A 72089-nucleotide genomic window follows, 5' to 3' on the forward strand; every position below is an offset into this window, starting at 1 on the left:
TGTGAAAATATATTGATATATATGATATTATAGGTGAGTGTATCCAGGTACCTGGCGAAATATCTATGAATATTCATTAAAAATATACATGATGATACATGTAAAGTCTTTTGCATTTTGATGTAGTGTTAAAGGTGGCAGTAGATTTAAGGATAGGGCTAAGGTAAGGGTGAGGGAACGAACATGTATAACTATATTTGAATAACAAAAAAATATATGGAATTATGTAGGAAAATCTACACAAATGTATATGTTTTTATAAATGGATAGGTTTTGGTCCTGCTTGGTGCTGATATATTGGTTTAAAACGGTGCCAGGAATTCTAGGTGAAAATATCTTAATATATTTGTTATTATACATGAGTATATAAATATATCAGGTAAATATCTATGGATATTCATATAAGTGTACATGATTACACATATATGGGCTTTTATTTTTTTGCTGGTGGTGCTGGGTATTAAGCCCAGGGCCTTTTACATGCAAGGCAAGCACTCTACCAACTTGAGCTATATCTCCAGACCAGCTTTTTTGTTTTGAGGTAGTGTTATGGGTGGGAGTAGGCTTGGGGTTATGGCTAGAGTAGGTTTAGGGAAAAAAAATGTAGAACTGTATATTTGAATTTAAAAAATGAAAATACATATCAAATTATCTAGGAAAACCTATACAAATATATATGTTTTGAAAAAGAGAGAGGTTTTGTTGTACTCTGAGCTGACATTTTTTCCCCTAGATCAAAATACATGAATATAAATGGTATTATAGATGAGTGTATAAATGAACCTAGCAAAATATCTTTGAATATTCAAATAAATGTACATGATTACTTGTGTAAATGTCTTTTTGTTTTGATGAAGTGTTAGAAGTGGGAGTAGGCATAGGGGTAGTGCTAAGTATAACCACACATATGAATACAAAAATTAGAGATATGTGAAATTATGTAGGAAAACCTATACAAATATAGATGTTTACCCGTAGGGACAGGTTTCTGTCTAACTCCATGATGACATTTTGGTTTATTCCTTGGCCATGAATTCATACATGAAAATATATCTATACATATGATATTACAGGTAATTATATAAATGTACCTGGTGAAGTATCTATGAATATCTATATAAATGTACATGATTGTACATGTAAGGCCATTTGCATTTTGATGTAATGTTACAGGTGAGAGTAGATTTAGGATTAGGGCTAGTGTTATGGTTAAGGAACAAATATGTATAATTATATATTTGAATAAAAAATGAAAATATATATGAAATTGTGTAGAAAACCCTATACAATATATATGTTTTCACAAACAGATTAGTCTGGTCTAGCTCTGTGCTGACATTTTGATTTAAACCTGGGCAATGGATTCACATGTGAAAATATATATGATATCATATGTGAGTATATAAACATATCTGGCAAAATATCCATGAATATTAATCTAAATATAAATGATTATATGTATAAAAGCTTTTGCATTTTGATGAAATGCTAGCAGTAGGAGTGGATTTAGGGGTAGGGCTAGTGTTAGGGTTAGGGAACGAACATATGTAATGATATATTTGAATAAAAAAATGAAAATATATGTGAAATTATGTAGGAAAACATATACAAATGTAAATGTTTAACAAAAGGATAAGTTATGTTTTAGCTTCATGTTCCCATTTTGGTTTAAATCTTGGCCATGGATTCATATGATAAAATATATTAATATATAAAATATGTGATATTTGGAAATGGAAGGAGACCCTCAGGGTTATACAAAAGAACATACAAGAGGAAATGAGGGGAAAGGGAAAAATAATACAAGGGGGAGAAATGAAGGTCAGTAGAGGGGGTAGAGAGAGAAGAGGGGAGGGGAGGGGAGGGGAGGGGGGATAGTAGAGGATAGGAAAGGTAGCAGAACACGACAGTCACTAGTATGGCAATATGTAAATCAATGGATGTGTAATTGATGTGATTCTGCAATCTGTATATGGGCTAAAAATGGGAGTTCATAATCCACTTGAAGCAAAGTGTGAAAGATGATATATCAAGAACTATGTAATGTTTTGAACAACCAACAATAAAAAAAAAGAAAAAAAATATGTGATATTATAGGAGAGTATATAAATGTACCAGGCAAAATATCTATGAATGTTCATTTAAATATACATGATTACATATGTATAGCCTTTTGCTTTTTGATGTAGTGTAATGGGTGAGAGTAGGTATAGGGATTGAGCTATGGTTAGGGTTAAGTAAAGAACATATTCGAATATAAAAGGGAAATTATATGTGAAATTATTTAGGAAAACCTCTACAAATATAAATGTTTTCATGAATGGATAGGTTTTGGTCTAGCTCCATTCTCTCATTTTAGTTTCAAACTGTCCATGGATTCATATGTGAAAATATACTAATATATAATGATATTATAGGTAGGTATATAAGTTTACAAGCAAAATATCTGTAAACATTCATATAAATGTACATGATATAGTACATGTACTACATGTAGTTTTATAGAGGGAGCATGTTTAGTGGTAGGGCTAGGATTGGGATTAGGGAACCAACATGTATAAATATATATATTTGTGTGAAAAAAATGAATATTTACCTGAAATTGTGTAAGAAAACCTCCACAAATGTATATATTTTCACAAACAAGTTTTTTAAAAATTATTTTTATATATACTTTACAAAATGTTTTTTTAGGGCTGGGGATATAGCTCAGTTGGTAAAGTATTTGTCTTGCATGTACAAGGCACTGGGTTCAATCGCCAGCACCACAAAATATATGTATTTTTAGTTTTCAATGAGCCTTTTATTTTACTTATTTTTATGTAGAGCCACAGTGCCTTACACATGTGGCTCTACCAGAGCCACAACCCCAGCTCAACAAATAGGTTTTAATTTAGCTCTGTGCTGATATTTTGGTTTAAAATGGTCCATGGATTCATATGTGAAAATATTTTAATATATATGTTTTTGTCAGTGAGTATATAAATATACCTGGCAAAATATGAATATTTTAATAACATAACTTAATATATCCATTATGTGAATGTCACCATTATGTGACCAATAAAATATTACCAATGAAGTATATCTATTTTTGAAACTGCACCCTCAAAACTATGTCAAACCTCCAGAATATCACAGTTCACATAATCACATTCCAGATTTGAGAGCTATGGTTCTCCTGACCTCAGAAAGATGAAGGTCCTGACTGCTTCTCTTTCATGTTGGAGGTGAGGGATATGATTCCTTACCAATATTTTTCCTCAGGCCCACAAAACAACAGAGACACTGCCCTGAGTGGGAACACAGGGTTTTAACCAGAAAGTTTGCAGAAGTAGACTTTTTTTTCCCACCAAATGCTGGCCATAGTGCATTTCATTCCAGATATCAGGCTATAAGTAAAAGAAGATAAAGTTCCAGAAGGTGGGGCCCATGTCTTCACATCTACTCACAGCTTTGAGTCTATTATTGAAACGCATTAAAGATAATCTCTTTATTTTACAATTTGTCCTTAGATTTAATGGGAAGTCTATGACATTTTTATTCCTTCTATGATAAAAGCACCTCAATTAATAAACAAGTGAGCTTAAAATCAAGATGAATTATGTCACCAGGTATGGTGCACACACCTGTAATCCCAGTACTCAGGAGGCTGAGACAGGAGGATTGCAAGTTCAAAGTCAGACTCAACAACTTCACAAGCCTCTAAGTAACTTAGTGGGACCTTGTCTCTACATAAAATATAAAAAAGAACTGGGTTGTGGCTCAGTGGTTTAGTGTCCCAGGGTTCATTTCCCAGTAAAAAAAAAAAAAAAAAAAAGATGAATTTTGCCTAATTTAAAAGTCCAAATATCTTCACCACACTACATGACTCATAAAACTTTTCCTACTATTTTAGGACTTGGTGAGTGACACTTATTCAAAAAATCAAGATTTCAGTGTATTATATACATGTATCTTTTATAATATATATTACATTATATATATATACATTATAATATATATTACATTATATATATACATTATATCTACATTATATCTCTATATATCTATATACATCTATAGATCTTTATCTATCTATCTATCTATATATATATATATATCTTTTTTTTTTTTTGTACCAGGGATGAACTCCAGGGATGTTTCACCACTGAGCCATATTGCCAGACCTCTTTTGTATTTTATTTAGAGACAGGGTCTCACTAAGTTGATTAAGGCTTTGCTAAGTTGGTGAGGCTAGCTTTGATCCTCCTACCTCAGCCTCCTGAGCTGCCAATGTATATATATATATATATATATGCATTGTGTGTTTCTTGTCTGTTTTATTTTGGAGGTTATTTCAAATATATATATATAAAATCTGGAAAAAGAAATGGCAGTTTCTTACAAAACTAAGCATGCTTATCATATAACCCAGCAATTGCATCATTGGGCTTCGTTATTTTTTTTTTTTGAACTAGGGATTGAGCCCAGGGCTACCCTATATAAAAGATATATATATATATATATATATATATATATATATATATATATATACACACACACACATATCTATATCTTGCTGTCTGATACCTGGAATGGAATTGATCATGTCCAGCAATTGGTGGGAAAGTCCTACTTCTGAAAATTTTCTGGTTAAAGCTCTCTGCTCTCACTTAGGGCAGTATCTCTGCTGCTTTTTTGGACCTGAGAAGCAATACTGATAAGGAATTGTATCCCTCAATTCTAACTTTGTGTGTGTGTGTGTCCTTCTCATATAGCTGATTGCATACACAGGAGAAGAAAAAAGGCAATTAAAAATTTTTTAAACAATTAAAAGTAAATTTTTTTTTTCCAGAAATCAAACCTCATCTGCCTCTTAGACTTGAACTTCCAAGGTATACAGGAGATATGTGTTCAATAATGATATAAAATTCAATATATTTTGAAATTAGAGAAATATAAAATAAAATCCCATCATAAACAAAATTAAGTAGTATTGATGAAAATATGAAACAAATGAATTCTCATAGATTCAAGGAGTCAAAGTTATTATTATCTATGAGTGGAAATTGTTTTGCTATTTGAAAATACACCCTCAAGTGTGACTCTCTCCAGCATATCTCAGATCACAGCATCCACATTCCAGATTTGAGAGCTATGGGTCCCCTTATGTCAGGGAGATAAAGGGCTGGTCTATCCCTTTGTATGCTAGTGTTGAGGGATATAGTTTCTTACTAATATTTCTCCTCAGGACCCCAAAGTAGGAGAAACAGTGTCCTTAGTGAGAGCAGGAACTCCATCCAGGAAGTGTTCAAAAATAGGTCATTCTTTCCCACTTGATACTGGTTACAGGTTCTTTCCCATTGCAGATATCAGACAGCAAACAAAAGAAGATGAAGTCCCAGGAGGTTGGGGACACTTACGTTGTGATCTGTCCATAGCCTTGAATCTATTGTTTAAATACATTAAAAACAAACTTCTTATTTGGCAGTTTGGCCTTAGACCTAATGGCCAAGCTGTAATAGGTGTTTTCTTCTGTAGACAAAGTCCCACAACTAATAAGCTTCTGGGCTGGGATTCAGGATAAGCTACACCTAATTCTAAAGCCAAAACACTTCTACAAGATCACAAGACTCTTACAACATTCTTTATTCTCTTAAGACTTGGAAAGTGACAATTATTCAAAAAAGCAAGATTTGTGATATATGTGTATATATATCACAAATCCTATACTATGTATTATATAATATAACAAAAACAGAACCTTCTGTATATATCTTAGGGCTCCCATTCCAGAATCCAAGGAGTCCTGGTTGAGTTTACATTGAGGGCAAACACCAGCAAGAATTCATCTCAATCCTGCTTCACACATCAAAATACAGTTCTATATTGAAAATGTGGTAATTTTAATCAGGGTTTATCAAGTTTAGCAGACTGATGTAGAGAGATGTAAACTACTACCAACTCCTGTCACGTTCCTCATGACTAAAACACTCAGGGTCACTCCAGGGGAACTGGGCTGTGTGAAATAATCACACAAGAGACAGAGATACCTTTTTCTTTGGGGTCCTGTGATGGCTCCTCTGACCTGAAGGGTCTGCAGAAAGAGAGCGTGTGCTGAAACCTTTTATTGAGGAGAAGCCATTCAAATGAGGCAAGGGGTCAGGTTTCAGGGGGTTGAATCTAGCTTCATGACTTCTGCTGTCAGCAGGTTGACTGACATCTAGAAAGGCCACGCCCAAAGGCAGAGCAAGAGAAGGGGACCCACAAAGGACATTTCCGTGGAGCATTCTATTTCAAACAGAGCAAAGGGGTAATATCACAAAGGAACAGGTGAACATAGCTCAATCCATGGAGCAATACACCTACGTCTGAAGATGCGTCCTCAAACTTCTGGGACCAGGGCAATTTCAGGTCACTAGGAGATGCAGTAACCATCAGAGCCTCTCCACTCAGGGAAGGAGAATGCGTAGTCATTCACACTGGCTGCCCACAAAGTCCTATGTTTTCAAAGCAAAGATGGAATGGGCTATAGAGGCATGCAGAGAAATTTTTCTTATTGAGGGCATAGAGTAAAAGGGGGTCATAGGGGGCATATAATTATTCCATGAATCATCAGAGAATTGGAATCTGGTTCAGACAAGAAAGAAGTGACATATTGTATTTGGGCATGTGGATGACATGAGTGCCCATGATGAGAAGTTTAAACTTCTGAAAGAAAATTGATTTGTGTTATTGTGTGATTTGTGATATTGGTTAAGAAATATCTACATAGTTACTTCAAGGTGCAATTTTTTCATCTGTGGAGGCACAGCATCTATCAATAGCCTCCATGAAGCCATTATCTATGCCAGAAAAAGGCATGCAAAACTGGGACTAAAGAAGCTGTGGTTGTTAAAAAATTTGCAGCCTCTAAAGAAATGGTAACTACTTTACCAAGAAATAATAGGAAAAATAGCTTTAGGGAATCTCAGCAAATGGCAAGACCATATACATCTCAGGATTGTCACAGGAAAGTGGGGAGCTGAAACTCCAAACCTCAGCTCTTGTGTTCCAATGAAAGAAAATTTAAATTCAGACATGAAAACCCATGCAATAGAACTTTATTATAAATGAAAGTGAGATCGAAGTAAAGTAAAAGACTGCTACAGACATGATCCCAGGAGGCTAGTCTACTGCTCAAGATGGTGGCCAACTTTGGCACCAACCACCTGCTTGTTCTGCAGGAATAAAGAATGCTGGAGTTAGGGGATCATGAAGGCTTCCACCAAGATTTCAAAGGAAGGTCTAACAGGCCAGGCAAAGTGCAAAGGGTCAGAGTCCCTGGGGGCTGCACTTGAGAAGGTGATGCATGAAGATATGAGAAGGAAATCAAAGCTGAAGTGGAGACCACCAAGAATAAAAGATGCCAGTATCATGAAGCATCTGCTAGGAAAAACCTTAGGAATTAAGAATTAGCAAGCGGGCTGGGGAATATAGCTCAATTGGTAGAATGCTTGCCTTGCATGCACAAAGGTTCAATCCCCAGCACCACATACACACACACACCCACACACACACACACACACACACACGCACAAGAATTAGCAAGACAGGAAAGATCCCATGTGGGCTTCAAAGAGCAGGACCATAGATGCAGAGCTACACAAGCCCTTTGTAGAGAACATCACAATGCCATGTGCCACATATACTGGAATCGAGCTATAGAACTTGACTGCCCAGCTGGACTTCAGAATTTAGAAGCTGCCTGCTCAAGCTTTTGCTGGCATTCAATAGTTAGTGGAGATTCAATCATGTTTTCCAGCAGTTTTGTTCACTGCTTTCACAGCTACCACTTACCACTGATGGAAGTTGCATGATGTAAATTTGGTCCCATAATTATTTAAATTGCAAGAAAGTCTGATTTTTTACTGCTACTGAAAAAAATAATTTAAAAATGCAATGGGATAAAGTAGACAGAAATTATTCCTTCCTAGTAATGAATTATTTAAGACCAAGATCCTAAGTATATATGTTTGTGTGAAGAGACCAATGTCAATGTGGTGGCTGGGACACTGACTTCAAAGCCTCTAAGAATCATTCTCTGGGGCTGGGGTTGTGGCTCAAAGGTAGAGCGCTTGCCTAGCATGTATGAGGCACTGGGTTTGATCCCCAGCACCAAATAAAAATAAAACAAAGGTATCGTGTTCACCTATAATTAAAAATAGATAAATATCAAAAAACCCCAATCATTCTCTGAATTTTCTCAATTCTTATGGGTGCTGATATTCTGTACTTGTGGTCATAAATGCTCTTTTCTATGTGTTGATGAGTCCTCAAAGGTAAGAAAATAGATAAACCCCACCCATATAGAAGGTGAACAGAATTCAGCAGGAGCTACCCTTAAGTCCAAAGGGTCCGGGCCCAATATCACAGAAGATGGAAGATCCTTCACCAAGTTTGTTCTTCTAAATGTTGTTTTCCAAGATTGAGAAAAGTCAGCTGTATTATAGAATAAATGAGGTGAACCCCTGGCTCTGAAGACTAGGGCAGATGATAAAGTAGTCACAAAAGTGAGATGGGTACATTAGAGGGCACTGGCTTTGATATCTTGAAAAGAGAAAATTCAGAGATCACCAAAGTCATATGAGCTCATTTGAGAGTCAAATTTAGATGAAAAGCAGAGGAGATAGCCATGCCCAGACAGAGGGCTTTAACTGTTTTCTACTAAACCCTGGTTACATTTCAGTTCTACAGAATCCTGGAATACGACAACTATCTTTTGCAAGTGCTCATTTTATTCCACCTACAGTGCATTTAGGGTACTGTGTTTATCCTTAAATTTGTGCACTCATCTCTCTCTTCTCCACACATGTTTGCATGTGTTCCTCACATATTTCCAAGACTCTCTAATAAAAAAATTTTGTGATTTCACCTCTCTGAAATACATTTTCATCATTTCAGGTCAGTGAGTCTAATTGCTCCATTCCATGTGGTCAGGAAGGATAGGGAAATTTTAGGGACCACCATTAAAAATGAATGACCTGTCTTAAAGCCTTCACAGGACTTATTTCTCTTGCACCCATTCATGCAGGTCAACAACATATGCATGGTACTCTAGAGTGTCTCAAAGATCTAGGCTATTGGTGGTACTACCACCTTCTATCTGAAGCATCTGGAGAATTATCCAGGTTGCACACTGGTACTTCTATGCTTTGCTTGGAATGATTCATTTCTTATGATGTTCTGGCCCTGCCTAACTGCAAAAGCCTTGGGAATGTGGAGATTAGATAGAATGTTTAGCATTATGTTTTTCAAAATATTTAGTACAGACCCACCCCATTATAGGAAAAATCCATATACTAAAAGCAAGGCAAAAGCCCCTTTACCAGCCCAAAACGTGGTGAGTTAATCTGTGAAAGAGGAAAGCAGCCAATCATTAAATTTATTTTTAAAAAAGAAAAAAATAGTAATATATTATTGCACTAAGAAAAATAATGATGTAAACCGAACTTTAATTTCTACAGAGGTGACTGGTTATTTTAAATAAAAGATAAAACAAAAGAGAAGGTGACCAGAAGTTAGTGTTGAGAACGTAAAAAATTAAAAAGCAGCATGTGGATTGATCTATGTGAAACTCATCGGCGTTAAATATTGCTTTTGGAAATTGGGCTCCTGCTCTCCCATAAATAGAAAGGAATTGAGAATCTTATCTTCAGGTGTTTTGGAGAACAAATAGGAGTTTCTATATAACCTTCAGTTTACCCCGATGTACACTTGAATGGGCAGTGGGGTCATACATACATGTGAAATTTTATAAACTATCTTCACAGACATCAAGATTGAGGCCTCATCCAAAAAGGGCTCAGAGGAGCTAGACTAGAATTTAATAAAAGAAGGAATCTTTGTCACTCTCTGGTCATATGCATTTACCAGGGGAATACACAAGATGGCAGCCAAAGCCCTTTCATTAGACATAAAAGGACAATGTTCCTGAAATGTGGCTCTTCCAAATTTGAAATGGTAGCAGGGCCAATTCTGACGGCAGCTTTGTCAAAAATTTCCTTTGCACACGACTGTAATCCCAGTGGCTCAGGAGGCTGAGGCAGGAGAATTGTGTGTTCAAAGCCAGCCTCAGCAATTTAGCAAGGCACTAAGCAACTCAGTGAGACCCTGTCTCTAATAAAATACAAAATAGGGCTGGTGATGTGGCTCAGGGGTGGAGTGCCCTTGAATTCAATCCCTGTCCCACTGCCCCCCCCCCAAAAAATTCTTTTGTATCTTCTTTGTAAACCCTCTCTACTGTTTTGCTCTGAAGGGAATTTCAATTCTTCCCCAACCAATCAACCTGAGGGACATGTAATAAGAAAGAGCTATAAGAAGAACTAAGTGTTGGGATCAAGCATCAGTGAAAGAGTCCAAGAACCCCAAAATGAGGGGAAGGGCCACTAATCAGGCAAAGCATGGCCTCTGAAGGTTTCTTATCCCAGCCTGTCATTCCTGGATCCCCAGTCCCTCATACAGCCACATACAATGTACTCCAAGTGATTTGGGATGCTGAAGCAGAAATATTACAAGTTGAGTGTCAGCTTTGACAACCGAGCTAGACCCTGTCGCAAAAGTTTTAAAAAGGCTGGGGATGTAATGTAGCTCAATGGTAGAGTATCCCTTGGTGCAATCCTCAGTACCAAACAAACAAGCAAACAAATAATAATAAAATAAAAAATCTAAAAGCAACATAAGCAAAAGGAAGGGAAATAAATATTAGAGTGCAGGTAACTGTTCTAGAGAATAGAAATAATGAACAAAAATTAACTTTTTGAAAGGAACAATGAAAATGACAGGTGCATCCCAGGGACCATACCCAATGGACCCTCCTCACATGTTCCCTGCCACTAGATCACATTGAAATATAATCTAAGAGGAGAAGAGAGAGGCTGAGGGAGGCCTGGGTGAGTGCAAGCAAAACCGTCAGGCAGGAGACTACAGATTCAGAGGTCAGCAGCTCACACGCTGAGCAGTACAGAAGGAAGACAGAGAAAAAAACAGGAAAACTTTTACCACAGCAGGGGCCATTTCTGACACCTTTCCCTCCTCGCCCTCCTCCTCCTCTTTTGGAGTATTCCTCCTGTAACATGAGTCTTTAGAAGTCACTCCTGAATGTGAAAATGTGCAGAATCAATACACCCACTTCAAGTGCCATAGCCACATGCACAAAAAAGAACTCAGCAAGTGGAAAGATAGTCCTCTGATGCCCACTGCACCAGGGAGATGTAAGGAAGATAAACTCTGACAGAAAGGCTCACCAGAGATTTCTTTTACTCTTTTTTTTTCTTTTTAAATCCATTTTACTTTTGGTGAATCCAGTATAAACACACTGTAGTGCTGGGAGCTGGGCAGCACTGAGCTTCCTTTCTGGGCATAGATCTGCCTATGACCAAAATGAGGCAGAGTACAAGACCCCTCACCAATCACAAGATTTCAGTGTGATCTTAAGTCTTCATAAATTTAGGACACAGAGCCTAGATATGCAATGCTGCACATAGAGCAGAATCAACTGTAAATATGATTAAGGCCTGGACCCAGTCTGACCCTGTGTGCAGAATGTCCAGTAAGGGACACAGACTTATTTGCAAAATTTCTCACCACTCTCACCCAGAGATGAGCATCATACTGAGGGGAAAGCCCAGCCCATCCTCTACATTCTGCACACACTCTCTCTTTGGAGACTTCTTGTCGTGAGGATCCAGACAGCAGATGGTGAAGCAGCAGAAAGAAATATACAGAAGAGGCAATATGGATCAGAGGTGGTGGTGAGAGTCAGACTGGAGTGTTAGCAGGAGAAGGGGAGGTCACAGATGTCTCCATGGAGCAAATGATATCAGAACAAAGACAGAGGGAGAAAGACTGTTGGTCACCTGCAGTCCAGAGGCCATAGAAGTCTTTGCAAGGAAGGTTTTAAGGCAGGGGCAGCTTCGGCTCCTTAAAAGGAAAAAGGCCTGTGTGACTGGAAGTGAGGGAGGAGATGAGGATAGAGACACTATGCAAAGCACAGCAGGCAGAGCCCAGGTCTTCTCATATTTTCCTCCCACATCTCAATGTAAGTATGGAGTTGATTGATGATGAGTGCCCTATCCTATCTAAAGAAGTTAGATAATTGTTTGTTTCTCCTTTAAATTAAAAAATTACAGACCGGAGGAGGAAGCCCGGCCCCGCCCCGTGTGCTAGTCCGGAGGAAGCCCATCAACCCTTAAAATCCATCAAAGGGGGTGAGGCTACCAGCACGGTTCTGCGGCTGATCCAGGTACCCGGTTTCCAACTCCCCCACCCTTAGCTGTGGTAACTCAAAATATTGCCCACAAGCTTTTGGGGGTTGTAGCTATCAACGCAAAACAACAACTGTACAGGCACCTGGTTTCTACCTCAGAGACTAGAGTAGGGAAGATACAGGTGGAAGCTCATTTCCTTTCACACTGGCTATACCCACCACCCTGAACACAGAGGCTCAAGCTATGAATAGACAACGCCACCTACTGGAAGCAAGGAAAACAGAGTTCTGAGAGACTTCTTTTTTTCTCTTTCTTTCTCTCTTTCCTTCTCTCTCTTCCACAACTTCAACATATGTGAATCCAAGAACTGTGCATGAACAACTGAATTACCAAAGTAATATAATATAGAGGAATTGCATATACCCTGCTTTCCCCCCATTTTTTTCTTTATTTCTATTTTACTTTCCTTTTCCTTCTCTTATTTCTCTTTTCTTCCTTGTTATTTTTTTTCTTTTTTTTCATTCATATTCTATCTATCCCACTTTCAATCTCCTAACTATTGCTATCTATACATAGGGTAACTATCTAAATACAGATAGGAGGTTGAGTCTATACATTCTTCCATAAATTACCAGTCTATTGGTTAGAGTTCTCCAAAGGTGCTAAGTTAGTTTAACCTCATACCCTCACTCCTTTCCCTCTAAGTATAACATCCTTTGTTTGAAATTAAGTTTTCTATATGCCACCAGATATGGTATGCCTTTTATGAAACTAATGAATATATTCTTAAGTAATAATTAAAACCAATATCTATAGACTTAGAATCTAACTATAAATGTATTAATAATGAAAAATTGTGCTTAGATGATGTACTGTTGATATTGGGAACTGTTAACATTGTCTTTCTCCACAAAAGAGGGATTTTGGAGCTATACAAGAACAATACAAATATATAAGGGGAAAAACATTAACACAACAGTTTCACAAAGCTAGAAAGAATCATGAGCAGTATGAAAAGACAAGGAAAGAAATGACCACAAACAATACAGGTCAATTCAACATTAGATGAGGTAATATCTGCAGCTGATGGAATGTCAGACAAAGAGTTCAGGATATATATGCTTCAGATGATCTGGAGTCTCGAGGAAGACATTATACAGCAAATTCAGACAATGAAAAATCACTTTGACAATGAATTACATAAACAAATCCAAGAAGCAAAAGATCAACTCTATAGGGAGATAGAGGATATAAAAAACAAACAAACAGAAATCCTGGAAATTCAGGAAACAATAAACCAAATTAAAAACTCAAATGAGAGTATTACCAGCAGAGTAGAACANACACAACCCTAGGCCCGGTGTCTGACTTTAAATTTTCTTTCATCAGAACTCAAGAACTGAGGTTTGACAGGTTAGCACTTTCCTGTGACAAGAGCACTAAAAGGATCCACCAGTAAGGCCAGCTTCTTAGCTGACAAAAGGGCTCATGGACATGAGCAAGGGTCACAATCAGGTACATTTCCATAATTGTGGACCTAAATGGGGGATTCAACAGGACTAAAATAGACACATGAACACAGAGGATACCAATGAGCAATAAAATACCAATGAGAATGGAAAGCATGGAGAGGGGAGAAGAGAGGAAAAAATAGGAAGGCCCAAAACCCTTGAAAACAACAATTCAATACTTTCCCATCAGACTGTGGCACTGGAACCCATTCTCTTTTGCCAAATCTGTTACTTTGTTAATTTTGCTCTTGTTGCTTGCTTATTCTCTTTGTGTTTTGTTCTTCAATTCTTCACTGAATGGAGACAATGAAGCTGAGACCCCTAGACAGTAACAGATATAGACAGAGAAAAGTTTCAAGGCCAAACTTGGCAATGGTGAGGATACAGAAGACTCTTAAAGTTATATATACTCTGAGTTGAGCTGGATGTGGAATCTTAATTGAAAGAGGTCAGTAGAGAATTACAGATAAGAATCAAAGATAGGTTATAAACAAGTTCTTAGTGTGTAAATGTAATATAAATGGGGATATATCTGCTGAGAGAAATATAAATTATATAATATTTTATCTTATATAAATGGAGGAGTGAAAACCAAAGGAAGGCTTTATTTTGTGTATGTGTATAAATGCACACCACCACCCACCTGTGAACAATGACCAAAATAATTTTCTTGTGTTAAAACTTGATCATGCTGTGGAAGAAGGATACCAGACTCTTTTTAGACTGATTTATTGGAGCTGGCAAGTGCAGGGTCAGCAAAAGCCAGGAGCAGGGACACTCCCAATGAAGTCAACACCAAGTAAGGACACAAAACCAGAGACAGGAGTAGACAGGTTGAGCAAGATCTCTTCAAAGTGTTTTCACTACACTCACAATCAACAAACAGTATCTCATCCCTAGTCACCAAAATGCATATGTGTTTTTTTTTTTTTCCACTACTCACCAGTTCTGTGGCAGACTTTTCCCTTGGTGTCCAACTGTTTGACTCAATTCTCACCCATGATACCCCAAACCCCCTTGTTAGCATTCAATTAATCATCTAGCATTGCTCTGCCATCTGCCTGGACCTTGTTGCTTGTTTGTTTTTGGTACTGGGGATGGAACCTAGGTTCATTTAAACACAGCAACATCCCCAGCCTTTTAAGTTGCTGAAGCTGGCTGTGAACCTTTGATCCTCCTGCCTCAGTCTCCCAAGCTGCTGGAATTACAGATGTTTTCCACCAGCCCCAGCAGTGTCTTTTTTTTTTTTTTTAATAACAAATACTCAAGCATAAGTAAATTGTTTCCCTCAGGGTTTTGACCCCTCTAGCAAATTAATAGGCTTGCACAGAAGGCCATAATTTATACCTGCTAAATGAGAAGTAGGTCCTACCTGGGATATAGGACTGGCATCTGAAGTAGGGAGAACACTGTGGAACAGAACCCCCAAACTGGCATCTGATGCCTTCTGTCTCCTGGGATTGACTGTCAGATCTAAAATTACAGAATGTTATGTTGACATGTGACACAGAACTGCTTTGTTGATAGGGAGAAATTGCCACACATTTAGGTGACAAGAGTTGAAGAATTCTGTGCTGAGTTGTATTCAGAGTGTGAGTAGGAAGAACACTTTGGCTGGCCCCTCCTATCTCAGACGCTCCTGACACCACTCCATATATCAGGAAAAGGGAAGAAGATGACCCCAACTCCAGGAATCCAGTCACTGCCTTCTGGCTGAACAAAGAAGCTATTCTGCAATCCCAGTAATTTTAAAATACACAAACTTCATAGATAATAGTTTTGTAATTTTCTTCCTCATCTCTATGGTTAAAACCCATGAATTTTGAACTTGTTAGATTATTAAGAGGAACCAATATATCAGAACTTCATCATCCACATTCCATCGACTTCCACTCATCTTTCTTTTAATAAGGACGCAATACCTTTATTTCACTTATTTATTTTTATGTGGTGCTGAGGATCGAACCCAGGGTCTCGCACATGCGAGGTGAGCGCTCTACCGCTGAGCCACAACCCCAGCCCCCCCACTCATCTTTCTTCATTACATTTTTCCCCTCCCTCATGCTTTACTTGTGTCATTCTTACCTTTACTCCCCACCCAGGTTTCTGTTCCTCATTTTATTTCCCTTTCCTCTCCTTTAGTTTATCCACTTCTTTTCTCTATTCTCTCTCTTTTTAAATTTATTGTTTTTAGGTATACATGACAGTAGGGTGTATTTTGACATATTATACATACAGGCTGTACAACCCCCTACAATTTTGATCCCATTCCTGTGGTTGAACATGATGTGCAGTTACACTGGTCATGTATTCATATGAGTATAGGAAAGTTATCTGCCTATATCTACAGATTTTCCTATTCTCATCCCCCCTCGATACCTTCAGTCCCCTTTGTCTAATCCAATGGACTTCTATACTTCCCTTCCCTACCCTCCCTTGTTATGGGTTAGCAGCCACATTTCAGAAAGAACACTGGACCTTTGGTGTTTCAGGACTCGCTTATTTCACTTAGCATGATATTCTCCAGTTCCATCCATTTACCAGCAAATGACAAAATTTCATTCTTCTTTATAGCTGAGTACTCTCCCATTGTGTATACATAGCCCATTTTCTTTATCCTGCCACTGGTTCTTCCCACTTTTGAAACTTGTTTCTCCTCTTGTCAGTCTTTTACCCTGGTCTTTCCACTGTCCAAAGTCTTCACATATTTCTGACTCTTTCTTCGCCCTTCCATATTTTCCCTGTGCCCTGACTGTTGCAGTCTTCTGTCCCCATGCTCAGGACCCCTACTGCCCTAGGTTTTCTCTCTTAAGTGCTCCTCCCTGGGGTCTGTCCTTGTTCTGTCCTAGAGGAAGAACATTCCTTCTCTCCCAGCACTGCCTGAAGTCCTTCCCCCTCACTGTTCTTTTCCTTGGCTGCTCTCCTTCATCTTTCTGGAGACAGAGATTCTACATTTTTCTATTTGCTTTTCTCTCACCTCCAACTTTCTGTCTTCTTTTTTCACTCTTGCTATCACAAATCCCTCACCATCCTCCACTTTCCGGTGTGTATAAGGGTCTTTCTCTTTTCTCTTTATCCAGTTTCTCTCAGTTTCTCCCCATCTTCTTTTTTTTTCCCCACGCACTCCCAGGGAAGGGGATGGAGAGAGAAGCCCACTTTGGGAGGAACAGATTTTCCCCTGGAGTGAAACATGGGACCAGTCAAGGTCGCCACCCCAAAATGCAAGGGGAGACTGCAGAGGGATGATCTGCGAAGCCGACAACTGACCAAGGAGGACAGAGCCCAGGATGGGTGAGAACGCTCCTCTCAGGATGGATCTGCTGTGCTCCCTGCGGGGCCAAAGAGAGTGAGATGTGGGGAAGATCTGCACTGTGTGGAAGGGGACGCCACTGAGGACTGGAAGAGGATACCGTGAAAAGGGACGCGTCCACGTCCACGCAGCCCGAGGGCAGACATCAGGCAGGACCCGGGCAATCGTGCCACACGCTGACCTCTGGCTATGGGCAACCACGCAGCCAATCTACAGCGTCTACACAGAGAACTTCGGGCAGCACTGGGACCCTCTGGGCACGATCTGCTCTGGGGCCTGCTTGGCTGCGCGTGCAGCCGGGAGGAAGGTGGGAGTGGCCAGGGCGGGAGCAGGGGAGAGAGGCGGGGTCTGCGAGGGGCTGAGGCAGTGGGTGGGGCCAGGCTGAAAAATGTCACCTTAAACTGCATTTCCGGTCCTCACAGGAGGGCCTGAGCTCCGCTGCACCAGCACCGCTGCCCCGGTAGCCCTGCACTGGTGGGATTACCCCTTGGAGCAGAGTTGGCGACCTTGCTACGTGGGACGCGCCCAACCTGGCCAGAGCCACTGCAGAATCCTGAGGCTGGCGGGAGGAAGTCGGCTGGGGGCGAGGCCGGCGAGACCGAGACCTCGGGTTGGAGCAGCAGCCTGGAAGAGACTTTGCGCGTTCTGTGAGCCACTGCATTAGTGGGGGAGCCTCTCATTTGACTTGAGCAATCAAAATATTCTGGATATAGGGGTTTAAATTATTACAGTTGATTTCAGCCGTTCTTTTTAATTTTTAATGTGAATACTAGAAAATATAAAATTACACTTTTGTCTTACATTGTGTGTGTGTGTGTGTGTGTGTGTGTGTATCTCTGACCTCAGGGAATTGCTGACATGTTCAAAGCTCAAACTGCTTTCCTATAAGATCAGAGAGCAGAAAAATTGAATAAAAATTTAAATTGTCATCATTTCATTTCCATTCATGAATAATATACACAAATATGTATTCTCAACTGGATATGACCTTATATCCAGTGAAATATGTAAATGCGCCACTGTCTGGGCTACATCCCACTATTGGGAGGAAACTACCTTAAAATAACTCCATCCCAGGCACTGTGTGCAATTCACAGCAACTCAAAAGAAAAAAGAATTCCAGGGGCAGTGGTGCATGCTTGTAATATCAGTTACTTGAGAAGCCATCACAGGAGAATTTGAGATCCTGTCCAAAATTTAAAGTGTGTGTGTGTTAGCACAAATGATGCACATATGAGGAAGATGGGAGATGGGAAACAAACCCGGGATCAGGGGACTTTTCTTTTTTAGGTATTCAGAGGTGGAGTCAATTGGTGGAACCCTGGCATGGCTTATGTGGGGAGGCAGAAAATGGCAAGGGTCTAAAGCCAGTGTCTGAGTTATAGATGCTTCCTTTAGGGTGGGACAAGAGGTCAATTCCTGGAGTGTATTGGGGTCCCCCTTATTAATTAGGGTGGTTCAGGAATGTGAATAGGGCATTTCTTGGAGCTTATTGTATTGGGGTCAGCTGACCCATTAGGGTGTGCTGGTGGGGTGTCAGGTGCCAGTTCCTTTTGTATTCCTTCACAGTGGCTAAGGCCTGGGATTTTAAATGAAAGAAATTTAGGGAAAATGTCCTTGGACTTATTCTCCATCTCTCTCTCTATCTGTCTATCTATAGGGGTTCAATAGTAGAGTATCCATATGTCCACTTCCTAATCTTGCAACAACAACAAAAAGGACCAGCCAAGAACCTGTCATTCTGATTTCATTCATTCCTGGGTTGTGATACCCATAATAAGAATCTATCAGGGCCAAGATCCGTTTTCCCAGACGTGAGAATTGAACATCCCAGAAATCAAGGTAAGCATGGAAAGCAAGTTTTATTTAAAGTATAGAACAGAGATAGACTACTCTGCAGAGGAGGGGTCCCAGAACTGGGTGTCAGAGGAAGTGGTGGTGTCCTGCCCCTTTTGTTCTCATGGCCTCTTCTCCCAGCATCCTGCTTACTAAGACCAATGACCAGAAAGTGGGCCAAAGGTGGAAAGATCCAGACAGGAAGCTAGTGGCCCGGAGGCATTAATTAACAACTCCAATAACTACCTGCAGAGAGGAACAATTCCCTGGTGGAAGGCCACCTTGGCAACAGGTAGAGGAGGGAAAAGTGCTCTGGAGGTTTTGGCATTTCATTTCCTCCTGAATCAGCCTCCATCTTTCTGACCCAATCATTTATTACCATATCGACTGCCTATTTGTGTCCCCTCCAGTTGTATGCAACCTACTGTCCCTCAGAAGTTAAGCTAACTAGGCTCAGTGGGGCCCGAAGCCCTGTCCAATCTGGCACTTGGGTGAAGACTCTCCAATTCATATACAGCCTATTGAAGTGGGGACTGGCTTCCACATTCTGATTAAGTCTTTGTGTCTGGATCCCTCCATTCTTTCAATTCTTTTCTAGACACCCTCCTCAATGCTCAGGAGACCCAGGATTCTGTGCTACACAAGTGAGCAACCTGAAAGCCAGGAAATGGTGAGTATTCATTCATTGGCATTTTGAGACTGGGCAGGGAGGCAGTTTGAAGCCAGCCCAACTGGCAATGACAGGAAGTAGAAATTGTGGCTGGGGATTCCTGGTGGTCCTATCCAGAATCTGACAGCCTGAGGGTTTCTCTGTGGCAGCTAAGCTCTCAGGCCCCTCTGAGCAGTCTAGTGGACTCAGGTCAGCATTTGAGATCCTGGGTGTCCTGTTCCATTATTGGATGGTACATTTCAGCCCCTTCCTGAAGCCCTACGTGGGCTTCAATGTTCTAGTAGCTCAGCATCTCCCCAGATTTTGTGGAGAAGACTGGGATAACCACAGGGGAAAACCCAACTCCATGGGTTATGTTCTTGCATGAGAGAAGCTGTGCTTTGTAGGGGCCTGTTTTTATTTTGAGCTTTTGAACAACCTTAATATGTTTTTAAAAACATGTTTATTAAATTTATATTGTCACCAACATTTGTATATACTCATAGGCTCTCGAGTAGCTATTATCTTTCAGATTTTGGTTTGATTTGGTACTAGGAATTGAACCCAGGGGTACTTAATTACTGAGTCACATTCATAGCCCTTTCTATGTTTTATTTTGAGAGAGGGTCTTGCTAAGTTGCTTAGAGTCTCACTAAGTTGATGCAGCTGGCTTTAAACTCATGACTCTCCTGCCTCAGGCTCCCAAGCCACTGGGATTACAGACGTGCACCACCTCACCTGACTCTTTCAGATTTTTATAATAGATATTCTAACAGCACTGCCCAAGCTGTAGGAAATCTATTTGATTGGTGCATTAAATCCCTGATGCAAATTTATGTCAAGTAGCCAGTGGAGAAATGTTCTGTAAAGCTTTTCTGGGAATAATCAGGGCTCTGTGGTTTCTAACTCCTTTTTTGTACTACTGGTGGGGATCATAGTCCACAAAATTGTTGGCAAAACAATGTAAATTCATTTGTTTGCAACCTATGAAGATTTGCACATGCTCGGTCACCTTTGCTTCCAGAATTTGGAACTTCAGAATATAGTAACTTGAACAAAACAATGTTAAAGTTGAGACATTCGATGCATGAACAAACTCCTTCTAAAAGCAATTTGGTAGTCCTGGAGTTATTACTGGGGCAAGTTAGTGGTGAAGCAGAGCTCAGGACTGTTTGCTCGGACTATTAGTGGTTTGCTGTATTTTCCCCTGTTAAACCCACAATGCAAGCTAGAGAGAAGCTAATCTGCCAGCAACAGCAGTTGGCAAAATATGCTGGCAAATCTCTTTTAGAGATAAACTGACACCTTTGAGATTTGGCTATTTGTCTGCCTTGATCCCAGCCATTGAAGCACTTGGAAAGACTCTCAAGGCCATAAAAAAATCACAATATTTTCAGTGGTTCAGATACTTTTGTATCACTTCTCCCCCATTTCTCTTTATTGAGGTTGATGCCGGCTGTTGGGGATTTGGTTCCAAACATGGTACTTTGCTCAAGACAGGGTGAATGCCCAAGTGTACCCCAGATTTTCCTACTCATTGAAGATAGAAATTTTTAAAATTGCTTAAAGTATCTAAGTCTCTCAACTCATTTATGACTGTCAAAGAGGCACTCATAACATGAATAGCTTTTTATTATGTCTGGAATTTTAATATTCTGTTTTATTTTCAACATCATCCCCATTTAACATTTGCCTTTTCTTGTGATGCTAAGGTTTGAACCCAGTACCTTGAGACACTTGGTAAAGGAAAACTTTCCTTCCATAAAAATATTGGCAGTTCTGAAATTTTTACAGGAACAAGCTATAGATTGGAACTCATTAAGTGCTAAACACTCATAAAGACTCCAATTGGTACAATGTATTTTTCTCATTTTAACTCTGATGCAGGCTAGAGAGTAGCTCAACTGTCAGCAACATTAGTTGGCAGATTACCCTAGCAAATCTCTTCTAGGCAGAAGCCTAGTCCTTCAAGATTTAACTTTTTGCTCCTGATCCCAGGGATTGAAGCCCACAGTCGCACTTACTTGAACATAAAAAACCATCACTTTTTCTGTGTTCTTAGTACTTATGAATGTGTAGATCCTTCTTTAGCACTAGCTAAATTAAGATATAAACCACTGGAAAATTTAGAGTTAGGGTGTTATATATGTGGTGTTATATATCTTCCTCTTCTCAGGGTGACATTGACTCTTGGTGATTCTGTTCCAATTCTGAAGCATATTGCCTAAGGCTGGACTAAGACCCAAGCCTACCCCAGCTTTTCTTAATCATTTAGTGTCAGACCCTCCTATTCTTCTGTATTCCCAACATCGCACTCCCATAAGATATACCTTTTACTGTTGTGCTGGAATTTGATTTCAGTGCCTTCCATAATGTATAAACACATTACACCAGTGAACTGTGCCCCCAAAGTCCTTTACATTTGGCCATATCATCCATTTACATGTAATGTTATTCTTGATGTGTTTAGATTTATGTAGGCCTTTCAATTGCTATTAAATTTTTACATACATACATATTCCCCCTATGGGTTTTTGTTTGAATTATGATTCCTTATTATTTCAAAGTAACTTCTATGTCTCTTTTACATGATAGTGATGAGTTTTATCATGTACATAAGTGGTGTGTATAATTGAGTCTTTTATGTCCTTATGTATATTTTTTATTTTCTCAAATTCTATATATTTCTTTCTTAACATGTATGCCTGTAAAATATTACGTGTAATATATCACATGTATATGACATCTATATAAAGCTATGGAGAGTTTCACAATATTTGTCAAGGTGGATAACAGTTTGATAAAAATAGGTCCTGGAAACCATTTTCCCCCTTTTACTATGTATCTCTTCCCCAATGTCCATTGCCCCTTCTCCATGCCCTGGGTTTCATGTGCTTTGACCAATGCAGCTGTACCCTTCAGTGTTATCATGGTTCATATGTACAGTAATTTTTATAAGCATACGCTTCTGCTGGGCAATGATCATGTATTTTCTTTTAATATATTTTTTTAGTTGTAGTGGAACACAATACCTTTATTTATTTATTCATTTTTATGTGGTGCTGAGGATTGAACCCAGGGCCCCTGCACATGCTAGGCAGGTGCTCTACTGCTGAGCCACAACCCCAGCCCCGATGGTGTATTTTTAATAGCCAGTTTCTTTCAAGAAATAACAACTTTTACTCCCTCTTTAGTTCATAGTTTTTTGCTCCATATTTTTACTGATACTGTTTAATTTTGTCTCAGAGATGTGATTTTATTTCGTCTTTTTTTCTGATTTCTAAAGATATTGAGCTATTTTATGATTTTTGAACATGATTATTGAAACATTATGTTTCTCCTTATAAAGTGGCTATTCAGCTCTCTTTCTGTCTCCTCCTCCTCCTCTTCCTCCTCCTTCTTCTTCTTCTTCTTCTCAGGATTGAACTCAGGGACACTCAACCACTGAGCCACATCACACCCTGTTTTGTATTTTATTTAGAGATAGGGTCTCACTGAGTTTCTTAGTACCTCAGTTTCGTTGAGGCTGGCTTTGAACTCACAATCCTCCTGTCTTAGCCTCCCCAGCCACTGGGATTACAGGTGTGCACCACCATGCCCAGCTCCTTTCTTTCTTTTAAAAGTGTTTTGTTATATGTGAAGTGATTAGTTTCTCACAGTCTTTCACTTCAGTTTTTACCCTTTAATGGTATCATATCATAAGTACACATTTTATTTTAATATTTTCCAGTTTGGGAATCAAAAGATTATTTTCTTTAACTTTGGAAACAAATAACTGTCTTTCTTTCTGTATTTTCATTGTTATTATTATTATTTTATTTTGGAGATTGAAGGCAGGTATGTCATGGTGCTCAACCACATTCACAGTTCTTTCTAAAGTTTATTTTGAATAAGCATCTCACTAAGTTGCTCAGGCTGACCTTGATCTTGCAATTCTTCTATTTTTTCCTTCTAAGTAGCTGGTATTACAGTCATCCACCAGTATATCAACTGTATAAATCCCTGTCTTATAATAACTTTGGTATATTTTATATTTTTCTTTTATATTAAAGTATTTCTTACTAGTAAAAATGATTTCTTAAGTCATATTAGGAAAGGATGCAATGGCACTTTTGTCACACAGATACCCCATTTTCCCATCAGCTTTCTTTGAAAAGGATGTCATTTTTCTCCTTTACTACAGTACAGTTTCTATCTTTTATTATGGTCTAAATTGCCAGCATCTTCTTAAGGATTCTTTCTTTAGTTCCACAGGGATAATTATTCATCTCATTATGAGGTCATACTCATTGCTATAATGTTATATCCTATATTCATATGTGGCATAATGTGTTTATCAATGGAATTTCACATACACTGATGTCTACAATATAACTTAGGTATGTAGTGGTCTATACCAAGTTGGACTGTGTCAATACCCTGTATCATTTGCAAAATGACAGAATCACCTTATGATGCATTATCCAGAATGTATCCCCATCATTAAGTGAGGCATCATTATATATAAGCATAATTGTTACGATTATATAATATATAAATAATATGCAGTTTTTATTTGTGAAATTTACCAAAACTCTTTCAATTTATTTGTGTTCTAAATGCAACATCTGACATTACTGACACTTTTTAATATCTTTAAATTTTGCTCATTTGCTTAGCATTTTTCTTTACTCTTTTTTTTTTTTTTAAATAAAAATTGCTTTTTTCGCCAGGAACAGTGGCACATGCCTATAATCCCAGTGGCTTGAGAGGCTGAGGCGGGAGGATTGTGAGTTCAAAGCTAGCCTCAGCAAAAACGAGGTTCTAAGCAACTCAGTGAGACCCTGTCTCTAAATAAAATACAAAATAGGGCTGGGGATGTACCTCAGTGGTCGAGTGCCCCTAAGTTTAATTCCGGGTACCCACCCCACAAAAATTGCCTTTTTGAAAATATCAAAACTGATAGCTAACGAATTCTCAGTTTCTTTTTAAATTTATCATTTTATAGTGTGTGATTCTTTTTAACCTTAATGTAGACACATAACACATTTTTCAGGTTTATTGGTATAATTACCTATACATATTTAAGGTGCACACTTTTATCTTTTAACATGAACACATCCATAAAAACAGCCCGGTGATCTACAGAATTAATATATCCATTACCCCAAAGTATTTTCTAGTTCCCTTTTGAGGTCTCTAATTTCTGCTCTTCCCCACCATATTTATTTAATGAATTTGATCTTATTAATCAAGGCAAATACTGGACCAGCATCAAAACTATACATATCAATAAATTATTACAAAGGAAACATACCATATAACTACTGTTTATATTAAGAAATGAAATATTAATATTAATTAATATTAATATTAGTGAAACTTCATGTCCTCTTGCTTTTACTATGCACTCCTGTTTCCTTAGTGGTAACAACAACTTTTCTTTTCCAAATAGTTCTTTTTAAAACAAAACAAAACAAAACAAAAAAACAGAAGTAGACCATTTATTTGCTTAATTATAAAAAAAAAAAAGTGTACAAGAAGGCAGTTTATTGTCAGTTTATTGTCTAGGAAACCAAACCTGACTACAATCTTGCTTGATGATTTGTTGGTGGAGCAAATCTGAGGGTGATCCAGGGATCAGAAACAAGAGGGATAGCTCAGGATGTCAGGTTGGGCCATTAAAAGGGCAGTTAAGAGAGGCTACCTGAGGATAAGAATTGGTGGGGTGGGTGAAGAAAACAAAGAGTGGATATGGATTACTGGAGACTAGCTGGGGTGCTCAGTTAAAACAGCTCACAAAGTGGATCAACAGCAAATTTAAGCTGGATGAGTAGTGTCTGGAAAGAAAGAAATAACAAGAATTGGGGTGAAAAAAGAGTATGCATCTCTGGTGTGTGGCAGGGAGTCAAGTGTGTGGTTACACTTATCTAATTATACCACCAACTCCTGGTCCTTAGAAATTTTCAAATATTAGGCCAGTGGCATAAGTGTCATGCTGTCACAACATTTTATGTCCTTTCCCACTTAGGATCCACTTTTTTCTCATAGTCTGCATCCTGTACATCCTCACTCATTTCTTCTTCCTCAAATGCTTTCTCCTCCTCCTTCACCACCCTTTCTGCTGCTTTTTCCAGTTTGCCCTTTCATCCATCTTCTCCTTTTTCTGATTCTTGACTCTCAACTATGCCACGTTCTCTCTGCATTTCTCTGACGTTGTTGTGGGACTGGGAACAGGCTTGTAGGAATCTCAGGTACCAGGGTCCTGATTTAGGGGACCTGGACTGTGGAAGATGGTGGCAGATGCAGTCTAGTTGGTGGTGAAGGCAGCAATGGCAGCTACCTGCTGGAACATTCTGAGAGTTTCTGGGTGCATTTCTATTTTGTCAAAGAGTAGAATTGATGAAGGTAGTACCAAACCAATCTTCAAAGTGGTTCTACAATTTTGCATGGCCAACAGAAGTGTCTGACAATTCCAATCACTTAACAGATTTGTAATTTTTAGACATTTTATTAGATCTTCTGCCTTTTTATTTCATGTTCTCCTTCCCAATGGGTATTCAATAGTGTATTAACTTTAGTGTTAACTTGTCTTAGTAGTATTGATTTATACTCCTATTTGTATATTTACATGACAGTTGAATATTTCCTCCTTTGTGAAGTGCATTTAAAAATGTTTTGAATGTGCTTTATACTCTTTTGGTATGTCTTTTTTCCACATGTATTCAGCACCCCATTCATTCTGCAATATAAACCTTTTGCTACATATGTACTCTGCAAATATTTCCTCTGACTTCATGTTTTATCTTTGATCATTGTGCATACATTGATCTAAAATGAAAAAAGTGGCCTTCAGAGATATGAATCCATAGAAATTTACAGGGAAATATCTTAGATATTGAGTAACAGAGATAACAGATATATGTAGATTCCCTCCTCATAGTATTAGAGAAGCACCATGCACATGTATTGTAAGGGGATGACCAAGGACATGCACAAAGGATGACTAGAGTGTTAATTGGGATAAACTGAGGTTCCATGGGATTGGGAAAGTTTCCTAAGACCTGCTATCTGGACATGGCTCTCTACTCTCCATTTGGATTTGACTCATTCCAATGAGATTACTTATGTTTGGTGATCTATGAATTTTGTCCCTTCAGGATTTTGGAGACAGTGTATGATGCCACTCTTTATCCATCTTACTCACTTTTGTAGTTCTTCAACCTGTCCTGCTCAGTTCTGCCAGCCCAGGGTCCCCTCTTCTTTCTTCGTTCTCCTGTGCACAAAATTTCCTTTTCTGTAATTCTGTCAAATACTGTGTGAAAGGATAAACTCACTGGAGGATCTGCCATCTATGGTGCTATGGTGCCCAGATCCTGTGGAGTTTGAAGGTTGTAACCTGTTGGGAAACCACCATGTTCTATAAAAAGATAGCTTATCTGTCTTTATGCTTTTGAAGGTTGCATCTACATAAAAACAAGTGAAGCATTTGTGACCACAAGACAAGGAATATTAGCAGTTACCAGAAGCTGGAACAATTCTCTTCTAGAGCCTCCAGAGAGAATGTAACTTTGTTAGAACTTTAATTTAATCCTGTATCACGATAATGAAAATATCCATGACTGTAAAAGAACAAGTTTCTATTTTTTTAAGCTGTTATATTTGTGATTATTTCCTTCAGTAGCAGTAAGAATCCAAGGTTGTTTGTTTGTTTTGTCTTGTTTTCAAGTTAAATTGACTATGTGGCCAAACTGAAGCATGCTAAAGTGGTAGGTGTCACAGATAAGTAGTGACTGGCTGTACAGGTAGTACACATATTTGGAAATCACAATTGAATGGTGAATACCTTATTGTCAATAACAGCTTGGTCAGGCAAATTCTTCAGTATGAACTATTAATGTGTTTTTATTTTCTTTTCCTTAACTACTGCTTTCTCAGAATGTCACTGTGGTGTGACTGGAGAAAGTCGTCCCTCTATCCTTTAAACAACTTCTCAATACTTATTCCTTATGAAATATTTTGCTCTAAAACTAAGGGGAATATTTTTATTATTTGCAGGGAGCAAACCTGATTTACAAAAGAGGAGGGTTGGGCTGGGGATGTGGCTCAAGCGGTAGCGCGCTTGCCTGGCATGCCTGCGGCCCGGGTTCGATCCTCAGCACCACATACAAACAAAGATGTTGTGTCTGCTGAAAACTAAAAAATAAATATTAAAATTTCTGTCTGTCTGTCTATCTGTCTGTCTGTCTGTCTCTCTCTCTCTCTAAAGAAAAAAAAGAGGAGGGCTGATGCTGACAGAAATTTCATGATCAGACTTATTTTTCTTTTGGGAGATTGGCAGATTTCTTTATTATTTCTGACTTCTACTTGATTCAGAGCAGGGAATTTGCTGGCTCACGTTTCTTTCATCTTTTTTTTTTTCTGGGTAAATGTGTTTGTATCTGATTTGTCTTGTTTGTTTCTGTAAGTATTGCATTTGCCTAGATTCCCACCAACGTCTTTGACATGGTGAAATTTAGGAGTTCTGTAGCTTCTTTGCGTCTCTTGCTGTCGTAGTTTTGTTCGCTCCCTAAATGAGAAATATCAGAGTTTGCAAAGTGGATATTTTCAAGGTCATAAAAAATGAAGTGTGCAATGTTGGGAAAAATGAGAAGGAATGGAAAAGCCAACCAAGGTTGTGTTCCTGGGCTTGTGACCAAGGCGGTGACTTTTTGCTTCAATGGTCTCTAAAGTAAATTTTCATATATGTAGATAAAAAATTAATTTGACTATGTCCACATATATTGGACTGTTATCCATTTCTAACCTGTCTGAAAGCTGTCACCAGGGCTATTAATCGGTCTCCCAATTTCTTATTGTGCAGTGTTCAGTGACCTTGAAACCATACTTTGAACTCCCTTTCCATAACTTTATAAAGCTGAGAGCAAAATATCAAGTAGAACTTAGAACAGTTAGTATAACAAATAATAATTCCTGCTGCTTAGATGATGGTTTCTGAGGCTATAATTAATGACATTAAAAACTTAAATTTAGGATTATCTGGCACATAGGAAAGCAAATCTTTTCAAAAGAACGTATCTACTACTACTGTAGCAAAAATGTCACTAATACATTTTTATAATTTCTCAGTATTACCTATTAAATTATGTATGTGATATATCATTGTCAAAGTTTTACCTCCCTGCCAAAGTTTTATAATATATTAGCAGTCGTACAAGTTCTTTTCAGACATGTTTTTTAGAATTTGCATTCATTTTAGCTACTTAATGAAAATTACAATGATAATTTTAGAATAAAAAAAAATAAATTGTCATTACAAAGGTCATTGTAGCATTTGGAAAGCACACAAAGCTCACAAATAATTATGTGACTCATTAATGGGATACTGTCTTCTTCATCATCTTTGTGTGCATAAATATGTAGGAATACACATTGAAGATAAAACCCAAGGCCTCCTGCATGCTAGGTAAATGCTATACCACTGAACTACACATTTTTTATGTTTTGTTTACTGGTGAATGTGTCACCATACCCTGTCCATATGTCAGTCAGCATACAACATTGAAGATTATACAATTTTTAGAGAGATTTACATCATGACAGGGTGAAGATTGCAAACATATTCAAAGTATTTTCTGTATGTAAAGTTATCAAAATTGCCAAACACACCAATAGCAGAAAGGTATTGAACTCCCATTCCTATAACTTTACAAAGCTGAGAGCAAAATATCAAGTAGAACTTAGAACAGTTAGTATAACAAATAATAATTTCTGCTGCTTAGATGGTTTATAGTCAATAATTCATAGTCACTCTAAATGCTCCAAGAGGTATAGAGCAAGAAAACACAGGGCCCCAGTAAAAGTAGATATGAACCTATGCAACATGAATGTACATTTTTCTTCTTAATTGATTTAGAAAGAAGTGTTATAAAACTATACATATACATTTTCCTCTTCACCATCTTTTTCATCTTCTTTTTTGGTACAAAAGATTAAATCCAGTGGCACTCAACAACTGGTCCTTTCTATTTTGAGACAGTGTCTCGCTAGTTTGCTTAGGGTCTTGCTAATGAGGTGAGGCTATCTTTGAATTTGTGATCCTCCTGCATCAGCCTCCCAGTCTGCTGACCCACATAATGGGGACTGACAATCAGGATTCTGCATTTTTTTTGTGCGGTGCCAGATTGGTGATGTCAGTCTGTCCTGAAGCCCTCTCTGTACCTCCTTGCTCACACCCCTTCAAAGTGGATGTTAAAGACAGGATCATGACAGGAGAATTCTGATTGATATATTTTGGAGTAGTTGTGGCCTATGGTGTTTTCAGTCATTTTTTCCTCCCCAGATGTCACACATTTTTTAGTGTTTTCCAAATGTATGGTAAGCATGATTTTCCTAAATGTTGTCTTTACTCACCCAATTCACTATATTCTGTAGTATGTTTGATTGTAGTACATTTCAAATAACACTGCATTTTAATTCACTTTTTATCTCTGAATTTTGGATGTAATTTTTAAAAATATGGAAAACAGGATTATCACCTGACTCGGCCTCTATTAAAAAATGTTTGTTCCTAATGCCAGGTGTGGTAGTGTGTGTGTCTATAATCTTGGCAGCTCAGGAGGATCACAAGTTTGAGAATAAAAATAAAAATGGGCTGGGGGAATATTGATCAGTGGTTAAGCACACCTGGATTCAATCCCTGGTACCAAAATAAAAAAAAAATTGAATCTCTTGTCTATTTGTCTTCTGTAAGCATAGATAGCAAGTTTAGGGCCCCCTTAGGGAACTTTAGAGTGTGATGTATCTTCAGTCTCTGCCATGTCTTTGACTTGTCTTGGTTTTCAGAATTGCATGAAGTTGACCCAAGATCAGCTTCCCAGAAACACATTATTGGTCAATCATGTAGTTTCTGGAATTGAAGAGAAAGGCAGAGATGATTCTTATCTTCTTTCAGATGAGGAGAAAAAGTAGGTGTCATTCAGGGAGGAAAGATGATAAATTCTCAGAATTGTAAATGGAGAATAAACTATCCCACAGAACTAGGAAAACCATCCCAGAGAATTTGTGCAGCAGCCTCCAAGGGAAAACTCACTATATGCAGATGGGAAGGAATACTGCAGAGCCTCATGGTGGGGATGGTCATACAGTATTTAAGCAAGTAAGAGGGGGATTGGAGAATGTCCCATTTCCGCCTCACTTTCTCCTTATCTATGAAATGTATTTTATCAGTCACATTTGAAAGATAGAAGAATTATTCCTAAGAGGACAGATATAGGCAAACTTCAGGAAAAAAATCATATGCAATTTAAGGTCAATTTTTGAGCCTGTAAAAGAATATCATGAATGGCTAAGATAGTTCTTAATGAGGAGTCTCCCTGGAGGTATTAACCCTCTGCTACCACCATTCATGAAAGAAGCCCTTAATCTGAGAGAAGGTACAGGGCATTAGAAAACTGGGGATCAAGAGGCAGAGATGTTTGTAATTGGGATATGATGGAGAGAGTGATGATCTATCTGTGGGTATAATTTTTATTGTTGTGGGGCTACTTTTAGACTGTTAGATTAGACAAATACAGATATAGGTAATAAGTGACATTTTTCCTAATATTGCAATAGTTGGAAAGCACCAAATATAAGATCTAGATGCATCTCAAAGTTAGGCTGTGAAGGGCTTGCTTTCATAGGGAAGAGCAAATAAAATGTAAAGAAGGTGAAAGAGGAATGGATAAATGGAGGGCAGAACCTTCAGATCCAGCTGGGCACACTAGCACATGCTAGTAATCACAACTACTCAGAGGTTGAGGCAGAAAGTTCACAAGATGTATGTTAGTGTGAGCAACTTAGTGAGATTCTGTCTCAAAAGCAAAAATAACAAATTGAAAAGGCCAGGGATGTACCTCATTGTAGAATGCCCCATTACTACAAAAATAAAATAAAATAAAAATGAAAGAATCCTTTACCCTGAAGCCAGTCTATACTTATGAGTTTTTAGAAAAATGGTGTGTATGTTGGTTTAGGCTGACATGAGATGGTTCAATGTTCCAAGGTTTGTACATAGAGGAAAAACTTAAGCTAAGTTTGGTTAACCAAATTTTTTTTCTGATCACTGAATGTGAAAGTGTTCAACTAAGGGTTTTTGTTTTTTGTTTTGTTTTTGTAGTGCTGGGGATTGAACCCAGGGCCTTATGCATGTGAGGCAAGCACTGTACCAACTGAGCTATATCCCCAGCCCAACTAATTTTTTTTTTTTTTTTTTTTTTTTTTGTGGAAAAACGTGGGACTTTGAAAGTGAGTGTCTGAATCACCATAGTTAAAATAGGGGGATCATGTAAGTCATGATGAGAAGGGGCTATTTGCTGCTGAGGAGAACACAAAAATTGGAGGGAATATCTTTAGTTATTTCCTAGGATTGCCTATGTGACCCGTTTTCCATGCTCTGTACATGTTTTCTTTTTTTTTAATATTTATTTTTTCGTTTTAGGTGGACACAATATCTTCATTTTATTTTTATGTGGTGCTGAGAATTGAACCCAGGGCCTCACACATGCTAGGCGAGCACTCTACCACTTGAGCCACATCCCTAGCCCTCTGTACATGTTTTCTATTGTCACTTTCCCAAGTTATATATTTTACAAGAAGTTGGTATACCTAAGTAAAGTGTGTTTCTTTGTTCCATAGTAGTTCTATCAAATTATGTAACTCAAGTCTGTAGTTGTAAGGATCAGAGATATTAGCCTTATTACTGGAAATAGCAAATTCCTGTCTTCAAATGAAATAAGTGCTAGGGATGTAGCCTAGTGGTAGATCATGAAATTGCCTGAATGCAATCCCTAGTACAAAACAACATCAACAAAAACTCATCAAGTTTGAGTATTTTTACTCAATTCATGGTGCATACTTACTGATTAAAATTGTGTGAATAAAATTGGGAAGCAGAGAAACCTGAGCTCAGTGACTTCAAGCAAAAACTTATCTTAAACCTGCAAAGAGGTCCTTGAATATTCATATGTTCTGATAGCATTAGAGGCAGATTTTCAAGATGTGGGTTTGAGTCATAGATAATCACTCCTGACAAAGAAGCCAAGAGAAGGGGGAAGACTCAGAATGTAGTTGGTTTTCAGTTATGTTTCCCAGATCAAGGCCTACATTGAGTTTTATTCCCCAAATACCTTGTATATAAAACTTATAAACTCCCATCACTATAATTCATATTTGTGTTTAACATGTTTTAGCTACTTAATTTCTTTTTCTTCTCACAGTAGTTAATTTTAGCTCTTGAAATGATACATTCCCTACATCCAGAGACTTGCCTCCACTCTTACACTTTAGTCTTACTCATATGGTGAATTCATGACCTTCAGCATTGAATATATTTAATTTTTGACAAATAAATCTACTACCCTAGATTTCCATTGGGGGTGTTGGTGGGTCATTAGATATTGCTAAAGAAGAAAACCATGCTTCCTTTACATTCCAGCTGGACACTCTATCAACTTTAAGTACACAAGAATGAATAAAATGTACATTAAAATCAGATAATATTCATTGCCCATAGTAATTTAGAAAGTCCTCGAAATAAAGAATAATTAGAAGAGACATATCCTCTAGACTATTAAAGAAACTTTTGAACTACACTATTAGCACTTACTGAGCATAGAAGTATATGAAATGATTGTCTGATCAGGAGTAGGTTGACTTTGTGCTTTGCTTTTTATTTTGTTTTGTTTTGCAAGTGATATCACAGCAGTGACTTTGTGTCCTTTTATTTACATTGATATTTTTATACCATATATATCTACCAGATTCTTTCCCAATAAAGATAATTGATTCTTTTTATTATTGAGTATCTTTTCAGAATTTTTAAGAATAATCTATATAAATCATCATATTTGATACATATTCTTCTTTCTTTGTAATTTCTCTTTGCTTGTGGCTTGCTTTGGGGAATGTAAACTCTTAGTTTTTGTTTACCAGAGATATCAGCCTTATTACTGGAGGTTCTGAAGCAAACACTAGTTCTGTATGTTTTCATTTTATTCCACTTCGAATTCAAAGACATACACATAACATCCTCCCTACATTTTCAGTAAAAGAAACAATTTCCAAGTGCTTTAAAATTCTTAAATATAGCTCAAAAATGATGGATGAAAGAAAACCTACCATTGAAAATACAAGTCTCAGAAACTCTCTTTTCTTTCTATTCTTTATTGCATGTATCTCAATCATGTGATTAAAAAGCAAAGCATCAACCCTAAATTTATTTATAAGTTTGATACAATTAAATTTATTTTTTATTTACATGAAAAAATTTAATATATGAAAGCTGCCATTTTTAATGTGTGTGCTAAAATATAAAATATCATTTGATTTTGCTGCTTTTTTTCATTAGTTCTAATTAGCTATACATGACAGTAGAATGATTTTGACACATTGTACAGAAAGAAGTATGATTTATCATTCCTCTGGGCTGTACATGGTGTAGAGGAACACCAGTAGTGTAATCGTACATGTGTATATAGGGTAGTAATGTCTGTCTCATCCTATCATCCTTCCCTTCCCTACAGCCCCACACCTCCCCTGACTCCCCTCGGCACAATCCAAAGTTCCTTCATTCTTCCCTCCACTCCGCCCCTACTTATCAGAGAAAATATTTGGCTTTTGGTTTTGGGGGATTGGCTTATGTCACTTAGCATGGTATTCTCTACTTCCATCCATTTACCTGCAAATGAATAATTTCATTCTTCTTGATTTTACTGCCTTCTTAATATGTATCCATTTCCCTTCTCAGTTAAAATAACTGACCATCCTACTCTGAAATTTCTTTTAATTCTATAGTTTATTTTGACCTTTATAGTCTATTTATTTTTTTGTTTAATGAATAATAGTTCAGATAAACTTGGGCAAAACCCAGGTGCTACCATATACTGGAGATTTGACAAAATGTCCTAAAAGATAAAAACTATTACTGCCTTCATAGATTATTTTGAGATTTATTCATTAAGATACAAAAAACTCTTGGAGAGATATCTATATTTTTAAGGGAGAGAAAATTCTTATTGCAATTTGCCATAATAATAAAATGTATATAAGCCTTAAATATTTGAATGCAAATTCATCAGAGAATTTTTCCTTTAGTGTTCCACCTCATTACTATTCATCAGCTTCCTTTGGACCATTGGCATTTGCATCACTAGAGAGCTTGCTACTTACTCAAACCCAAACCACATCTTAGAAATACAGAATCACTGTCTGTCCTTTAGTAAATTCTCCAATACATGGTTGCACCCATTAAAATTGAGAATCACTCTTCTAACTCACTGTAAGATTCTTATCTGAAAAGTATACATAATTTCTCTTAAAAACATAAGCAATTAAAATATATATTCTGTTTCTTTTCTTAATTTTACATTTTATTTCATGAAAGTGTAGTATGTACACTGATTTTTGTTGTTGTTGTTTGCTTATTTTGGACTTATGTCATTCTCTCTCTTGAGACATTCTCTTTCTTCAAACTTAGATAATATGTTAGAGAACATTACTATATTAAAAAATGTCATATTGAATGATTGAGTTCACTCCCCTATGTGAAAGCCAGTTCTAACTCTCATTACAATTTGTGTCAAGTTAAAAACTGTGTCAGTGATCATATGGTTGATGTGATATTTATTTACTCATTTTTATTTCAGGAACCCTTGACATTCAGGGATGTGTTCATTGATTTCTCTGAAGAGGAATGGGAATGCCTGGATTCTGCTCAGCAGACTTTATATAGAGATGTGATGTTAGAGATCTATAGAAACCTGGTATTTTTGGGTGAGCATAAATTTCCTTTAGAATTCCTAATTCATTGTCAATATTTACTTTTCTTCCTTTGTAGAATATTTCTTGGAAGCTTCTGTTCTGCATGAAAATGTTATAGATTCTTGTTTTTAGGATGAAGATTGGGCTTTTTTGAGTAGAAAATAAAATGTTAAAGGTATTTGTTTTTATATTTAACCTATCTTTTTTATTATTCTTTTTACTTTTGATAGTTCAAAATAGTGCTCACAATCAGAAGATTGAAAATATTTCTAAAGTATTTGAATGATTCTGCCAGGAAAAAAAAACATTTGGAATAACAATTGTCTAGAATCTTCTATGATATATATATATATATATATATACATACATACACACATATATTCTAATGAGTACAGCATTAATATTGTTTCTATTAAGAAACAATAGTAGTTACAACAACAGTACCACAATGAGTCATATTCCATTTTCCAATAAACACATCTTGTTCTAAGTCATCCTTAGTCATCTTTCTGTCCCAAAAGAAATAACCTTGGAATTTAAAGAGAAAAGCTACAGTAGCCATATCAAAGTGAGTAGAAATCAATGAAGCAAAGGACACATAGAAGAGGTCTAAATGTCAAAGATGAAGTCACATTTTGAAATGTCAATTGAGAAGCTATAAATCAATAGAATGCTTTTTCAAACCTAAGTTTATTTCTGTTGCAATCATTGAAGAGCATAGCTTGTCCTGTTTATCATGCTTTCTAATTCTATAAGCTCTTTCTTTTTCTCCAGTCATCTCCCTACTTTCAAATTAACAACCGTCTCCCCAGTGCCTGTGAGGGTGTGCATAAGTTGACAGACATTTATCGATCTTGAAAATATGCACACATTTGTGCCTACCTCTAGCTTAAACAACCTCAATGTATTAAAATCAAAGAACAGGTTCTCTGATTTAAATATTTATTCTTTCAAATTTTCTCATCAAAGCTTTGTATGAAAGCTTATCCTGGATTTTCTGGGAAATTTTTCTGCCATGTAATGGATATGAATCAGTCACAATGCTTGCTCTTAGTGGCTATATAATTACAGCTGAAAATTGTGGTTTAAATAATGATTCTTAAATAAGAGTCATTCAAAATTTTTTGAGTTAAATTTTCTCTCATTTTTGTGTCTCTTTTTGAGTTTCACTGTTTAGAGTAGCTTCAGTATTGTGCCATAGATTTTCTCACATCAGTGAATATTGTTTTCATTTTACACATATAAGTTATAATTGGATAAAAATTTTTATGACTTCACATTTTAGGACAATATTAGTCAAAATTAAAATATGTATGAACCATTTAATTTTCAATTGAATTACATATGCTTTTACATGCTTGTATAAATATTACCCCAGTTTTGTTTATGACTTGTGTATAGTCTCTTTTTTTTCTTTTATGCCACTGAGGATTGAACCCAGGGTCTTTTGCAACCAACTGAGTTGTATTGCCAGCTTTAGTATCTTGATTGTTTACTCTGCTTAGGTGATTATTCATATAATTCATCTAAATTTTATGTGTGTGTTTATATAATTTATATGTATTTTATATATTAATTATAGTATTTTGCAATTAATTTTATCATATATTATGTACATTTATATAATAAAATTTAGATGAATTATATGAATATTTAATATTATATGAATATATTATATATATATATCCCCCCCCCCCCCGGGATTGAACTCAGAAGTGCTATAATACTGAGCTACATCCCCAACCACAATTCTACTTTTATTTTGAATCAGGTTTTTGCTAAGTCATTTTTTTTAATATTTAGTTTTTAGTTGTAGTTGGAAACAATACCTTTATTTTATTTATTTATATGTGGTGCTGAGGATGGAACCCAAGGCCTTGCATGTGCTAGGCAAGTGTTCTACCACTGAGCCACAACCCCAGCCCTTGCTAAGTCATTTTATATTTGCATTTCCCTGCCATAGCCTTCCAAGTAGCTAGAATTATTAGCATATTCATCATCTATGTGTAGGTGAATCTATTCTCTTGTCTTGGAGCAAGATTTTAGCATTTTGTTTTATTTTTAATTTTTTTTTAGTTGTTGATGGACACAATACCTGTATTTATTTATTTTTATGTGGTACTGAGGATCAAACCCAGTGCCTCACACATACCAGATAAGTGTGCTACCACTGAGCCATAACCCTAGCCCCAAGACTTTAGCATTTTAAAGGTAGCTCACAAAGAATGTTACAATTCTGTTTATCTTTTATATTTTTTTCAAATTTTAATTGTGATCAAAACCATTTACTTACTTTCACTTAAACTTACTGTCTTACATATTTTAAATATACTGTTCAGTAGTGTTGTTTCAAATTATTTGGTAACATATTTCTGGAAAGCTTATATCAAATAAAAGTAAAATTCAATTCTCATTAAAAGAATTTGTCTCTCACCCTTCCATCCCAAACACCATTTCTTCTGGCCTGTATGTTTGATTATTTTAGATATCTCATAAGTAGAATCACATGGTATTTGTCTATTTGTTAATGACTTCTTTCAGTTCACATAATATCATAAAGATTAATCATTATAGGTGTTATAAAATTTCTTATTTGTAAAGTTGAAAAACGTTTCATAGTTTACTTCAAATTTCCTTCATCCACTCATAGGAAAGGATATTTCATTTGTGTTACATATTTGGCTCTATAGAATTATGTTGTAATGAGCACAGATGTGTAAATATGTCTTGATTTGACCATCAAATCAAGGGCCAATTGCTACACTGTCAGTTTTGTTACATATGTCAATTTGTCTAACTTCATTTTAACATAAAACTATTGGATATTGTACCTTTTATTATTTTATTTAATTAATTTATTTATTTTAATTGTAGTTGAACACAATACCTTTATTTTATTTATTTATTTATTTATTTACGTGGTGCTGAGGATAGAACCCAGGCTTGCATGTGCTAGGCAAGAGCTCTACCACTGAGCCACAACCCCAGCCCAACCTTTTATTATTTTTATATCAGAAAGTATTTGTTTTATTTTGAATATGATTTAGTTGTTTATATACCCTGGATACTTCAAAAAATTTTTAAAATAACATTTTTTTTCTCCAAAAAGTTATATTGAATATCTGATAGGTAATACATGGACTTTCTTTAGAACTCTTTGGGAGGTAAAGGCACTTTCTTTTTGTACCAGGATTGAATCCAGGGATACTTATCCACTTAGTCACATCCCCAGCCCTTGATTTTGTTTGAGACATGGTCTCCCTAGTTGCTGAATCTGGCTTTCAACCATTGGTGAATTATTGGATATTACTTCTACTTTTGATTTCCAACTAACTACATTATGTTACAAAGCAATTTCAATATTTTAATAATGATTAACATTTGTGATTTTTTTTACCAAGTCTCTTGGAGATAATATTCCATGAACTATTGAGAAGAATGAATCTCTAAATCTAGTTGGTTCATAATATTTTTTGAAGTTTTCTAATACCTGAGTATATTCCCAATGCTTTTTTCTTCCTTTGCATTAATTGGGGGTTGATGTCCTCTACTATTACTGTGTTGCTTTCTATGGTGTTGAATTCTCTAGTGTTTGCCATCTATATTTGGGAAGTGTGATTTGAGTTTCACATGTATTTATTACTGTTTTATTTCAGAGAAGGGCCACTTTCATCTTTATACAATATTCTTTGTCTCTTATAATCTCTTATTTAATAAATTTTGTCATCTTTACACTTTTAAATGTAATATCCATTTCATACTTTTATTTTAGTCTTTTTTGTGACCTTAGATGTAAGGAGAATATCCTGTAGGTTTAGATATGATATAGTTATGTATTTTTAGTTTTAATCTTATTAGTCATGTGTTCTGAGTGGTGTTTGATAATAGTGCATTTGTACTTAAATTACTGACTAGCAGGAACTTTGTACTATAACTTTGTTAGATTTTTTTTTCTTAAATTTTTTCTACTTTTAAAAAACTGCTTTAATTTGTGGTTTATAAATTTTTATAGTGACATGTTTTGATTCCTCCCTATTTCCTTTTATATCTTCTATATCTATTTTGTTACTACTTGGAATTATATAAAAGTACTTAGTTAACACTGTATTTTAAATTGAACTTCAGTTCCTTATAAAAATCTGTGTCTTTACACGTCTTATTAATGTTTTATTATTGATATCACAGCTGATTTTATACCTTATACCCATTAACAGCGATTTATGATAATATTTATGCTTTAGTCTTTTATATTCTATAGCAGAATTAAATGTTTTATGGGCCACCATGATAGTAAAATGGAGTTTATGTTTGTGTGTATTTTGTTTTTCCTCAAAAGCTTTCATATTTTAGTGACTTTTGTAGCTATGCAGCTTTATTTTATTGGAAAGATTCAGTTTAGTAAGTCTTGTAGGATAGGTCTAAAAGTGAGGATATTTTTGAGCATATCTTGCATATCTTGAAAGCCTATATTTTTCATTACGTTTGAAGAATAGGATTTGTTGATATAGTCTTCTAGGTTGATATTTTTTCTTTTAACACATGACTGTATGCTCCAATTCCTTCCTAGGCTTCAATTAAGAAGTCACCTATTAACCATATAAAAATATCTTTATAGATGACACCTCTCTTTTTTTCTTGGTCTGCTCAAAAAAGTTCTCTTGAGTTTTAATGCTTTAATTATAATTGCTTTACCTTGAGTCTTTGAATTGAGTTTGTAACATTTGATGTATTTTCCTCCCTATATTTCTAATTTCTCAGACATTATTTATTTTCAGGGTGGGGGTGCGGTGTACCAGGGATTGAACTCAGGGGCGCTCAGCCACTGAGCCACATCTTCAGCCCTTTTTTGTATTTTATTTATTGACAGGGTCTCAGTGATTTGTTTAGTGCCTCCCTTTTGCTGAGGGTGGCTTTAAACATGTGATCCTCCTTCATCAGCCTTTTGAGCTGCTGGGATTACAGGTCGTATACATTATTTCTCAAGGAATATTTCTAGTATACAATTTCTCCTTTTGTCATTATTTTTTTCTGAATTTTATTCACTTTTTTTCATTTTTTTGGGGGGGTATTTATTTATTTATTGCAGTGCTGGGGATTGAACCTAGGATCTTGAGAATGTTAGGCAAACTCCTTAACCACTGAACTATACCCACATTCCCAGGCCTGGTATTTAGTTAGCATTTAATGCAGCTGTTTAGAGTATTCACAGGAGATTGATTTTGGATCTTTGCGGTGGATACAAAAGTCCTTGAATACCAAGTCTCTTATATAAAATAGTGGCACTTTTCTTTATTCTTAATTAGTTCATTAAAGATCTTTTAAATGGTTAATTGGCATTCTTTATATAATTAACAACTCTCAGTTTACTAACTCTCAATTTCTAGTGTTTTATATTGTTTCTTTGCTTGAGTCAATTTTCCCCTTTTTCGTGTGTGTGTGTTTGTGTGCTGTTATTTTCATTCAGATTTTTCCATTTAAAAACCCCTTAAAATAGATCACTCTAGTCATTTTAGACAATGTTTGGAATTTACCAAATAAACAAAAATAGGTCAGGTATATAAAGGGTTGTGGGTGTAGTTCAGTGGTAAATGCCCCTATGTTCAATCCCAAAGTACCCCCCAAAGATAAAAGGGAGAAAACCACTTTCTGAAATGTTTGAGTCACATGTAGAATCTGAACAGTTTGAACTGAGAGACTATGTGATTTGATGGTGTTGTGGAAACATTACTTAAAGTCTAAGTGTTGTGTTCACCTGTGGTGCTAAGAAATCTCAAGATGGTTTTGGAAGTTCTCATAAATAAATTTTTTCAGCATATTGAGTTCATATACTTCTGGATTAATGATGGCCTTGGATTATACTGATTTCTTATTTATATATTCACCTTGATAAAACTTTATATATTTGCAAATTTTTATATTCATCACAGTAAGTGGAATAATTTGCTATTTTTACTTCTTTCAGGTATATGTTCTCATCAAGCCCAAGAATTTGCACCAGAGCAGGAAATAAAATATTTATTCCAAAATATGAAAAAGGAAAGGTATGGAAAATATGACATTGAAAATTTACTTTTAAATAAAGAATGCAAAATTGTGGGAGGGAATATAGGTCAGAAAAATTATTTTAATGAACATAACAAATGCATGACTATTATTTAAAATTAAAATTATACTGTCATCAGGTATCAGTAACATAACATCTCAGAAGACTGCTTAATTCATGTCAGTAACTTTTGAGGACCTATGTGTGCCTTTAAATACATTTTCATAGCATTTTTTACATCATATCTTGCCTCTAAGTAAATTTGGAAATTTTGCTATGGAGACTATTCCATGCTTCAGTTAGTAAGTGGAATATTTTGAAACGTAGCATTGAGTTAAACATTCACTCAAACATTTCTCTAGACAAGAGATTAAATATTAGAAAACAAATTTCTGACTGATTAATCTGATCATTACTTTACAAAAAGGCTGCAATGAAAAAACAATTCCACCTGTGCTAAAGCATAGAATTTTGATGAATGTGAGAAGAGTTGTACTTACCTATTGCTTAATCAAATTTTAGATATAGATATTTGAAGAGACTTCTACATTTATGGTAAATCTTTCAAGATGTGTACCTAGGTCTTTTCCGTAACTAATTACCAGTATATTTATTTTGGTGTTAAAAAATGTAAATTCTGTGAAACTCATACGAATTTATTTTTTTAAATCTTAGAAAACATCAGTGTGATCATTTTAAACAGAAGCTTTACAAAGATAATAAAAGTGAGAAAGTTTTTAATCGAGTGTCAAAATTTATCTATCCAAGCTTTGATATTCAAGAAAAGAATGACAAATGTATGGGACGTTCAAGAGCTTTAAATAAAATTGCAAGCATTACTGAACACCAGAAAATTCATACTGGAGGGAAGTCCTACAAATTTAAAGAATGTGTAAAACCATTTAAAGATTACTCAATCCTTTATCATAGCAGTGACAAACCCTACATATGTAAAGAATGTGGTAAAGGTTTTAGTCAACCTTCAACCCTTACTAAACACCATATGATTCACTGTGGAGAGAGCCCATACAAATGGAGGAAATGTGTCAAAGTCCTTAAGTATCACTCAACCCTTATTAAACACCACAGTATTTATAATAGAGAAAAGCTCTATAAATGTAATGAATGTGGCAAAAGTTTTAATCGAAGCTCAAACCTTATTGTTCACCGTAGAATTCATACTGGAGAGAAGCCATACAAATGTGAAGAATGTGAGAAAGCCTTTCATCAAAAATCACACCTTACTCAACACCAAAGGAATCATTCTGGAGAAAAGCCCTACAAGTGTAAAGAATGTGGCAAAGCTTTTACTGTTAGGCCAAGCCTTATTGCTCACCAGAGAGTTCATACTAGAGAAAAGCCATACAAATGTGAAGAATGTGGCAAAGCTTTTAATGAAAAGTCACACCTTATCTGCCATCAGAGAATTCATACTGGAGAAAAGCCATACAAATGTAAAGAATGTGGCAAAGCTTTTACTGTTAAGACAAGCCTTATAGCTCACCAGAGAATTCATACTGGAGAAAAGCCATACAAATGTAAAGAATGTGGCAAAGCTTTTACTGTTAGGCCAAGCCTTATAGCTCACCAGAGAATTCATACGGGAGAAAAGCCATACAAATGTAAAGAATGTGACAAAGCTTTTACTCAAATCTCAAAACTTATTATTCACCAGAGAATTCATACTGGAGAAAAACCATACAAATGTAAAGAATGTGGCAAAGCTTTTATTGAAAGATCATACCTTACTCAACACCAGAGTTTTCATACTGGAGAAAAGCCGTACAAATGTAAAGAATGTGGCAAAGCTTTTTATCTAAACTCAAAACTTACTGTTCACCAGAGAATTCACACTGGAGAAAAACCCTACAAATGTAAAGAATGTGGCAAAGCATTTAATCAAAACTCAAGTCTTAATGTACACCAGAGAATTCATTCTGGAGAGAAACCATACAAATGTAAAGAATGTGGCAAAGCATTTAATCAAACCTCAAGTCTTAATGTACATCAAAAAATTCACACTGGAGAGAAAACATACAAATGTAAAGGCCATGGAATGAGGCAAAATTGTTAAGTAATCCCTCAAGTGTTACCAAGCAGCAGAGAATTCATACTTGAGAGAATCCTTACAAATATAAATGTTAAAAAGCATTTATTGTGACATCATACTTTATTGATCACCAGAAAATTCAGAGTGGAACAAAGCCCTACAATTGAAGAAAAAATGTGGCAAAGTTTTTATTCAAAGTTCAGCATTTTAAAAATGTCAAACATTATAGTAGGGATTAAACCCTACAAACGTAGAGTATGTGACAACACTTTTAAGAGAAGCTCCCACCTTACAAATCACCACCATAGATATAGTACCTGAGCCCTATAAATGTAAAGAATATGTCAAAGCTTTATTCAAATGAAAAAATTATACATTATCAAAACCTAATTCTTGTTAATATCTGCATAAAACCCTCTGTCCAAGATGCATAGCTAATATGTCAGCAAAATGTTTAACATTGAGAAAAATGTTGACATATGAGAAAAATACAGCAAAGTCATTGTTTTCCATATATTTCTGAAATGAGCATTATCAGAGAATTTCTATAAGTATAGAAAACATGGCATTACTTTTAACAGTTTCTTAAAATTTACTGGGCATCATTAGTTGATGTGATAGAAATAAAGTAACCCTCAGATATCAACATAGTGCAAATAGCTCATCCCTGAAAAAAAAAATTTGTTTATTACAAATAAAAACTAAATATATATACTCAAAAACTGGAGAAAAGTAATTTTTCCTCTAGGTAATTATATCAAAGGAAAAATACTCATTAATAAGAATTTTAAATTTGACTTTTTTCTTGTGGTGGTGGTGATGAGGATTGAACCCAGGGCTCTTGAATGCTAAGCAAATGTTCTACCACTGAGTCACATCCGTAGCCAGTGTATTCTGTGTTTTGTGAAGACTTTGCAATTATATTTGAAATACTTTATTCACATTGTGAAAGAATTTTATTACAAAATAACAGTGAATGTTTCTGAATTGTTAACACTATCATGTATTGAATTACATTTTATGATAGTTTGTAGACAACAAAGAGATACTGTTTGGTAAACAATGTGACATTTCTTTTAATCCTTTTAGGCAATGTAATCAATCTTCAAATTATGTGGAGATGATTTAATCATTTCTAAAGAAACTGGCTCAATAAATTGTGTAGCTTAATCATTTCTCATTTTTATATTTATTGTGGACAAAGACACTATAGGAAATATAATGAAAGATGATAACAAATCCAGATTGCTAAATCTTAAGTTACTATTTCAAAATTTTATTCTATAATTTATGGGTGTTTTACTGATATATTGATATCCCTTCATGTCATGAACATTGGTTTTGATTGAAATTTATTTGAATATACAAATTTTCCGATCTAATGGTAAAGTTTGGGAGTAAGTATGATAGAAGTAGTAATTCTCTCTTTCTGTTTCTCTCTCTTTTATGTGTGACAGAGAGAATGGATGTGTTTGCTTATGCCTCTGTTTAGAAACAAAATAACTTATTTAATGAAAGGGAATTTCAAGATTTTTCATGATTACTAGTAAACTATAAACAACAAATATCTTTTAACAATCTTCTGAGGTACACTAAACTCATTTCTTCCAAATACATGATTCCTGATTTAAAAATCTTGCCACACCAATTTTGGCCTTTCTGTTTGCTTGTTACTCATGGAACATGTAACATATAACTTTTTGGTTTGAAACTTTTATAATACATTGCTATATGATCTGTTCAGAGAATTTAAGAATAATTTTAATGATAGTTACTGGTATTCAGAAATTAGTTTGAAAGTATTATTTCACAGTAAGAATATTAACAAAACATTTTGTTTTATTAATGTACTTCATTATTTTTTTCTTTATGAAAAACAGTTATTTCAAATTTATTGCTTCAATTTATTGGACATCTTAAAATTTAGACAATTTATTGAGCCAGTTTCTTTAGATGAAAACTGCATAGATTTCATAAGACATGAGGTTGTTTTGAACTTTCTATGAAATAAAAAATTATGAAACAGTGTTGGATATGTAATAAGTACTCCTTAACTGGGAGAAAAAAAATGGTTGTATTAGAATCAGCTATTTTCTCCATCTAGGAATGAAACATCTGGGGTGAAGAAATGACATTAATTCTGTTAATTTAGAGTGAGGAACACTTCAATTCTGCATAACTGTGAATTTAAGAGATTTTTATTTTATTTATTAATTATCTCAAATTTCTCATTAAATCTTTAACTTTCAACAACACAAGCATGACAACTATTTTTTATTGCCAGTGTTATGACTAGTGTTTTCACTTTGGTAAATCCAAGTCTTCTTACAGGATTTTTTTCTTCTTTCTTTGCTTTCTTTCTTTCTTTTCTTTTCTTTTTTTTTTTTTTTTTTGATTTTCATGAGTATATTAACATTTTACTAAATTAAATATATAGTATATTTTGATGATTTCTGTGTCTTGATTTTAAATTTTCTTGATTTCTGTGTCTTTATTTTAAATTTTCTTTAAAAATTACTTGGAAAATTACAATTGTGGGGTACAGAGTGAAGTTTCAATCCATGAATACATTATATAATCAAATCAGTAATTTCATGTGCTTCACCTCAAGATATTTTTCTTGATATGGTAAGCAACTTATGAACACTTTCTTCTAGTTTTCTTGGAATTAATAGAATATCATTAATATGTATTCTCCCTACTATGTAATCAAGCCATAAATCTTACTTTCCCTATTTTCTATTTTCTAGTTTCTACTTTCCCTATTGTCTATTTTCCCCTCGAGATGTATCTTCTCCACTTCCCATACTCAGGGAGCCATAATTTTACTCTGTACTTAAATGACATCAACATTTTTTAATTTTACCCATCAGAACCTGCAGTGCTTGTTATTCCTTGTGTAGCTTATTTTACTTTGTTCAAGTTTCTGTAGGTTAATCTGCACAAAGACATTATTTTTATAGTAAAATTAAGCATCTTTTTTCATTTGCTTATTTGCTATTTGTTTTCTTTGGAGTAACATATATTTAAATCATCTGCTTGCTTTTTATAATTGGGTTCTTGGGCTGATGCCCAGAAGAGGTGGACCAGAGTGACCCCAGCCTGACCTGCAGAGAAGGTGAATAACTGCACATTTGAGGAGGAGAGTGATCAGAGTGCAGTTCCCCCCATCTACCAACTTGGCTGTCCAGCCCACTTCCATCTAGAGACAACAGCCAGGACCTGGAAGACCATCAAGTTGCCAGCAGGCCTGGTTACACCAGAGGCAACATTTTGGTATCCTGCAAGGACACTACAGGACTATAGAGAAGAAACTGTAATACCTCAGATCTGCACTGGCAGAGAGAAACATACATGAATAACATGAAAAAACAAGGGAAGAAAGTGCCCCAGATAAACCAAGATAATACAAAAATAGAATCCATTGACAGCACAGTAAATAAAATGTCAGAGAAGGAGTTCAGAGTGTACATAATAAAGGTGATCTATAAATTAAACACTGACAGAACAAATACAGGCAATAATTGATCATTCCAATAAAGAGATAAAGAGAGCAAATACAGGTAGCAAAAGATTACTTCAAGATAGAGACAGAAATACAAGAGGCTTACAGGACACTAACTGTACAAAATTACAACAGATCTACACCAAGGCACATTATAATGAAAATGCCTAGCATACAGAATAAGGATAGAATCTTAAAAGCCACGATAGAGAGAAATCAGATCACATATAGAGGGAAACCAATTCATATCTCAGCAGATTTTTCAGCCCAGACCCTCAAAGCCAGGAGATCATGGAACAACATATACCAAGCTCTGAAAGAAAATGGATGCCAACCAAGGATCATATCCAGCAAAACTAAGCTTTAGATTTGATGATGAAATAAAAACTTCCATGATAAACAAAAGTTAAAAGAATTTACCACTAGAAAGCCTGTACTACAGAACATCCTCAGCAAAATATTCCACACAGAGGAAATGAAAAATAATGATGAAAATCAGCAGAGGGAGGTATTACACTAAAGGAAAATCTAATCAGAGGAGGAGAAACCAAGTCAGGTTAAATACCAAAAATAAACAAAAATGGCTGGGAATACAAATCATGTCTCAATAATAACCCTGAATGTTAGTGGCATAAACTCACCAATCAAAAGAAATAGACTAGCAGATTGAATTTTAAGAAGGACCCAACAATATGCTGCCTCGAAGAGACTCATCTTATAGGAAAAGACATCTGCAGACTGAAGGTAAAGGGTTGGGAAAAATTATACCACTCACATGGACTGCGGAAGCAAGCAGGGGTTTCCATACTCATATCAAATCAAGTAGATTTCAACCTAAAGTCAATCAAAAAGAATAAAGAAGGACACAGCATACTGCTCAAGGGAACCATATACCAACAAGACTTAACAATTATAAATATGTATGACCTAAACAATGGAGCATCTATGTTCATCAAACTGTTCTCAAGTTTAAGAGTCAAATAGACCAGAACACAATAATTTGAGGTGACTTTAACACACCTCTTTCATCCCTGGATAGATCTTCCAAACAAAAGCTGAACAAATAAACTATAGAACTCAATAACACAATCAATAACTTAGACTTAACTGACATATATAGACTATTTCATTCTTTAAGTACACTTTCTTCTCTGCAGCACATGGATCCTTCTCTAAATAGACCATATATTATGCCACAAAGCAACTGTTAGTAAACATAAAAAAGTAGAGATACTACCGTGTATTCTATCAGATCATGATGGAATGAAATTAGAAATCAATGATACAATAAGAATTAAAAGCTACTCCAACACCTGGAGACTAAATAATATGCTACTGAATAAACAATGGGTTACGGAAGACATCAAGGAGGAGATTTAAAAATTTTTGCAGGTGAATGATACAACATATCAAAATCTCTGGGACACTATGAAAGTAGTTCTAAGATGAAAGTTCATTGCATGGAGTTCATTCCTTAAAAGAAGAAAAAGTCAACAAATAAATGACTTAACATTTCATTTCAAAGCCCTAGAAAAAGAATAAAAAATCAACACCAAGAACAGCAGAAGACAGGAAATAATTAAAATCAGAGCTGAAATCAATGAAGTTGAAACAAAAGAAACAATTAAAAAATTGACAGAACAAAAAGTTGGTTCTTTGAAAAAATAAATGAAATTGACAGACCCTTATCCACGCTAACAAAGAGAAGGACAGAGAAAACTCAAATTACTAACATACATGATGAAAAAGGAAATATAACAACAGACACTACAGAAATACAGAAGATAACTAGAAATTATTTTGAAAACCTTTACTCCAAAAAAAAAAAAAAAGAAAATATTGGAGTCATCAACAACTTTCCAGTCATATAATTAGCCCAAATTGAATCAGGATGATATACACAATTTAAACAGATCAATTTCAAGTGACCAAATGGAAGATGCCATCAGAAGTCTACCAACCAAGAAAAGCCCAGGACCAGATGGATATAGGACCAAGTTCTGTAAGACCTTTAAAGAAAAACTAATACCAATAATCTTCAGTTGACTTCAGGAAATAGGAAAAGAGAGAGCACTTCCAAACTCATGCTATGAGGCCAATATCACCCTCATTCTAAAACCAGGCAAAGACACATCAAAAAAAGAAAATTTCAGACCAATATCTCTAATGAACATAGATCCAAAAATTCTCAATAAAAAATTCTGGAAAATTGAATACAAAAAGATCATGCATGACGATCAAGTGGGATTCATCCCAGGGATGTAAGGTTGGTTCAACATATGGAAATCAATAAATGTGATTCATCACATCAATAGACTTAAAGATAAGAATCACATGATCATCTCAATAGATGCAGAAAAAGCATTTGACAAAATATAGCACCCCTTCATGTTCAAAACAGTAGAAAAATTAGGGATCATAGGAACATACCCCAACATTATAAAGACTATCTGTGCTAAGCCCCAGCCCGACATCATTCTAAATGGAGAAAAATTGAAGGCATTCTCTCTAAAAACTGGAACAAGTCAGGGATGCCCTCTTTCACCACTTCTATTTAACATAGTTCTTGTAACACTGGCCAGAGAAATTAGATGAAATAAATTAAATGGATACACATAGAAAAAGAAGAACTCAAATTGGCACTATTTGCTGATATGATTCTATACCTAAAAGACCAAAAAAACTCTACCACAAAACTTTTAGAACTAGTAAATGAATTCAGCAAAGTAGCAGGATATAAAATCAACACCCATAAATCAAAGACATTTCTGTATATCAGTGACAAATCCTCAGAAAGGGAAATGAGGAAAACGATCCCATTTATAATAGCCTCAAAAATAAAATAAAATAAAATACTTGGGAATCAATCAAAGAGGTGAAAGATCTATATAATGAAATTAAAGAACTCTTATGAAAGAAATCAAAGAAGACCTTATAAGATGGAAGGATCTACCTTGTTCTTGGATAGGCAGAATTAATATTGTCAAAATGACCATACTACCAAAAGCACTATACAGATTTAATGCAATTCTGATCAAATTCCAAATGACATTCCTCATAGAAATAGAAAAAGCAATTATGAAATTCATCCGGAAAAATAAGAGACCCAGAACAGCTAAAGCAATCCTTAGCAGGAAGAGTGAAGCAGGTGGCATCACTATACCAGACCTTAAACGATACTACAGAGCAATAGTAACAAAAACAGCATGGTATTGGCACCAAAATAGACTGGTAGACCAATGGTACAGAATAGAGTACAGAGAGACTAACCCATAAAATTACAATGATCTTATATTAGATACAGGCACCAAAAACATGCATTGCCAAAAAGATAGCCTCTTCAACAAATGGTGCTGGGAAAACTGGAAATCCATATGCAACAAAATGAAATTAAACCCCTATGTCTCACCATGCACAAAACTCAAATGGATCAAGGACCTAGGAATAAAACCAGAGACCCTGCATTTAATAGAAGAAAAAGTAGGCCCTAATCTCCATCATGTGGGATTAGGCCCCAACTTCCTTAATAAGACTCCTGTGGCGCAAGAATTAAAATCAAGAACCAATAAATGGGATGGACTCAAACTAAAATGTTTCTTCTCAGCAAAAGAAATAATCTGTTAGGTGAATAGATAGCCTACATCTTGGGAGCAAATCTTTACTCCTTACACTAAGCTCTAGGGTATATAAAGAACTCAAAAAGCTAAGCACTGAAAAACAAATAACCCAAACAATAAATGGGCTAAGGACCTGAACAGAGACTTCTCAGAAGATGATATACAATTAATCAACAAATATATGAAAAAATGTTCATTATCGCTACCAATTAGGGAAATGCAAATCAAGACTGCTGTAAGAGTTCATCTCACTTCAGTCAGAATGGCAGATATTATGAACACAAACAACAATAAATGTTGGCGAGGATTTTGTGAAAAAGGCACACTCATACACTGCTGGTGGGGCTACAAATTGGTGCAGGCAATATGGAAAGCAGTATGGAGATTTCTTGAAAAATTGGGAATGGAACCACCATTTGACCCAGCTATCCCTCTCCTCAGTCTATACCCAAAGGACTTAAAAACAGCATTCTACAGGGACACAGCCACAACAATGTTTATAGCAGCACAGTTCACAATAACTAAACTGTGGAACCAACCTAGATGCTCTTCAGTAGATGAATGGATTAAAAAATATGACATATATATATAAAACTCAGCATTAAAAGAGAATAAAATCATGGCATTTGCAGGTAAATGGATGGAGTTAGAGAAGATAGTGCTAAGTGAAATAAGCCACTCCCATAAAACCAAATGCCAAATGTTTTCTCTCATATAAGGAGACTGATTCATAGTGGGGTAAAGAGGTGGACTGTGGGAGGAATAGAGGAACTCTAGATAGGGTGGAGTGGGAGGGGAAGGGAGGAGGTATGGGAGAGAAATGATGGTGGAATGTGATGGACATTATTATCCAAAGTACATGTATAAAGACATGAATTGGTGTGAAAATACTTTGTGTATAACCAGAGATATGAAAAATTGTGCTCTGTATGTGGAATAAGAATTGTAATGCATTCCACTGTCATATATAAACTAAAACACTTATTTAAAAAAAGAGATAGATATTCTGAAAAAAATCCAAATAGAAAATTTTAAAATGAAGAAAACAATATAGAATATAAAAAATTAAATAGAAAGCATCATAATGAGACCAGATCACTTGGAAGACAGAACCTCAGGCAATAAAGACAAAATATATGATCTTGAAAATAAAGTTGATCGCACAGTGAAGTTGATAAGAAATCCTGAAGAGAACTTCCAAGGCTTGGGGGATAACATCAAAAGACCAAAATTAAGATTTATCAGGATAGAGGAAAATACCATCTCTTCAGTGAAATAATATCAGAAAATTTCCCAAACATGAACAATGAATTGAAAAATCAAATACAAGAGGCTTATAGGACACCAAATGTACAAAATTATAACTGATCCATGCTGAAGCACATTATAATAAAAATGCATAGCATACAGAATTTTAAAATCCATAAGAGAAAAGTATCAGATTATATACAAGGGGAAGCCAATTTGGATCTCAGCAGATTTCTCAACCCAAACCCTCAAAGCTGGGAGATCCTGGAACAACATTATACCAAGGTCTGAAAGAAAATGGATGTCAACCAAGAATCTTATATCCTGCAAAATTAAGCTTTAGATTTGATGATGAAATAAAAACCTTCCATGGTAAACAAAAGTTAAAAAAAATTAAAATGAGAAATCCTGAACAGAACATTCTTGGCAAAATATTTCATGAGGAGGAAAACAGAAGCAAAATGAAAATCACCAAAGGGAGGAACTACACTAAAGGTAAAGCAAGCAAAGGAGAAACCAAGTCAAGATAAAAACCAAAAATTAACCAAAATGATGGGAAGACATCATTATTATTTCAATAATAACTCTGAATGTTAATGCCATAAACACATCAATTAAAAGACATAGACTGGTTGATTTTTTTAAAAGTCCCCAAAATATGTTACCTTCAAGAGACTTATATCATAGGAAAAGACATCCACTGACTTAAGGTAAAAGTAAAAGAAAGGGGAAAAATATATCACTCACATGGTCCACATAAAAATAAGCAGGGGTTTCCATCCTCATTTTAGATAAAATATACTTTAAACAAAAGTTAGTCAGAAGGGATAAAGAAAGTCATTTCATACTATTAAAAGAAATCATAAATCAAAAGACAGCATCCATGTATATAAAACAAACCCTTCTCAATTTCAAGAATCAAATAGATCACAACACAATAATACTGGGTGACTTTAACACATATCTCTTACCACTGGACAGTTCTTCCAAATAAAAACTAAGCAAAGAAACTATAGAAATCAATAATTTAGACATAATAGATACAGTACAGGAATTTTGATTGAAAGATCTAGAATAAAGGGAGACATGTTAGGGGAGCTCAAAATTGCAGCAATTTCAACAAAATTGTTTAGATTACAGCAAGCACATTTTGTTATATATTATTAGAAAACTCAGACTACAAGTTTACCTTTGACAGAATGTTAATCTTACGGAGAGATTGATGAATCATAAAAAATTCAGATCCATCTGGACGTAGTGTTGGATGCCAGTAATCTAGGTACCCAGACATGGGGTCAAGAAAGTCAAAAGTTCAAGGGCAGCCTGAGAAACTTAGTGAAACCCTGTCTCAAAGAAAAAAAAAAAACAATAGAAAGGACTGGGGATGTATCTCAGTGGTGATGTTGCCCTTGGTTCAATCCCCAGTACCATAAAAAGAAATTCTAATCTAAGATCAAGGACTCCTATACCATGAAGCCAGCAGTACATAGAAGGGGATATAAAAAGAGTGCATGCTGGCTTTGGCAGAGGTGGCCCAAACTGCATGGAGCTGTATGAGGGAGGAAAATTTAAGCCAAATTTCATTAACAAATATTTTGTTCTAATCTCTGGAGATGGTGGAGTTTTTCAGTCCATTATTTATGAAGGATAATATGGGAATATGTGGAGTCAGTGTCTGGGTTTTATAGTTAAAATAAGGAAAACAATCTAAGTCATGATGGAAAGGGTTACTCTTTCCAGTAAACTGCTGTAGAAAAACCAAAAATGAGGAAGTATTTTCAATCAGCCATTTCCTAGGATTCTGCCCCATCTTCTGCCACTTTCCATACCCTGTGCATCTTTTCTATTTGTTAGTTTTCTATTTGTTAGCCTCCTGAGTTATGAGAAGCTTGTATATATAACTAAAATGTTTTCCTTTATTCTGAATTTTTCTATCATTACTGAACATAATTAGGTAGTTGTAGGTTCCCCCAATTTATAAGAAGTTGATAAGCAGTATAGATGATATCCTGGGGCTTGGCATTGGAATTAGGTGAAAGGCTGCAGATTTGAGTCCTGAATTTTGGGCATCTGTACTGACAAATATAAAAAATGAATTATTGGATAACCAATTGTTAGAATTTAACTGATACTCTGAAAATTCACACATTTTTGTTAAAAATGGTTGCAAATGGTCAGAGCCTTAAACTGATTCTAGTTCTAGATTTGTTCACTGGTGAGAATTGTGACCCTGGAAGAGGGAATCATTTCTAAACTGAGAAAAATTGACATAAGGTGCATGAATCTCACAGAATGTTTTCCTTACCTGCTCAGGATTTTCTCACTCACCGTAGGTAAGTTTGGAAATATATTTAATGTATAAATTTCCTTGTGAACTGTGACTATAATAAGCTACTAACATGATTTATTATTCTGTTGTTTCTATTTAACATCTTGGTGCATACAGTTGCAGTTTGCCCAACTTAAAAACATTTTTATTTTTCGATTTAAGAACTTTTAATTTATTATTTGAATGTGTGAGTGGATGGGGAATTTGCTTTGAAGAAGCCAAGGTAATTCTTTCAATTAGTTAAAGCTATGTTTATTTCATAATGTAAGTATCCATGGAGTCCTTATTTATATAAACATATGGGTTCTTGGTATGTGTCACTGATCTCATCTTACTTCTATATACACAGCGATGATGACAGTCTTGTGGCTCTTTTGTTACTAAGAATTTTACCATGTATTTCTCAAGAATACATGTTTGCTTGAACATATTTCTGTTCAGGTTTCAGTAGTCATTACAATTATTATTCCATTAGGATTATGTTAAATTTTTTCTTTCTTTTTCTTAACCAGTTATTTGCCTCAGTCTGCTGAACAATGTTGCTCTGCTGCTCTCTGGGGCTCTATTGTACCTAATTTATTCACTCATTGAACTGCTTATGGAACTTGAAATATTTCAAGGTTGTCTTTTTGTGATATTGACAGTGTCTTTTATGTTTATCTCCAAATATTAATGTTTCAGGAACATTTGGTGGGGAAAAATTGGTTATATATAATGGACAAATTCACAACTATTAGCAAATGTCAATAAAATGTATCAACCATCTGACCACTCATGAATGTGTTTGTTATTTATGAACATTTATGCTTTCTCTTGAAAATGTGATTGTTACTTGTTTCTTGATAACCTATGACATTGAGAATTTTTTCTATGTGGTCTTCTCCTTAAAAATAGCCTGGGTGCAGGGGTGCACACCTGTAATCCCAGAAGCTCTCGAGGCTGAGGCAGAGGATCATGAGTTCAAAGCCAGCCTCAGCCAAAGTGAGGTGCTAAGCAACTCAGTGAAACCCTGCCTCTAACTAAAACACAAAATTGCAGAGATTAGTGCCACATTTGAGGACATGAAAGGTGCAGGAGTGGTGACTTAGTTTCTAGAACATCTTGCTTTGGTTCCTTATTCAATTAAAAGTAAAGCACACTGAAATTTTGATGGAATATTATTATAGATCAACTTGGGGAAAATGGTAATCTTTATAATGATGAGTTTTGTCATCTACACATGGAGTGTATAATTGAGAATTTTATGGGCTTCATTCTATTTTTATTTTCTCAAATTCTACACATTTCCTTTTTAAAATATTTGTTAAGTACTAATCAGTTGTATGATATGGATCAACAGATAGCCTACTGTGAATCAGATGGAAATCCCTGACATCCCTTGGTTTAGTGTTGATGCAGGAATTCAGAGGCAGGGAGAGACTGGAATGCTGGCATGGATCTGTTATGTATGACCTTCTGCTCCATACTGCAAGAGTCCAGAAGATGTGTCCTTCACCAAAACTATAAGAAACACATTTTTGAGGGAAGCATCAGAATCCTTGAAGAGCTCTGTCATTGTTCTTCTGTGTATGCCAGATCTTACTCTGGGAGCTGCAGTCATTCACTTGGGAGACTTAAATGTAATGGGAACAATTGGATCCTGGGGAGGAAGGGGGTAAGTCACAGCCCTCAATCACCAAAGACAGGGTGGTCACAGTTACCCTAATGGACAGCAAAGGGGAAAAAATGAACAAAATTATATGATTTGGGTAGATCTCTGGCATTGGCTAATCAGTCATGGTGTCTCTAGAAGCCAAATAGATAGGAAAGCCACCAAATCTTATTTGAATTATATAAGCAAGCATTCTTTTAAGAATTGCTCATGTGTGGGGCTGGGGTTGTAGCTCAGTGTTAGAGTGCTTACCTAGCACATGTGAGTCACTGGGTTTGATCCTCAGCACCATATAAAAATAAATAAAATAAAATAAAGGTAATTCATCCATATTTCATCATGAACTGGGTTTCACTCTAGATGAGGTTTACATTACCTTCTTCAAGTGAATACATGGCAACCTGAACTCTAACAAACTTGTATTATGAATTTAGTGCACCAATCAAGTATAAGACCTTCTGTAGCCTGAGAACAGCTGTTAGAATGGCTACTATCATGAAGTTTAAGGATAATTAGTACTCCAAATATATGGATGTGGAAGAAAGTAACCCTTTCACACTGTGCTAGAATATAAATTTAGTATACCCATTTTAAAAATAGAATAAAACTCTTAAAAAATAAACATAGAACTCCAATATGACACAATAATAATAATAATTCTGGGTTCATTCTTTTTTCCAAGTTACTGGAGCAGTAACTTTGCTGCCATCTCAGTATTCACAATAGCCATCCTAAAATGTCTTTTGGATAAAGGAGACCCCAGGAGATTTCTCTCAGCTACAGGGACTCAGGTACTCTTCTGAGAGACTAAATCCCCTAAATTTAGGCTGCTCTGTAATAGTTTGGATGGTTTATTCAGGATAAGATCCACGTACTGATATTCACTAAATATTCCAAGAGACCTTAGACATATCAGCTGTGGGATCCTCATGTCATTCAATTCTGAAACACAAGACTAGGAAAATATCAGAGGTGTAAATGAGATTTCAATAACACAAAATCTAAAAGGGAGTATGTCAGCCCAAAGACATTCTGACAATGTGTCTAGTCTCAGAGAGACAAAGGGGGAATACCCACACATAGTTTTATAAAGGTCAAGTGATTCTTCTTGAATTTTCTCTCAGGTGAAATGCTCATTAACAGAAAACAAATCCCTTGCTTTTAATTATTTCTGTGGTACTGGGATTTAATACAAAGGCATGTTATATCTGAGCTGCACCCTCAGCCCTTGTTTTAAAAAGTTAAGACAGCTCTTGCCAAGGTGTCCAAGGTCTACATAAGTTCCTGAGGCTGACCTTGAAGTTACAACCTTCCTTCAGTAGCTTCCCGAATCTCTGGGATTATAGGCATATTCTACTGCACTGAGATAGAAAACAAATCCTTAAAAATTTCCATCCAGTTATTGGTAAAACAACTAAAAATACTGTGCCATTTTGAGATATAACATGGGAAAACAATAGTTGGAAATACTTGGGAAGGGGGAAGCTATCACTGGGAATGTGGATAGGGAGCTTGAGAACTATATTGACAAATGTATAAAGGTTTAGGCTGGGAGACAGAGATCTGGATGTGATATTTTGCTTCACACATATTTTGGAAATTCAGGAGGACCTGGAAGGGTGGCACACACCTTTAATCCCAGACAGAGGCACAAGTTCAAGGTTAGACTCAGGAACTATCTTAAAATAAAAAAGTACCTGGTATGTAGAGCTCAGTTATAAAGTACCTCTGAGTTCAATTCCCAGTACCCCCACCCACCAAAATAAGTAAATAAAGCAATCTCAGGAGGAAGAACGTGTTGAGTCCCCTACGGTCCACAGTCCTATTCTGCTGGAAAACAACTCATAGAGTTATGATTTTGATAATTATCCCATTCCTCAATCCACCACACAATCCAGGAAAGTGATGGAAGACTGGCACAATATGCCAGATAGGATTTTCGGTAGGGACTGAAGATATTTTTCAGGGATAGGGCAGGACTCTCAGAGTTTCTACTGCTGATAGGCCCCACTTGACTGGCCAATTGGAACTCAGGTCTGAGCAGAGAACCCAGGCCTTCAGACTCTAGAGACTATCACAGGCATTAATTCCTAGTTCCTACTATATTCAGTCCAGCCAGTTTCAAGCAGCCTCACTCCTCAGACTCCAGACACCACTACACACTCATCATTTAGTGGTTTGTAAGATGCCAGTTTGCTCCTTATATCACCTGCAGAGAAGAGAAACAAGGTCTCCTGGACGTAAGAGAGGGAACCTAGAGATGGATACAAAACTGGCAGGCTCCAGAGACAAAAGTCACAGCAGATGGTCAAAGCATACCCCCCAAATTTATTTTTATAACAAGCCAATATATTCAGATTACCATGTGTGACCAATAAAATATTACTAATGAAGCATATGCATTTTCAGACTATACCCTGAATACTAACTCTCTATGTCAAACCTCCAGAATATCTCAGAACACAGAATCACATTCCAGATGAGAGATATGGTTCCTGTGACGTCAGGGAGATGAAGGTCCTGACTTCTCCTTTTTATCCTAGAGGTGAGGGATGCAGTTTCTTACTGATATTCATTCTCAGGTCCTAAGAACTGGAGAGAAACTGTCCTGATTTCAAGCAGGGCGCTCCAACCAGAAAGTTTCCAGAAGTAGACATATTCCCACCTATTGCTGACTCTTGTCCATTCCATTCCATTCCAGAAATCAGACAGCAGGCAAAAAACAAATCAATTTCCAGGAGGTAGGGCCCATATCTTCAGATCTAACCACAGTTTTGATTCTATTGTTTAAATGCATTAAAGGCAAACTGCTTATTTTGCAATTTGGACTTAGAACTAATGGCCAGACTATGACAATTGTTTTTCTTCTATGATCAAAGCCCAACAACTAATAAGCAGGTGGGCTTGAAATCAAGATGAAGTGGGTCGAAAGAAAGAAAGAAAGAAAGAAAGAAAGAAAGAAAGAAAGAAAGAAAGGAAGGAAGGAAGGAAGGAAGGAAGGAAGAGAAAAGCCCTAGAATTCCATTTGAAATAGCCTCCAAAAATAGAGCACCTGCCATCTTTAAGAGAAGTAACCTACAATACATGCTCAATGGAAGAAAAAGCAAATATAAAATTTTAGTAATTAAAAGTAAAACCATTTTTTTCTGAAACCTAACTCTATCTTGCCTCTTTGGATGTATGTTATTATCTTTGAAACCAAAAACAATAAAAGAAATGCAGGCAAGAGACAAGAACTGCCGATTTATACAGGAGATATCTAAGTGTTCAATAATCATAAAAATTCAACATCTTTGGAAATTAGAGAAATGTAAAATAAAATCCATCACACACAAAATTAAATACTACTGATGAAGATATGAAATGAATGAATTCTAATAAACTGAAGAAGGAGTTTATATTGTTATTACCTATTTGTGGGTACTGTTTTGTTATCGAAGATAGATGATCTGATACCAGAGCAAAAGGACAGTCAGTATAATGAAAGACTGGGTCAGGAAGGTGAGGGCTGATTCAAAAGGAAATAAAAGGCTAATACCTCCAGAGCACTTCCCCTTCCTCTATCCTGTTGCCAAGTAACCTGCCTTCAGGGAATTTTTCCTCCCAGAAAGGAATTGTTAATGAGCACCATGGCCCGCCACCCATGTCTCTTTTCCCACCCTTTGTCACTGCATCTTTTGGTCACATAGGCAAGATAAGAGGAGGAGAGGACATGAGAAGAAAGGAAAACAACCTAAAATCTATAAAAGGGGCAGGACACCTCCACTTCCTTGAGCACCAGCTGTGGACCCCCTCCTCTCTGAAGTCTCTCTTGCTCTCTCTCTCATTCATCCTCCCCTCTGTTCCATCCTTTAAATAAAACTTTTTACTCTTTTCTTGGCATTTCTCAGGTCTCTCCCCTTCAACATCAGACCTGGATCCTGATTTTCAAGATGGGTTTCAATACTACCCCACCACAAACAGAGACTGAAATTTCAGTGCATGTGACCATAATAACATGTAAGAATACAGCAGTATGCATCTGAACCCTTGAAACCCCGGGGGATGGTTTAAGAGAATGTACATTTTGGAAAAAAATAAATCATAAATTGTGGGAAAAATGGTTGCTAGGGGCCAACTACACTTTTGGTCATTTTATATCTAATTTAAAAAAATACTATAGTTGGGTGCAGTAGTGCGTGCCTGTAATCCTAGTGGCTCAGGAGGCTGAGACAGGAGGATCATGAGTTCAAAGCCAGCCTCAGCAACAGCAAGGTGCTAAGCAACTCAGTGAGACCCTGTCTCTAATAAAACACAAAATTGGGATGGGAAGTGACTCAGTGGTTGAGTGCCACTGAATTTAATCCCTGATATCCCCTACTCAAAGAAAAATACTATAAAATACCATCTTTAAGTTTATGTAGATACCACATGGATGTGATATTTTACATGTATACATGTTTAAAAAGAAAATATGTAAATTTGTGAAAAAATAAAAATATACAGAAGCACATAGAAGACTCAATGTCCATGTGACAAAACTCATCATTAAAAAGATGAGCACTTTCCCTAAATTAATCTACAATATTTTCTATTGAAATTGCTATGTACATATATAAATACATCATTGTAAATTTCAATGAAATGTGTATCTATAAAGCAGTAACTATATATTTTTTAAAATAACTAGAGGGAAGACCAGGAGAGAAATGGGAATGGCAGACATAGAAGGAATAGGAAAAAGTAAATACTGGAGAAAGAAGTGGAGCAAATTAGATTCTAATCTTGTATTATTATGTCAAAATGTTTCCAAAAATTATGCATAAATACAATGTGCTAGGGGCTGGGGCTGAAGCTCAGTGGTAAAGCACTTACCTAACATGTGCAAGGCACTGGGTTCCATCCTCAGCACCACATAGAAATAAATAAAGATACTGTGTGTTCATCTACAACTAAAAAAAAATAAAAAAATACAATGTGCTATAAAAAACCCAACATGATTTACTTTTAAAAAAAATATTTTTAGATGTTGATGGACCTTTATTTTATTCATTTATTTCGATGTAGTGCTGAGAATTGAATCCAGTGCCTTGCACATGCCAGGTAAGTGCTTTACCACTGACTGAGCCACAACCCCAGACTCCCCATGATTTACTTTTAATGAAAGTTAGAATCAAAGCATAAAGTTTTAAAATCCATCTGCAATGTTAAATAAATGTAAAATTAGCCAAGAAACCTTTGGATTATAAGAGCAAACTAAGAAGCTATCATTACCTGACACATATACATTAGGAAACTATACAGTAATGAACAAGGAATCCCAATATAAACAAATTCTATAGATGAATTTATATGTATGCACAAATTATATTCTTAATGGCAATAGAGAAAAGTCTACATAACTTGAAACATAACAAGGTCAATCTCAGAAACCTAGCCAGAACCTGTCTCAAAATTTAAAAAATAAAGAGTACCAGGGATGTTGCTCAGTGGTAAAGCACCCCTAGGTTTAACCTCCAGCACAAAAACAAAAACAAAAATTAGCTAACTCAGGAGGAAGCAAGGTCCCTATAGTCCACACCTCCTTGCCAGCAGGAAAACTGCATGTGGATTAGTGATTTTGAGGATCATCCCACCTATCAATTACCACACAGTCTGGGAAGATGCTGAGCTACTGGCCCAAAACTGCCAGATAGGGGTTGAGGTAGAGGCTGAAAATGCCCTGAGGGGAAGGGGCATGCTGCACAGAGTCTCCATTACTGACATGCTCCTCACCTGGATGTCCAGTGGGACTGAGGAGGGCACTGCCTGAAGGAGGGCTCAAGCCTGCAGGCTCCAGAGAGTGCCCAGAATCTGCATCTGCCAGCTCTAGAGACTCCAGTTGGTTTCCCTCCCCAGCTTCAAGAAGTCCCAGAACACTCACCATTTTCTGCTGCTCAGGAGCCAGGCCTGCTTTATAGGGATCTTCAGCACCTGCACAGCAAAGCAATATGGGACTCCTAAGAATGGGAGAGAAGCCTAAGCCAGATGTCAGGAAGGCAGACTGCAAAGATTACATAAAGCCACCCCCTCGTCACTGGCTTTGGGTGGGATCAGACAGTTCTCACCAAATCCTCTTGATTGGACAGGGTTAAGACCACATCCTCTGAATCCACTGAGCCTTCACTCTGAGTGACAGTAGATAATATTCAATCCCTCAGGCTGCAAGTATTTTAAGGCAAGATGGGATCCGAAAGCGGGATCTAGCCAAACATGCAAAATATTTGCATTTAACCTTGTATACAAGGTCATTTTTATTTATGGATTACATATGCCTGTATATTACTCATGAATAAAAATAATATAATGTCAATGACTGTGAAATGTCATGTAACCTTTCTGCTGTCTGGTCTGTGAGTAGGCAGAGTGAATGTTGACCTGGGAAACTACCTCCTACAGAAAGAATGTCCAACAAAAACAATTATGTGAGGCGCAAGGGTAATTAAAAATTTTCTGGTATTCAGATTGAAAAGTAAAAGAAACAGGTGAAATTCATTTTAGTAACATAACCCAATATATCCACAACATCACCTTTATGTGGCTAATAAAGAATTGCTAGTGAAGTATATGTATTTTTGGAGCTACACCCTCATACCTGACTTGCTCCAGCATATCTCAGTTCACAGAAGCCACATTCCAGATTTGAGAGCTATGGGTCCCCTGACATCAGGGAGGTAAAAGGCCTGGTCTAAACCCTTTAAATGCTAGAGTTGAGGGATACCGTTCCTTACTAATATTTCTCCTCAGATCTAAAGAGCAGGAGAGACAGTGCCCTGAGTGAGAGGAGGGAGCTCCAACCAGGAAATTCAAAAGCAGATCACTCTTTTCCACTTTATGCTGGTCACAGGTTCATTCCCATTTCAGACATTAGACAGCAAAAAAAGAAAGATGGGGTTGGTCCCAGGAGCTGGGGGACACATACTTCTGATCTGTTCACCATCTTGACACTATTGTTTAAATACATTAAATGTAAACTCCTCATTTGGCAATTTGATCCAGACCTAATGACCAGGCTGTAATGTGTGTTTCCTTCTGTGGTTAAACTCCCACCACAAGTAAGCCACATGACCGGGACTTAGGATGAGCTGTCTCTCATCCCAAAGTCAAACACCTCCAGCAGACCACAGACACATGCAACATTCATTATTCTCAGAATTCAAAAGTGACAATTATTCAAAAAAATCAGGATTTATGATAAATTAATATAAAATCCAGTCCTGTGTATTACATACTATAACACAAACAGAACCTTCTCATATATCTGAGTCATCTTGGGGCTCCCATACCAGGATCCAGGACATCATGGTTCAGTTTACAAGAAGGGCAAACATGAGGTAGAATTCATCTCAACAACCTATACTAATGAAAAAAAAAGTGATATTGAAAATGTGTAAGTTTAATCAGGATTAATCAACTATAGATCTGGCTGCTCTAGAGAAGTGTAAAGTACCACCAAGTCCTATGTTTCAAAGCACAGATGTGCATGGGCTACAGAGGCAAGTAGCCAAAGACATGTTTATTGGGGGCATATAGTAAAAGGAAGTTGAGGAGGAACATATAACTTTTAGCAATACTATGAATCATTAGAGAATTGGAATCTGCAGCTCAGATAAGGTATTTGGGCGTATGGCTGACATGAGTGCCCATAATGAAAAGATTATAAGCTTTTGAGAGAAATTGATGAGGGTGTCAGTTAAGCAGTATGTACACAGTAACTTTGAGATTTTTTTTTATAAGCTATGGAGGCACAGTACCTACTTATACCAATAGCCTCTATCAAGCCATTATCCAACTGTGCTGTCTAAAAACATCTAATTGTAGAGATGAGAAAACACATGCTGTTTCTCAGCAGCATGTGTCAGAATTGAGAACTGCCCACAGACAGAACTGTATAAAGGCTCTATGCTCATGGAAGTCTGGTTTGTTCTTGATATAAGAGCTATTGGTTTGGAGAAATAGTATTTCTTTCCAATTTTAAAGGGAGAGCCTGGAGGAGACATCCAAGGAGGTCCCTTTTACTTAAGAGACATAATTGTTTGTCCTTTTATGTTAGAGTAAGTCTTCAGAAACAGAGCTATGTCAACCAAGGTTGCTCAGATGGGAAAAATACTTATAGATGACAGGGTGCAAGAAAGCACATCACAGGGCCCAGAATCTGAGTATGACTCATGGGAGAAATATCTAAATGGCTGATAATCAATGAAAGGTGACTCAAGCTTGTCAGTTGGGAAACTGGAAAAGAATGGCAAAATGTGATTTGATTTGCTCCATGGACAAGAGATTAATAAAAAAAAATTTTTTTTAAATGCCAATACCCAGGGAACCCTGGCTGCAGAGAAGCAGCTACATTCAGAGATGTCTGGTGGCTTTGCAACTCAACAGGCCTTACTATATATATTTAAATATTACATGTGCATATCCCTTTGCTCAGTATTCTCTTTTCTGGGAGGCTGCCTTCAGCAGAAGACTAGTTTATGCTATGGGCTGGATTGTGACATCTCCCCAAAACTCACAAGTTGTAGTTCTGGATACCCAGTGCCTCAGACTGTGACTCTATTGATTATATGGTTCTTAAGGTCATAATTAATGTTAATCCAGTTTATTGGTATGAGGTCTAATCCAATTAATTTTTCTGCTTTAGAAGGAGAGGCAATTAAGACACAGAGTAACACAGGAAAATGTCATGAAAACAGAGAGACAGAAGATGGTATTCCACAAGCCAAAGAGTGGGCCTCAAAGGAAATTATTCCAGCAAGCCCCTGGATATATAACCTCTGGAATCAGGACAAATAAATTTACCCCATTTGTGGTATTATTCTATAAGGGCCCGATAAAACTGAAGCAACCTGTGAGGACACACATACATTGGCCCTGCAGATTGCCGGAATGAAGGTTCTGTTGAATCACATCACCTTCCACCAGCACTGAAAGGCTGAACTGTGGCAGGAAATGACATTTTTTTTAAAAAAAAATATTTTTAGTTGTAGAGGTTTGCAATACCTTTATTTATTTTATTGGGGGGGCAGTTACCAGGGATTGAATTTGGGGGCACTCAACCACTGAGCCACATCCCCAGTCCTATTTTGTATTTTATTTAGAGACAGGATCTCACTGAGTTGCTTAGCACCTCACTTTTGCCGAGGCTGGCTTTGAACTGTGATTCTTTATTTATTTATTTAAAAATAAATACCCAGGTACTTTATTTATAAAATAAATAAATAAAATACCCAGGTACTTTATTTATTTTTATGTGGTGCTGAGTTTCGAACACAGTGCCTCACACATGCTAAGCAAGTGTTCTTTCACTGAGCTACAACCCCAGCCCAAGAAATGGTATTTCTTACTGCAATATTATGAAGGTATGTGAAAACACAGCACATTACCTTTTGGGGTTATAGTGATTTGTTTTGTCATGTGGCACAGTTACAAGAAACATGTAGAAGAGTCTACCTTTCTTGTCTGTGTAACTTTCGTTACTTTGTGTAAATACTTTCCCAGTAAGGATGTTAGTATTTAATTCTTGTATAGGACTAAAAGTACACTGGAGTTGATTGGTACATGAGCTACCTGGGGCAGGTAGCTAAAACAAAAACCATAATAACAGTGAAGAAATATTCACTGATCAGTATAAGTTAAAAACAATACAAAAATGTATTTTCTGTTATTTCTACAAGTATGCAATCTAGACCTTTTAACTATAAGGTTGCCAGAGGGAGAAATATAGTGTAGATTCCTGTGGGAATGGAAATGTGGGTCATTCAAGAGAGAAAGTGATAGGACGGAGTGAAGGGGAGTTCCTAAAGTTATGTATCTGTGCTGGCCCTAACCTGATCATCTCGAGTTCCTGCCGGAGGAGACCTTCTCTATAAAGGTCATCTAACCTCAGACCAGAATATCATTATTGGTCATGTGGTACATTTACTCTTTCCCCAATGAGACATAGTTAATAAATAGCTTTCTGACGATCTGTATGGAACTCTGCAAAGAGATTATCAGACATTTGGGACAGTATTTAACACTGACTCTCCTGACTAACTCCATTAGGGACATTCTCAATGAAAATATTTATCCCCAGATCAGGTATACATGAATATGTACATAGACCTCCCTCCAGTTTGACCCCAGATTACAGAATGAGGTCATTGGATAAATATTTAAGTAGAAAAACTATTATCCAATACTTAAATATCTACCCTAACAGCCATGTTTGGTGGGTGGTTCAAACATGACAGTCCTGCCACAATTTCAACATGGAATAACCTCTTTCTGTCATTGCAGATTCTGTTTTTTTTTTTCCCACCCCATGCCCCATTTGTGAGTGCACTCATACATGTATGTGCACACACACACACAAAAGAGGAAAGGCAAAGAACTGGTCCAAGATGAAGGCTGATCACAGATGAAGTCTTGCTTGGATTTTTCTTCTCTGACCTACATTCTTTTACCTGATAAGTGGCCATAAAGGTCTGGTATAGGGCTCAGTCAACACTTAAAATTCTTCCATTCTGGACCTTTTTTTGTAGCTACAAACTTAGAAGGTTTAGACACATAAAGAAAATATCTTGCTCTCCTGAGCATCTCCCTTCATGTGAACTGGACCAGAGACTGTCTCTAAAATGTGTGTTCCAGTTCACCATGATATTTTAGTCCTGTTGGGTTCTAATGCCAATAAATAGAGGTCCTTTCTTAAAATTTTAATTACCTGAGCCTCTTCCTTTATTAAGACCTTCACAAAACGTCAGCCCTTTAGGTTGCTGACCTTTTATCTCCTTAACTATGCAAAATTACGCAAATTGAAATGACCCTTTAGCCCCTTGGGAAGTCATCAGTGCAGCCAGGGACCTTGATTAAAAGAGAGAGATTTGGATTCAGAATTACTATTACTGTAGCCCTTGAGAAGTCACTGTGTCTTTCAGGTTTTCCCAACACACACAATGAGTTTCACATTGGGGAAGTCATCAAGCATACAATCAGAGGAAATCCATATAATTCACGTTTGGTATCAAGCATAGAAAATGCAGAACTTGGAAGGGTGAGAATTACAATAAGTGGTGAGAGGCACCATGGAATAAGCACTAACAGTCCTGTGTTTCAGCAGTATGATCTGGGCAAGTCATTTCTCTGGGACTCATTTTTCATTCTTGACCAGCAAGATGCTGTTTAAAACAAAATGAATTCCATATATTATCATCCTATGACAATAAACCTTGCAATGTTAAGCCTTTATATTTAGAATTAGATGGATGTGACCCATCTCAGCCTGTGTGTTGCACAGCCCATACAATGGATCACAACACTAAGCAATTTGTGACTCTCTTCTCTATAATATCGTACATTAAAATTGAAGGAATGCTTTTTCTGTATCAGAAAATATAGTTCACTCCAACAAAGTTTCATAGGCTAGGTAGCTCATGGACAACATAAATTTATTTTTAACACTTCTGGATCATGGAAGAGGTCCAGCAACATTTCTGTTTCTAGAGGCTCACATTGCTCTGAAGGAATTCTATGGAATTAAATATTTTTTCCCCATAAAATTAGGGTTCAGTGTGTTCTCAATAGAGAAACAAAGCTAAAAATTTATGAACAAGAAGCCATCCAGGTAAAGCACCCCAATTTGTATGGGAAGAAACTAAAGCTCTCTCTCCTCTTGTCCTTTTTTACACAAGGGCATGTAGACTAATCTTGGTTAGATTGTTAATAGAAAACACTACCCCTGTCTTCCCTGGAATCCTGGAAATCTTTTATATCCTCCTCTATATTTGCTTGTCCTCTGGGCATATGAATAAAATAAAACATGTCACAGCCCTGTGGCTGACTTATCTCCAGACTATGAGTTTTTAAAAATATTTTTAGTTGTAGATGGACACAATACCTTTATTTTGTTTATTTAGTTTTATGTGGTGCTGGGGGTTGAACCCAAGGCCTCACACATGCTAGGCAAGCACTCTACCACCACCCCTATGAATTTTTATACTACTTATTTCCTTAACAACTTCTGTTTCTCTGCCCCAACTTTATGGTCCCAAACTGAGAAGTCATTGTGTGTGTTTGTGGGTATGTGCGCGCGCATGCGCATGTGTGCATGTTTTTGTGCTCATGTGTGGATAAAAAGAGGAAAATGACCCAGGTGAAGAGAGAATGGGAAGTGTTCCCAGGATGACAGTGATATCTTTTCAAATCAAGCATTATGGAAGGGGAAAGATTCCCACTGCACTCTGCTCAACTGCTGCGGTCTGGAGAAGTCCCTTTCTATATCTGGACCTCAGTTTCCTTATAATACAACGAGGAGTTGGATTTAAGCTGGCCTATAAGTATATTCAAAGAGTACATGGATTTGGGCTTCATGTATACATGTAGGGGCTTTTAAGTTGTAATGTAGTGTTAGGGATGAGAAAAGGTTTATGGGCAGGGCTAGGGTTACGGTTAGGGAATGAACATGTATCATTGTATATATATGGGGAAAAAAATGAAATTATGTCAGAAAACCTATATAAATATTTATGTTGTCACAGTGAATAGGTTTCAATTTAGCTTTTTTAGATAATATGGTTCAAAACTGGGCTTTGGATACATACATGAAAGTATAGTAATATATGATGTATTTGATGAGTATATAAATATACCTCTCAAATATCTATAAATATCCATATAAATATCCATATATATGTAGAGGCTTTTATATTTTGATGTAATGTCAGGGATGGGAGTAGGTTTAGGGGTAGAGCTATGGTGAGGGATAGAAGACAAACTTATAAATATCTTTGAATAAGAAAATGAAAATATATGTGAAATTATGAAGGAAAACATAAAATATATATATTTTTTCATGAATGGATATATTTCTATCTAGCTCTTACTGAATTTTTGTTTAAAACTGGCCATAGATTTATACATGAAAATATTTTAATACACATGATATTATAGGTGAATATATAAATGTACCTGGCAAAATTATGAATATTATGAATATTCATACAGATGTACATGATTAGACATGTAGGGGCTTTATGTTTTGATGATAAATTAGGTATCAGAGTAGGTTTAGGGGTAGAACTAGGGTTAGGATTAGTGAACAAACATGTATAAATGTATATTTGAAGAAAAAAATGAAAAAGTCCATGAAATTATATAGGAAAACCTGTAAAAATGTATGCATTTTCAAAATTGAAGAGGTTTTGGGCTAGCTTTGTTCTGACAATTTGGATTAAAATGAGGCCATTGGTTCATACATGAAAATATATTAATATATGAAACTACACGTGAGTATATAAAGGTACCTGGCAAAATATGTATGAATATTCATGTAAATGTACATGATTATACATGTAGGGGCTTTTAATTTTTTATATGGTGTTAGGGAAGGGAGTAGGTTTAGGGTAGGCTTAGGATTAGGGTACAAACATGTATAACTATATTAGAATATAAAAATGAAAATGTCTGAAAATATGTAGTAAAATCTGCATAAATGTATATATTCAAAAAATGGATAGGTTCTAATCTACCTCTCACTGACATTTGGTTTAAAACTGGGTTATGTATTCATACTGAAAATATTTTAATAAATATGAGAATATAGGTCAGTATATGAGTATACCTGGTTAAATAGCTATGAATATTCATATATATGTGCAAGATCACATATGTTGGGGCTTTTAGGTTTCATAGTGCTTTTAGTATTAGTGATAGGAGTAGGTTTGGGGTTAGAGTGAGGGATAGGGTTAGGGAAAATATATGTATAACAGTATAATTGAAAAAAAATGAAAATATATGTGAAATGATATAGGAAAACTAATAAAAATGTGTATATTTTCACAAACAGGTTTTGATCTAGCTTCTGCTGATATTTTGTTTGAAAACTGGGTGATGGATTCATAGGTGAAAATACATTAATTTATGATATTATACTTGAGTATATAAATGTACCTAGAAAAACATCTGTGAATATTCATACAAATGTACATGATTACACATGTAGGGGCTTTTATGTTTTGTTGTAATGTTAGGAAAGGGAGTTAGTGGTAGGGCTAGGTTAGAGTTAGGGAAAGAGTATGTATAACTATATTTGAATAAAAAATGGAAATATACATGAAATTACACAGCTAAACTTATAAAAAAGGATGTTTTCACTTATGGATAAGTTTTGATCTAGCTCCTGCTAACATTTAGGTTTAAAACTGGGCCATGAAAATATACTACTATATCACATTACAGGTGAATTTATATATGTACCCAGAAAACGTCTATGAATATTCATTTAATTGTACATAATTAAACATGTAGGTTCTTTAAAGTATTTATGTAGTGTTATGGATTGGATCAGTATTAGGAGTAGGCCTAGGGTTAGGGTTAGGAGGCTAACATGTCTAACTATATATTAGAATACAAAAATGAAAATGTGTGTGAAATTATATAGTAACACCTATATAAGTGTATATTGTTTCAAAATTGGATAGGTTTCAGTCTAGCTTTGTTCTGACATTTGGTTTAATACTGTGCTATGGATTAACACTTGATGATATATTAACATATATGATATGATAGGTGAGTATATGAATGTACCTGACAAAATATCTATGAGTATTCATATAAATGTACAAATTATACATGTAGGGTCTCTTAAATTTTGATATAGTATTAGTAATGGGAATTGGTTTACGGGTAAATCTAGGGACAAGGTTAGGGAAAGAATATGTACAATTGCCATTTGAATAAAAAAAGAAAATATATGTGAAATTATGGCAGAAAACCTATATAAATAATATAAATATAATTTAAATGTATATTTTTCATAAGTGGATAGGTTTCAATCTAGCATTGTTGAGATAATTTGAATTAAAATAGGCCCATGGATTCATAGGTGAAAATTCATTAATATAGGATATTATAGGTGAGTATATAAATGTACCTGTCAAAATTTCTATGAATATTCATATAAATGCATATGATTACCCATGTAGGGGCTTTTAAATTTTGATGTTAAGTTAGGGATAGAAGTAGTTTTAGGGATAGGGGAAGGTTAGGGCTGGGGAACAAACATGTGCAACTGGATATTTCAAAAAAAATTGAAAATGTATGTGAAGTTATATAGGAAAACCTATACAAATGTACATATTTTCAAAAATGGATAGGTTTTGATCTAGCTCCTAATGACATTTTGTTTTAAAACTTGGACATGGATTCTAACATGAAATATATTAATATATGGTATAATGAGTATATAAATGTACCTGGCAAATTATATATAAATATTTATATAAATGTACATGATTATAAACCTAGGGACTTTTACATTTTTATGTATTGTTAGGAATGGGAGTAGGTTTAGGTGTAGGTCTACAGTTAGGGTTAGTTATGAAAATAGGTTTAGGGGTAGTGCTAGGGTTTAGGTGTAGGTCTACAGTTAGGGTTAGTTATGAAAATAGGTTTAGGGGTAGTGCTAGGGTTAGGATTAGGATTAGGGAAAGAACATTATAAGTGTATATCTAAATACTAAAATTTTTAAAATGTGAAACTATGAAGGAATAACTGTAAAATGTATTTGTTTTCACTAATGGATATATTTCAATCTAGCTGCTGCTGACATTTTGGTTTTAAACTGGGCCATAGATTCATATAAACATATTAATATATGATATTATAGGTAAATATATATATATATATATACACACACACACACACACACACACACACACCTGGTAAAATATGTATGAATACTCATTTAAATATACAACATTATATATGCATGGGATTTTAAGTTTTTTAGTTCATTTAGGGGTAGGGTAAGGTTTTGGGAATGAACAGGATTAACTGTAATGTATAAAAATATATTTTCAAAAGTGGATAGGTTTTGATTTTGCTCCTGCTGATATTTGGTTTAAAACTGGGCCATGGATTCAGAGATGAATATATATTAATATAGGATATTATGGGTGTATACATAAATGTACTTGGCAAAATATCTATTAATAGTCATATGAATGTACATAATTATACATGAAGGGGCTTTTATGTTTTGATGTAATGTTAGAAATGGGAGTAGTTTTAGAGATAGGGATAGGGTTAGATTAGAAAATGAAATGTTGGACTGGGGATGTGGCTCAAGTGGTAGTGCGCTCGCCTGGCATGCGTGCGGCCTGGGTTTGATCCTCAGCACCACATACAAACAAAGATGTTGTATCCGCCGAAAACTAAAAAATAAATATTAAAAAAAAAAGAAAATGAACATGTTTAACTGCATATTAGAATATGAAAATGAGGGCTGGGGATGTGGCTCAAGCGGTAGCGCGCTTGCCTGGCATGCGCGGGGCAC

General features: G+C 35.9%; 1 protein-coding gene across 1 annotated transcript; it reads left to right on the forward strand.

Annotated features, from left to right (window-relative positions):
• The first annotated feature begins 17424 nt into the window (after positions 1–17424).
• On the forward strand, positions 17425–44579 carry LOC107152258 (zinc finger protein OZF-like). Its single transcript, XM_015497778.2, is given in 7 exon segments — positions 17425–17698; positions 18712–18893; positions 19486–19557; positions 35202–35328; positions 41279–41357; positions 42035–43262; positions 43264–44579. Coding segments are annotated over 5 exon segments (1650 nt in total). The 5' UTR covers positions 17425–17698; positions 18712–18893; positions 19486–19497; the 3' UTR covers positions 43420–44579.
• The last annotated feature ends 27510 nt before the right edge of the window (positions 44580–72089 follow it).

Source organism: Marmota marmota, unplaced genomic scaffold (assembly GCF_001458135.2).
Source record: "Marmota marmota marmota unplaced genomic scaffold, marMar, whole genome shotgun sequence".
In the NCBI taxonomy this organism is placed as follows: Eukaryota; Metazoa; Chordata; class Mammalia; order Rodentia; family Sciuridae; genus Marmota; species Marmota marmota.